General features: G+C 37.8%; 1 pseudogene; it reads right to left on the bottom strand.

The window, feature by feature from the left end:
* Positions 1 to 31,101: 31,101 nt before the first annotated feature.
* On the bottom strand, positions 31,102 to 33,041 carry LOC131904820 (Golgi apparatus membrane protein TVP23 homolog B-like; annotated as a pseudogene).
* Positions 33,042 to 72,089: the final 39,048 nt, after the last annotated feature.

The raw sequence follows: 72,089 nt of genomic DNA, 5'->3' as shown, positions 1-72,089 counted from the left end.
GAATCTGAAGAACACTGGACAAATGAGAAAACTGAAGAAAAGGGACAAATCATCTATCGCAGGAAACATAGTGAAACAGCGTATGGGTATATATTATCTAAAAAATTTTATGTCTTCCTAAATGTTTGTTTCTGCTTTTCTCTAAAGATTTAACACTATTGGTCTTCTAATAGTCCCAGTTCAATTAAAATTTAAAGCTGACTTTGGAGTTGGAGAATGGCTCTCTCCTTCTTTAAACTCAAGCATGTTGTTAAAAGGAAAATGCAAACTCCCTGTATCATGCCAGAATAAAAGAGCCATCTTCTGCTAAGTGAACAGGAAGGGAAGGGGAGAGACTGCCAGCCACCGCCATGACAAGCGGCATGTGAAGATGCCGGTAAGCCACAAGCCACATGGCAAGGTATAGATTTATAGAAATGGATTAATTTAAGATATAAGAACAGTTAGCAAGAAGCCTGCCACGGCCATACAGTTTGTAAGCAATATAAGTCTCTGTGTTTACTTAGTTGGGTCTGAGCAGCTGTGGGACTGGCGGGTGACAGAGATTTGTCCTGACTGTGGGCCAGGCAGGAAAACTCTACACTTCTTCCTCCAAGTTGTTTTTCTCAGATTTTGTCAATGGCAGAAAGTTAACACATATCTATCAACTTTTGATTTGATGGATTGTATAAGTTCCCCATATGGTACCTGAATACCTCAAAATATAACTTTTCTCAGGGTAGATTTTCTAGGCAAAGGGTTGTAGCAATATAAAGTTATAGGAAAGTCTGTTGGTAGAGGAGATAAACATTAGAGTATTAGAAAGGCCAACTGTACACTGTTACAATTGCTCCAGGACACCATGTAATAGGGAGGTCAGTATGGAGTCACAAATGTGCTCCATGAAGTGCTACTATTGACCAGACTAAGATATAAAGAGGGTAGACAACAACAGCCATTTTTTTTCTTGTCTGTATACTCATGCCTCTGTCTGATTACAAATACAATAGAGGATGAAGAAGATCAAATGTCCACAGAGAAGAAATGAAGGAGCAAAGGGAGGATAAAAATGAAATCAAGGCACAATAGAAACATGGATCACATATAGATTGACTTAGGGTGTCTTGTTGGGGTTTTCATTCCTGTGAGGAGACACCATAATCTTGGCAGCTCTTACAAAGAAAACATTTAATTGGAGTGGCTTGCTTACAGTTTCAGAGGTTCAGTCCATTACCTTCATAGTGGGGAGCAAGGCAGCATGTAGACAGACATGGTGCTAGAGTAGCTGAGAGTTCTACATCTTTCAGGCAAGGGAAGTTGACTGAGACACTTGATGGTATCCTGTGCATAGGAAACTTCAAAGCCTGGCCTGACAGTGATACACTTCCTCCAACAAGGCCATACCCACTCCAACAAAGCCACACCTCCTAATGTTGCCACTCAGTATAAGATAATGGGGGCAATTACATTCAAACTGCCACATGAGGGCAGAATGAAGAGTGCCAGAAATGACAGTTTTGCTCTAAATCAGGGCTGTTTAAACTTTCCACATATGACCCTTTCTTGTCAGTTAAATTTTTACATAGCCTTGTTCATGAATGCATACAAAAATATTTCCTGATAGTAACATTATTGTATTTTAAAATATAAATTTTAGAATATGTTAGGGAATTATGCTGGTCTAGCAAGGTGGCAGTAGTAGACTGTTTACTAAGAGCCGTGACCTCAGTAGCCCTAGGAAGCAGCTGGCTATGTTTACAGTACCAGGCCTGATTTTTCTCCTGTTGAGTAGTTCGTAAGTCAACTAGACAGATTTTGGATACAGCTGGTATGAGAGCATCATTTCTTGAACCTTTATGAATATCTTGCTATGCTGATAATTGTTTTCATACGTATTGCAGCTGGGTAGGACTATCAATGGCTTCCCTCCCTTGACAACTTGTGTAGTATTTTCTGGAAATATGGAAGCTAGACTGCAGGAGAGAGGCTTGTTAAATCATATGCAGCTCAAATTATCTAAGTGAGTGGTGTCTTTGGCAATAGGACTCAACCCCTGAGAGGCAACCAAGGATTATATCAATAGCTTATATGATTTGGGGAGTTGTTTGGTCTACTATAAATGACCATTTAAAAGGAGGTTTCTTTTGCCTAATACTGGTCTTTTATTTCAGTCTGTGGTTCTCATGATGTGTGGTGTGTGTGTGTGTGTGTGTGTGTGTGTGTGTGTGTGTATGTGTGTGTGTGTGTGTGTGTTTATGTGTATTACATTATAAAATTTATCCTTACACCCACTACCACTCCTTATCAAAGAAGTCTTTCCTTACATCATTTGGAGACCATCACAGGAAACCACAACTGGACACAATACAGAAAGGAACAGATCATGAGGCATTGTGGAATATTACTTTAATTGTGTACAGCTGTGTTACATTTGTTTATGCTGCATTTGTTTAATGATGTAAGGATGTGTTGCATTTGTTTTTTGTTGTTACACTTGTTTAACTATGAAGAGATGTGTTGCATTTGTTTCATCTTGCCTACCTAAGGCACCTGATTAGCCTAATAAAAAGCTGAATGGCCAATAGCTAGGCAGAAGAGGGCTAGGTGGGGCTGACAGGCAGAGAGAATGAGTTGGGGGAGAAATCTATGCTTGAGGAATGGGGTGGTTGAATGCAATTCCTGGTCAAATGCACCTCTGGACTGGGGGCCACAGGCATAGGCTTGGTTTTCATGGACCCCAAGAAGGGGGCAAGGCCAGCCACCAGACCCAACCAGCAATAGCTTAGCAGTTTAAGGTTTGGCTCATATGGTCAGAAAAAGATAGAGATACACAGTAAAGCAGGTTCAGAGGGGAAGAAAACCTCTAAATGTTACAGTATGTTTTGAAATATGCATAGGCTTAAGAAAGAAAAGAAAATGGGTATAGAAAAAGTAAATAGTTTATAAATAATAAAAAAGAATAAAACGCATAGAAATGGGAAATACACATAGAGAGTCGGGATCCTGTATGTTGTTGTATTGACTTTGAATTTTTTTGAATGCTATGAGTGAATGACAGCTGCTGAGAGACATGAGATTATAAGAGGGACTGCTAAATTAAACCAGCTTAGATACTTTAGGAATGCCTTAAATTTAAAATTGAAGTCAGAAAATGTATTGCTTTGGGGAAGAGGTTATGCTTGTTTCCATAGGAAAGAAAAGACTATGGATTCATTCAAGGTTAGAGATCAGGTTTGATTGGGAAAGACCCCCTGAATATCCTAGCTACAGACATAAAGAAAAACTACAAGACAGGTGATGTGTATTTTATCTGCCCAAACATAAAATATCTCTCTATCCCTCCTTGATTTTTCTTGCATCCATTTACTCCTTCTTTGTTCACTTATTAATTCCTTTATACTTACTTTTGAGTTCAATTATTAATTTCAATAAATTGCATTGAATTTGCTTAATGATCATGTTTCTATATCATGAGAGACTAAAATACATTAGGCTACATAATTTAATAAATAAAAATTGTTGCTAAGAACTGATACCTTATCATGTCAAAAGGTTGAAATTTCTAACTTTGTGACATGTAATTCCTTTTTGATTCTTTTAATTCCTAACTTCTGCTTTAGATAGAGATTGGATATCAACTTGATCTTTCCAAATCTGGCTGTGGTAGTTTGAAAGAAAATGGTCCCCAAAGGAAGTGGCACTACTGGGAGGTGCGGATTTGTTGGAGTAGGTATGGCCTTGTTGGAGGAAGTGTTTCACTGTAGAAGCAGGCTTTGAGGTTTCATATATGCTCAAGGCCCACCCCATATTTCAGACTACTTCCTGTTGCCTGCAAGTCAAGATGTAGGATGCTTGGCTACTTCTTCGGGACTATGTCTACCTGCACACTGCCATGTCACACCATGATGATAATGAACTAAATCTCTAAAACTGTAAGCTGCCACCACAATTAAATGTTTCTCCTTTATAAGAGTGGCCATGGTCATGGTGTCTCTTCACAGCAACAGAAACCCTAACTAAGATATTGGCCTATTATTATAGCCCTCTGAACATGCAAGCCAATGTTTTGAGAATCCACAGCCTTCTCTGTTACCTTCTTGCCACCACCTGACCACCAGCTTCTATATCCTAGGTTCTTGTAAGAGCTTCTTCATCACACAGCTTGACATCAGTGCTTTTGATTTTCACACGTTTTCCCAAAATGAACATGTAGAAAATAACTATTTTTTTTAGTGTCAATGTGTTCCAGAACCACTTCTTATGTCTGTTTATTGCCCTGATATGCACTCCTAAGTTCCTAGCAGATGTGTAAGTACCTTTATTACATGGTTCTACATTTCCAGGAAAACTCCACCATCACTCAGCACTCTCAACATTTTGTCCTCACAAGAAAAGAGAGTAGCTGTGGCGCACGCCTTTAATCCCAGCACTCCAGAGGCAGAGCCAGGCGGATATCTGTGAGTTCAAGGCCAGCCTGGGCTACCAAGTGAGTTCCAGGAAAGGCGCAAAGCTACACAGTGAAACCCTGTCTCGAAAAACCAAAAAAAAAAAAAAAAAAAAAAAGAAAAGAAAAGAGAGTAACTATCTCTTCACTCTGTCATTACGTCTGCCTTTGTAGCCCTTCTGTTTTCTTCCAGCACCTCTCCCTCCTTTCTGTCCTTGATTATATACTTTTCAATCATCCTTAGTTTGTGAGAAGACTTGACATCCCCTCTGGAGACTATGCTGTTTCATGGTTATGTGGATCAGCTAGCTCTAAATGTTCTCAGACATAACACTGATCACATACCCCACATTATGGACTCTCAGATACAGGAAACAGGAGACTATACTTAAAAACAAAACAAAACAAATACCACTGGCCAGGCAAGTTTCCAAAGGAGGGAGAGAGTCAATAGTCCCACTCAGATATGATGCCTATGAGCATATTAATGACCATCATGACACAATAACTCTATGGGTGCAGTAGTATCAGACATACCTTGTCAGTAACCAACAGCTCTCTAATTGGACTTAAGAACTATTCAACAAGAGGTACCATATCTGGTATTGGAAACCTAGCTAACTACTTGCTAGTGAAGCCATGGTTATTAGAGAAGAAATTACAACCACCAATTTATTAAACCAGCATAATCCCTAGGAACAATCTATAAACATTTCTCCTTATACTCACAAAGAAGTGTAGTCTTCACCTCTCATCAAGGAAACTTCACTTTGATGGAGACCTTAACAGAAAACCACAACCAATCAAAATGAAGAGTTGTGAAATCCAGTCACAATGGTTATGTCTACAAAACACTCTGAACCTAAGGCTCAGAGACCAATGTGGAAGAGGGGGCAGAAAGATTGTAAGAGTTGAATGCCAGGCTTTTGATGTGAGATTGTGTCTCCTAGTAATATCAGAACTACATCTGTAACGTCTCACCAACATGACTACCCATATGTGAGATGAACTGGAAGGACACCAACAAACATGCCAAGCTTCACAAGGAAAGGTCCAGGAGGCCTCAACCTTGCACAAAGAACTACAGGCAACTAAATAAAGCTAAGAGTGGAGAGGGAGCCCTCTCCAGGGAAGAGCACACCAACTAGTTGTACATTGCCAAGCTGTCAGCCTTGAGAACATCCACGTGAGTAATATTATATTTAGGAATATATATGTGTATGCACTACATATATGCATGTAGTAACACTGATGAAAAAAGAGGCCATAAATTTGAAGGAGAGATGGGGGAGTGGTATACAGGAAGATTTGGAGGGAAGATAGGGAAGGGAGAAATGTAATTAAAATAAAGCCTAAATACACACACACACACACACACACACACACACATCAAAATAAAACACTAGAATCTCAGTAGTTGACACACAGAAAAAGCTTAATAATACTTGCCAATTGGAAAGTTTTGGGCATTGCATTTTTGTGGATTTTAAGCCTCAATGACAGACTTCAGATATTGATGGATGAATATCACATGCACAGAAAAGCACAGACACAAATTTGGATTTTATATACCATGCTCAGGGAACTTGGGAAGAGTACTATGGAAGCCTAAGAACTGGGTTGGCGAATAATTCTTTACTTCATCAGTCTGTTAATCCTACATGCCTGTGGTGATAAACCCCAGAAAATCCGGATAATCCTATATAGTATTCAGAGAGAGTTGGAAATAGCTATAAATACGTATCAAACTGTCAAATACCATTATCATTTAGACAACCTCGCAGTCCCTCCCAAACCCTGCTTAACTCGGTCTTTCTGAGCCCCTTTTCGTTTTCCTGTTACTTTCTTCAGTTTCTCTGTTCCTGCTGCATCTACCTCACCTGGACCATTCTCCTGCTTCCTCCTGCTTCTTCTTCTCGCTTCATTTCTTCTTGGCAGCTTTCCCTCTTGCCTCAATCTTTTTGCCTCGAGGAGTCCCGCTATTCTCTGACATTGTTCTTCCTCCCTTTTCTCTCATCTCCTTCCCTTTCCATCACGTTTCCTTTTGCATAATGCTTTTGTCTTTCTTCTTCTTTCCTCTCTTCCCTTGTGTTTCCCTCCTTCTCTCTCTCCTTCCGTCTTCTACCTTTATTGGAGTACCATAAGCATGTCTGTCTGTGTGTGTGTGTGTGTGTGTGTGTGTGTGTGTGTGTGTGTGTGTGTGTGTGTGTATACATACTAGGGATTCATGCCATGGCTCCAGCAAGCCCCAAAGTTCTGGGCAGCCCCATTGATTCTAATTCAGCCCCCGTGTGACTCACAGGCAGGGAGAGTAGTGGAAATTCCGCAGATAAGCAAATAGTTCTTGGCAGTTTCAGACTAAAGCAACTGAGCTGCCAAAAGCCTTCTGTTTACCACACAAAACAAATGTTGTTACTATTTCAATTCAAAAAAGCATCTTAAAAGCATCCTTTCAAAGAACATTGTTCCAGCCTTTATGTCTAATTAGATGTAAAGAAAATCTTTTGTTATTCTGGTTACACAGTTTAGACTTGGCTAATAACCAGGGATAAATAATAGTTTACCCCTGCTGGGTTCTGCAGCAGCACGTTCAGCAAAATAATGCCCCTGTGTAGTAGTCCAAATCCTGTGAAAGGCTTTCTGTTCTGTTGCCCTTGTCTTGGCACCTTTCACCCCATCATAATCCCCTTTTCTTTTTCTTTGTTGTTCTCCAGGATCTCTGCAGCATAGTATGGTTACTATAAATATTTTTGAAAGAAAATCCTTGTTGTTGTTTTTTTTCCCCCCATCATTCCACATTTTGCATGTTTTCAATTAGACCCAGCCAGGAGTCTATTGGCTTCTCAGCTTTCATTACTGTTCTGTTAAGGCTGAAGGTGACAGTGCTGGGCAAATGGTGTCACCACGCTATAGTACTGACTACGTGGGTCACACAATGGAGTTTAGTTTTCCTCTCCAGTTACCACCCACCTAAAAATTATTCCTTTTATTTTTCTTTTCATAGTATGCTGTTAATATTTTTATATCAACACATTTTGTCTCCACAGTAATTACCTTTGGATTTCTAACTATCTGATGTTTAATGATGAAATGGATGACTAATATATGATCTGCCCTCATCCCAGACACTGGATCAGATGCCACCTGCTGCTGAAGCAATGGATACACATCATTTTTGCATATAGCTAAGGGTTAGGAGACCCAGGTTTTATTCTGATTAGATCGCAAACTTCCATTTGGCCTTGAGCAAATCAATTGATGACTCTGTGTCTTTTAGCTGTTACGTCCTTTATATAAATGGAAGTCTCTTTATCTAAAAAGAAAATAAGTAATTTTTTTTTCAACTCAGTTTTGATACTTCCATAGCAAAATGGTGCAGATCATCTGAGGCTTTGTCAGTTTGTACAGAGTATTGGTCTCTTTCCTTTTGAGAAAGAGATGCACTGTGAGTCCACTGTGGGATACTTTGAGCTACCACTCATCACTGTTTCTGTGTTGTCTTCACAGGCAGGAAACGGAAGCAAACTCTGTTGTGTCTGTTTTGTAAGTCTGGAAACTGAAGAGCACACATCCACAAGGGAAACGCAGTCTCTCAGAAGGCTCCAGTGTCAATAATGGCTGCTTCTACAGCAATACTTAGGGACTCAATTTTATTAGTCCATTTTATGCTGCTTCAATAAAATACTACAAATTGGCTAATTCATTAAAAAAAAAAAAAAGAAATATAGACCTCTGGAGACTGAAAAGTCCAAGATCAAAGCGGCTACAGTTTTGGTGTCTGCTTAGGTCCTGGTCTCTGCTTTTGAGATGGCACTGTGCATGCTCCATTCCAAAGAGAGGTAAACCTGAAAGAGTGAGCCCATGTTTGCAATCCAATTTTAGTGGCACAAACTCATTTATGAGGGCACCATTCATGTGCTCAGGTACAGTGTGCTTGGCTCTACTCCCAAGTTTATTGAATTAGAAATTAATTCTTGAAGACATGAATTTTAAGAGGGCAAAGCTTTCATACCAAATTATTCAAAATGTCCCATCCACCTGCAAAATTTTCCTCCCCTGTTTTCTGCTGCAGTGTTTAATAAATAAGGTCAAAGCATCAATATACATGTGCTCAGCCAGAGACCTCTTCTGATTTTTGCAATATCTTTTTAAATTTGGTTTCTTTTTCCTTAGTGCACCAGCAACAAGCTGCTTCTTAATTAGGTGAAATAGTGAAGATATTACTAGACCCTGCTTGTTAATTTCACATTGCCTAATTATACAGTATGTTGTTTACTTCTGAAAGCCTGGATATGGTTGGTAATATTTACCCAACAAAGTACAATAGCCATGGCAATTTACTTGTTGCAGTAATAATGATTTAAGTTAAAAAAAATCAGTCTGAATTGGATAATTTAAATCTATCTTAATTGAATCTTATTTCATAAACACGTATTTGCAAAACTGCCAAATAGAGGCAAAAATAATGTGTAAATTTAATGTTGCTCAGAGTGTCTAGGTTATGTAAGAAATAATGTGAAAATTAGCCCGCTTGACAAAGTCTCAAAGCTGTTCATCACTGTTGTAAACTCTTTCTTCAGACTTGCTGAGGGATTCTCATCCTCACTGGATGTCAGAGACTTGGCTATGTCTTATTTAAATTTTAATATCTTCTAATGTCATGCCTTCATTCCTTCCTGTGCTGGTTAGGTTTTTGTCAAACTGACAGAAGAGGGATCCTCATTTGAAGAATCATCTTCATCATGTAGACATATGGGCATATTTGTGTATTTTCTTAATGGCTAACTGCTGCAGAAAGAGCCAGCCCACTGTAGGTGCCACTTGTGGGTTGCTGGGTATGGACTATATAAGAACAGTAGCTGAGCTAGCCAGAAAACAAACCTGTAAGCACTGTTCCTTCAGAGTCTACACTTTAGCTCCTAGCTCCAAGTTCCTGCCTCGCACTACTGTGCTGGCTTCCTTGGCTGATGAACTCTAAGCTAAAGAAAACATTTCCTCCCCCAAGTTGTTTTTGTCTGTGTTTTTATCACAGCAACAGAGAAGTAGATGAGGACACCTTCACTGGTGGCACAAGGAGCAGGAGGGACTGCTTCCAACCTTGTGTGATTGTGAGTCATGAATGTGTTGTTTCTTACTGGTTCTATCTGCCGAGCTAGAATTAGTTGCTAACAATAATAAAAGGAGGGTGGAAGACAGTGGTGCTGAGTGTGATTTGAACTTTGGGGGCCTGGCTTAAGAAGTTTCAGAGAAGAATGAATATTAGTATGTGGCCTTGAGATTATTCTGGTGATATTTTGGTGAAGAATGTGGCTGCTTTTTGCCCTTGTCCAAAAATCTGCCTGAGGCAAAATTTAAGAGTTTTAGATTAGTTCCATTAGCAGAGGAAATCTCAAAACAGCTTAGTATAGACTCGGTTGTACGGTTACTAGTGTTCACTCTAATGAAGATTTATAATGAAAAAGAGTAAGCTGAGAAAATAAAAATACAAAATGTATAATTTGAGGAGAAAAAAGCACCAGAAAGTGGAATAGAGCTAAATCCTGTGTTCAAGGAAATGAATAAATTAAGAAATAGAATAAAGGGTGTGGCAATCTCAGGGCAAGATCCCACCCAGCTAAGTTTCAACTTGTGAAAAGGAATTAAAGTTTAGATCTGGGTATAGTGGTACACATCTTTAATCCCAGTACTCTGGAGACAGAGGCAAGAAGATCTCCAAGTTTGTAGCCAACCTGATCTACAGATCCAGTTTCAGGACAACCAAGCTTAGGCATTGAAGGATACCCTTGAAAACAGAAAGCTGGTAAAGACGTAATTGAACATGTAATGAACATGTTCTAGTTCCAGCAAGCAGCAGAACTTGGCAGCTTTGGCCATGTGGTTCTGGCTTTAAAGTCAAGGATAGAAAAAGGGCTTATGTAATTTCCCTCCACTATTAAGGAAAGCTGCTGAGGCCTGTGTCATGAGTGTGTCCCTGCATAGAGGCCTAGAGAGGCCATTGTGTGAAGCTGTAAAGGTAAAGTCTGGATTGCCTTGGAGACCCTCAAGATGTGGGAGATGCCAGAGTCATGGGATGCCTGCTGAGGAAAACTTCTAACAGGGAATATAACTAACCCAAGACAAAGAAGTATGTTTCAGTCAACAAAGGTGAAAGGAGTTGGAGATCTGAAGAGTACTTTGACATCAGACATAGAGATATTGAATTTGGAGGTTACCAAGCTGATTTTCAGTCTTGCTTTGGTGCAGTATTTCCTCACTCTGCTCCCTTCCTTACTTTTTGGATTGGTAATTTATATCCTGTGCCATTATATGTTGGAAGTATGTGACCTGCTTTTTGATTTTAATTTTGCAGGGGATTGTACTTCAGAAACTGCATTAGTCTCAGAAGAGACTTTGAACTTTAGATTTTTAAATAAGTTTGAGACTGTCACAGACTATGGAGACCTTTGAAGTTGTACTGAATGCATTTTTGCATTATGATATTGCTACAAGCCTATGAGGGCCAGGGAGTGGAATGTGGTGGTTTGAAAGAAAATGACCCCCATGAGTAGTGGCACTATTAGGAGGTACGGCTTTGTTGTAGTAGGTGTGGCCTTGTTGGAGGGAGTGTGTCACTGTGGGCTTTGTGGTCTCCTTTGCTCAAGCTACAGCCAGTGACACAGTTCATTTCCTGTTGCCTGTGGATTGAGATGTAGAACTCTCAGGTACCTCAGCACCATGTCTGCCTGCATGCTACCATATCCTGCCATGATGATAATGAACTAAATCTCTGAAACTGTAAGCTACCTATTTAAATGTTTTCCTTTGTAAGAGTTGCCATGGTTATGGTGTCTCTTGTGGTGATATTGTGTTCCCCCAAATTATTGTGCACCCTAATAAACTTACCTGGTGTCAGAGAACAGAACAGCCACTAGATATAGAGGCCAGAAAATGGTAGCACACATGCCTTTAATCCTAGCATTCCAGAGGCAGAGATCCATCTGGATCTCTGTGTGTTCAAAGCCACACTTGAAAACAGCCAGGCTTGGTGACTCATGCCTTTAATCCTAGGAAGTAATGACAGAATGCAGAAAGGTATATAAGGTATAAAAACCAGGAACTAGAGCTGGTTAAGCTTTTAGGCTTTTGAGCAACAGTTCAGCTGAGATTCATTCTGGATGAGGACTCAGAGGCTTCCAGTCTGAGGAAACAGGATCAGCTGAGGAATTTGCAAGGTAAGGTAGCTGTGGCTTTTCTGCTTGTCTGATCTTCCAGTATTCACCCCAATACCCAGCTCCAGGTTTGTTCTTATTAATAAGACCATTTAAGATTCATGCTACAGTCTCTTCACCTCAGTCTAATAAAGACAGCATGGTAGTACATATCTTTAATCCCAGCCCTTCAGGGGCTGAGATGGTTCTATCTTTAAGAGTCAGAGTCAAAGCTAAGCTGTCTACCTAAGGAGTTACAGGGCTCTGGGGTACTGAGGCCCAGGCTAAAAAAAAAATATTATTAAAGGTAGGGGATATAGCTCAGCTTATGAGACTGTTGTCTAACATGTACAAAGTCCTTGGTTTGATTCTCAGCATTAGCATTACATGAAATTGAGCAGAGTGCACAACTGTAATCCTAGTATTTGAGAGGCTGAGGTAGAAGGATAATTTCAGTCATACTTAGCTACATATGGAGTTTAAGGCCACATTAGACTATGCAGGATCCTCGATCAGTGAGAAAATAAACATCTTATTAAACTGACAGATAAGTTGTATGTATTTATTATATACAACATAATATTTTTAAATATATATGTCTGTGTAATATTTTAGTGACTAAGTCTAGCCAAGTGATATATATATATATATATATATATATTCATTTATTTGCAGACACTAACATCTTAATTGCTATAATAATGCCTGCAAAAACAATATTTATTGAGCTGTTAATATAGACAACCATTGGCTTATATTACATTTGATATCATATCACATATTACATTCCATATTACATTTGGTATCATATCACATATTACATTCCATATGATGTAATCTTATAGAGTAGACATTTTTATTGTTGCTCTCTGTCATGTTAGAATAAGTTAAGTAATTTAATTAAGATCCAACTTGCAATCAAGATTAAACCAAATCTGGTTTTCTTATACTAACACTGGTGACCCTAGCAAGTATGCTTTTGTCATTTGAGCCACTCCCACCATAGAATGTATGGAAAATATTGGCATTATAAATGACAAAAATATGAAGGTTTAGTGTTTTGTTAGAGAAGCTTGTGAGTGTGGAGCTGGTGGAGATGACACAGGTGCTTTTGAATGCTGGGAAATGCAAAATGCAAAATTACACCAGCTATTGGAAAGAAAATCTTGACCGTAAGGTTTGTAAGCCAGGGAATAAGTTACTGAAGGGATAGTAAAATTAAAAGCTCTAATAAAATATTAAGTAACTATTCATATAGAGCAGTTTATATAGACTTTAATGTGAAGGCAGGGAATTGGAATTGAATCCTGCCTTGAAAAATGTTGTGGACTCTTAGGGGTGTAAAAAATTTAGTAGTTAATAAAATGATTTTTTTTCTCCCCACAGGAGATACACAGCTAGTAAAATCACAAATATCATTTTTTTCTTACTCTAAGCATCAGTGATCAGAAGTAGCAGCTGATAATAAAGACTGGAGTAAAGAAAATTTAGAATTTCTTTGCAAAAACATGAATTGACATAGAATCATGCTGGTTATTATTTGATACATCATGGAAACATGGCTCCACACCGGAGATAAATTCTTTTTTTTTCAAACAATGTAATCTAATTAAACTCCAGACAAGTAATATTGATGTTGAATCAGTTCTCTTTTTGTTTCTATGCTGCTCAACAGCGGTCTAGAAAAGACCGTGTTATGGGTATTTTTGGGTAGAGAGTCAACAGTGTAATTCCTTCTGACCTTTTCAGACATCTTTACTGTTATTTTCCCTCTCCAGCTAAAGCCTCCCCAAGCCCCATTTTTCTCATTTTCCCTTCATATCACTTGTGTCCTGCTATTTCTTCCTCTATTGCAGCCCCTCTACCTGGCAATGGGTCTTTTTGCTTTTCTGGTTTCTGCAGTTACTCAAGTTTATGTATTTGCACTTGAAGATTTGGAGCTAAGAATTCAGCTAAGATAAGAGAGATGTAGTATGTGTCTGTACGAATCTGAGTCACTTTAATGATCTTTTCTATGTCCATGCATTTACCTGAAAATGTCATGAATTCACTTTTATTTACAGCTGAATAGCATTTCATCATGCACCACATTTTCATTATCCATTCATAAGTTGGAGGACATTTAGGTTGTTTTATTTCCTAGTTTTTAATTGTACATGGTGCCACAATGAACATGGCTGAGCAAGTATTTGTGGAGTAAGATATTGAGTCTTTGAATATATGTTGAGGGGTGATATAGCTGGGTCCATGGTAGATTTATTTTTATTGGCCAGTAGTTCTACTCGGCTACAATCCTATGAATCACAGCAAAGCACAACATGGCACAATATCCTTAAGGGTACAATAATAGTGTGCATACCTAGGTAGCAGCCAACAACTCTCTAATTGAACTTAATGCCCATTCAACAAGGGGAAACTATGCCTGATACTGGAAACTTAACTAAGTATCTAGAGCTAGTGAAGTCATGGATCTCGGACCAGAATTTATAACTGCTACTTTCTTAAACCACCACAATTCCTAACTACATTCTAAGTATTTATTCTTATACCCATAGATAAGTATACTCCTCATCCCTCATCAAGGAAACTTCTTTGGAACAGATGCAGACCATTACAGAAAACCACAACTGGTCAAAATTCAGAGTTGTAAAGCCCAATCCCAATTAATTGATGTATAAAACCACCCCTACACCCCAAGTTTGGGAATCATTGAGAAATGGGGGGAGGGTTCTATGAGCCAGAGGAATACGAAGTTTGCTATGAGATTGTGTACCCTAGAAATTTTAGAGAAGTTAAACTCATAAAGTTTCTACATCACAGCTGCATAAACACAATCTGACCAAGAATGACACCAATAAGACATGCTAACATGGAAGCCAAAAGCTCATGAGGCTTTTACTCAACCCCAGACTAAGAACTACAAACAACTAAGGAATGCTGAGTGTGAACTAGTCTTCCCTAGGAAAAGCACATAGATTGGTTATCCAATACCAAATAGTCAGCCTTGAGGACATATACATACAAGTAACATTACATTGACTGAGCAAGTTGTATTTATATAGTAAGAATACCTATGTATGTATGTATGTATGTATGTATGTATGTATGTATGTATCTATCTATCTATCTATCTATCTATCTATCTATCTATCTATCTATACACACACACACACACACACACACACACACACACACACACATATCAACAATTAAAGAGGCCATGAATTTGAGAAAGTACAATGGAGGATATATGGGAGGGTTTGGAAGGAGAAAAGGGAAGGGGGAAAATGATGTAATTATATTATAATATCAAAAGGTAATCTATATGCATGTGTGTGGTTGTGTGCATGTATGTATGTATGTATGTATGTGTGTGTGTGTGTGTGTGTGTATGTATGTGTAAAGAAAGACTGGTAATAACTAGGAACCAGCCCAAATTAACAAAGAAAACTAAGTAACTTATTTTCATTTCCTGTTTGAATCTTTGCTAAATTTGTAGCAGAAGGCCAGTAGTATTGAGATAGTGATAATGTAAATAAAAATAAAATGGGGAATTCAGTGCTGTCTCAGGCATTTAAAATGGAAATGGGAACATGAACATGCATGGGGATTGTGTTCCACTAATGCTAAGGCACAGAAACTCTGCAGCTAATAAATTGAATACTTGAATTATAAATTGTCCTTCAATTTCAAGGTAAGCCATTAATGAATTTCCACAGAGAGTTGCATTGTTGCTCACATCTACCCCAGGAATGTTATTAATAACTATCAGATGATTTCAAAGCCAGTTTCAACAAACATTAAATATGTATACATGCATAATTTTCTTTTGCATATTTTTTTAACCTAAACTTTATAAATGAAGTTGAATATACATTCAGACAAGTGCCCAAGCATGAATATATAATTCAGTAACTTTTATAGTGAACCCTCTGTGTAAACAGTATCCAGACAAAAAATGAAACCTTGCTTGACTCTTAAAAGTTTCTCATGCTTCACTTTTTTAATCACCACATGCTTCTAAAGCATCCTCTGACATCTAATTTCTTATATAAATTTTGCATGTTTCTTGGGGTTTTTCTTTTCTCTTTTCTTATTTTCAGTTTTTCTCATTTTTACATTTCTTATTTTACTTAGAATTGTGTTCCTGAGATTAATCTACATTGCTGCAAGTACAATGGTCTGATCATCCCACTTCATCGTGTGAATATTGCTGCAATAGTCTGATTCCATTCTGCTATTGATTAGCACTATTTCTAATTTGAGGATTTTATGGGTAATGCTGATATTAACATCCTGCATTATACAATATGAAAATTTACATATACGTATTTGTAGTTTATATACAAAGAAGAAAGTGCCATCATCGCCCTACCATATTTTGCAGGCAGCACAGTATTGTAGATCAAAGGTTTTGTGGGTTGATTAGTGTATTTCTCTCTTTTGGTAGCCTGCTGAGTATCTTCCCATACCAAAGTCACTAGAACATAGGGGTGAAGGTCTGTATAGCTGCCAACTCAACCTCTCCATGTTCATTAAGCTGTATGGGTGTTGTCTTTAGCAATGGGGCCTTGCTGTCAGTTTGTGGAGAGCAACCTATTGGCAATAGCCTGGATTGTTCAGGGATTTCTATTGGACCCCTTTGGTCAACAACTCAGTTAGTTTTAAGTCCCATTATGGATGCTTCATTTGGCGATGGCCATTTGGGATTCTATCTCCCCCATTATTTTGAGACTTCATTAGAATTGCCTTCATGTATTTTAGGAAGTTTCCTCTTCAGTAAGAGCCCTCAAATGCCCCTCAATTGTAGGTGCCCCTTCTCACATTCCCTCCCCATCCCAACCTAATTTTCTTGTTCCAGTTGCCCCCTGCCTCCAGTCCACTCATAAAACCTGTTCTATTTCCCTTTCCCAAGGAGATACCTGTGTCTCCCCCATCCCCAGTCCCTTCCTCTATGCCTAACCTCTCTAGGTCTATAGATTGTAGCTTGATTATCATTTATTTAATGTCTAATATCCAGATATAAACAAATACATACCATATTTATCTATCTGGGTCTGTGTTATGTCGCTCCGGATGATATTTTTTTTCTAGTTCCGTTCATTTGCCTGCAAATTTCATGATGTCATTTTTTTAAAGAGCTGAGTAATACTCCATTGGGTAAATGTACCACATTTTCTTTATCCATTTTTCTGTTGAGGGACATCTAGGTTGTTTACAAATTCTGGATATCATGAACAGAGCAGCAATTAGTATAACTGAGCAAGTGTCCTTGTGGTAAGGTGAAGCATGCGTTTGGTATATGTGGAAGAGTGGTATAGCTGGATCTTGAGGTAGATGGAGTCCCATCTTCCTGATGTTTTATACACAGATCTTAAGAATTGCAATGTCCTTTTGGTAGATTTTTCCTTTGATGAATATGCAGTGTCCTTCCCTATCTCTTCTGTTTATTTTTTATTTGAAGTCTATTTTGTCAGATATTAAAAGTGCCACACCAGCTTGCTTCTTCGGTCCATTTGCTTGGGACATCTTTTTCTATATTTTTACCCTGAATTGATATTTATCTTTGATATTAAGGTACATTTCTTGGATGCTGCAGAAGAATGGAACCTGTTTTCACATCCATTCTGTTAGTTTGTATCTATTTTTTAAATTTTTATTTATTTTTTATTTTATGAATTGGTGTTTTGCTTGCATGTATGTTTGTGTGAGGGTGTCAGATCTTGGAGTTACAGACAGTGGTGAGCTGCCATGTGGGTGCTGGGAACTGAACCTGGGTCTTCTGGAGCAACAGCATGTACTCTTAACCGCTGAGCCATCTCTCCAGCCCCTAGTTTGTATCTTTTCATTGGGGAATTGATACCACTGATACTGAGAGCTATTAAAGAAAAATGTTTGTTTTATTTTGTTGTTTTTGCTACCGCTGGTGGTGTGTGCATGTATGTGTTTCCCTTCTTTGGATTTTCTATTCTGTGATTATTTATTCCCTGTGTTTTCATGTGTGTAGATAACCTCCTTAGGTTGATGTTTTCCTTCTAGCACCTTCTGTGGGGCTGGATTTGTGCATAAATATTGCTTAATTTTTGTTTTATCATGGAATGTTTTGTTTTTCCATTATGGTTGAAATTTTTGCTGGGTGTAGTAGTCTGGTCGGACATCTGTAATCTCTTAGAGTCCATAGAACATCTGTCTAGACCCTTCTGGCTTTTAGAGTCTCCACTGAGAACTTAGATATTGTTCTAATAGGTCTGCTTTTCTATGCTACCTGGTCTTTTCCCCTTGCAGCTTTTAATATTCCTGTATTTTTAATATTTTGATTATTATTTGCTGGGGGGGATTTTCTTGTATGGTCTAATCTGTTCAGTGTACTATATGCTTCTTGTATCTTGATCGGCATCTCCTTCTTTAGGTTAGAGAATTTTCTTTTATTATTTTGTTTTAAATATTCTCTGTGCCTTTGACTTGGGTTTCTTATCATTCCTTTACATCTATTATTCTTAGATTTCATCTTTTCATAACGTTCCAGATTTCCTTGATGTTTTGTTCCAGGAAGGTTTTTTATTGTTGTTTTTTTGTTTTGTTTTTTTGTACACACACACACACACACACACACACACACACACACACACACTAGATTTAACATTTTCTCTGTATCCATTTCTTTTATTGTGTCTTCAACCCCTGGGATTCTCTTTTGCATCTCTTAAATTCTGTTGGTGAGGCTTGCCCCTGAAGTTCCTGTTTGAGTTCCTAAATCTTTCATTTCGCATTTCCTTCAGTTTGTAGTTTCTTTACTGATTCTATTTTTACTTTCAGGTCTTGAACTTTTTTGTCTTTCATTTCCTTCAACTGTGTGTGTTTTTCTAGATTTCTCTAAGGGGTTTATTCATGGTCTTGGGCTGGAGATGAAACTGAGGAATTGGATTTGGGGAGCAAAAGGAGAGCTGAAGATCTGCAGCTAGCCTACCTGCTTCCCTGGCACGAGTGCAGTGTCTGGATTCTTTAATATAGTGTAAAGTGTTCCAAGTTCATCCATGTAGCATCAAAAATCAATAATTCATTATGTTTCCAATATGCCTAATATTTCAAATGATTACAACATGTTATATTACCCATGCATCCAAGGATATACATCATGTCTCTGTTAAGTTGGTTATTTTGAATTAATAAAGCTTTAAACTAAAGTGTTTGTGTGAACATATGTTTTCAGTTATCTTAGGAAAATGCTAGCAGAATTTCATAGAATGACCTTAACATTTCTAGGAACTGCCAACCTGTTTTCTCTCCAATGCACAGGATTACAAATCCTCAACTCTTCACCAAAGTGCTTTAAGTTTTCATTTGATTGTAGCCATTCTAATGAATGAGAGCTGGTATTCATTGCAATGTTGATTTGCATCACTCTACTGGCTGAGAAGGTTGGACATCTTGTGCTTATTTTCCACTTACAAATCTTATTCAAAAAATGTCCACTAGAATCTTTTGTCAATCTCTTAATTGGTTTACTTGTATTATAGTTGTTGGGCTGTAATTGTTTTGCATATATTTTGGATTGTATATTTTATATATTAACCCTTTATCAGATATCTGATGTGTATTCTTTACATTTGTAAATCATAATTATATTTTGAAGTTTTATTTTATTTAAAAGAATTGAGTATGTATGTGTGTGTATCTAAGTGTGTGTGTGTGTGTGTGTGTGTGTGTGTGTGTGTGTGTGTGTGTGTATACACAAGTGCAGGTACCCAGAAGAGGTCAGAAACATGGCATCCCTGCTGTGGGATGTTCTGTATGGCAAATGTGTTGCTCTGATTGGTTAGTAAATAAAACACTGATTGGCCAGTAGTCAGGCAGGAGGAAGTATAGGCAGGACAAAGAGGAGAATAAAGCTGGGAAGTGGAAGGCTGAGTCAGAGACACTGCCAGCCGCCACGAGGACAAGCAGCATGTAAAGATGCCGGTAAGCCACGAGCCGCATGGCAGGGTACAGATTTGTAGAAATGGATTAATTTAAGCTATAAGAACAGTTAGCAAGAAGCCTGCCACGGCCATACAGTTTGTAACCAATATAAGTCTCTGTGTTTACTTGGTTGGGTCTGAGGCTGTGGGACTGGCAGGTGAGAGAGATTTGTCCTGACTGTGGGCCAGCCAGGAAAACTATAGCTACAGATCCCCCAGGAGCTGGAGTGACAGACGGTAATAAGCTGTTCAAGGTGAGTGCAGAGCAAGTTCATTTAATTGTGGATCCATATTTTCATAGTATTCTTTGTTGTACACTCTTTTTTAAATTTGAGGAGGTCTACTTTGCCACTTTTTAGTTTAGTTGGTTGAACTGCTAGTGTCATGCCTAATTCAGGGTTGCAAAGAATCAAACCCATGTTTTTATCTGAGGGATCTGCAGTAAATTTAGGCCTTTGATCCATTTTGATGTGATTGTTTTTGTATGTAGTGTGAGGTATGGAGGTGATAACTTTATTGTTTTGATATGCATATATAGTTGCTTTAGCACAGGTCATTGAAAAGTCTGTTTCTTCTTTCTGGTCTTCAATATTTGTTTTGTATGTTTTCTCTGGTTGGATACACATATACTTACATTATTTTGTGATACTTCTTATGAATTAAGACAGATTTATCACTAAGTAAGGACCTTATTCTTAACATAATTTAAAAAGACAACAAATTTCTTTGACAATTACATACATGTATATAGTACATTCTGTTAACACCATCCCCACCCTGTCTTATCTCCTTCTGACCCCATTACCCATACATCCTCCCAACAGGCCCCTTTCTTTAATGCATGCCATTTTCTTTTGTTTTGTTATTATTAGCAGGACAATTTGTGAGGCCACAGGCTTGGAACTTCCCATTAGAGTCTGATGAGATCACAATTTGATGAATATCGAAGACAATGACTGTCCTTCAAACCAGTAATTATCAATAATTCAGCATGGAGGATAGGACCCCAGGAGCTCCTCCATGAACCATTATTGGCTGTTGACAGGTCCAGGCTTGTGCATGCCCCGTATAGGTAATCATAGATATTTGGAAACTATGTTTGTAATGACTAAACCATGCATTTTTGGTGCTTCTGTCTGTCTTCTGGTGGTTACGTGCTTTCTGATGCCTCTTCCACAGTGTTTGCCAAGCCTTAGAAAGGATTGCCCACGTCTGTGCACAACTTAAGAGTAGCAAGTGAATGAAGAGATGACAGACATACATACACGCAGAGATAGGCTAGGATCAGATCAGATGGGCTGGGCTCTCTGATGGAGCAGCTGCAGTACCTCAGAAGCTCACTGTCTTTATTACATACAGTTGAACAGGGAGACAGTATTGTGGCACACAGGTGAATAAGCAGTAAGGTTAGCCAGTCTATATAGGAGCAGTCTCTATAGGGGAGCAGTCTTCAGGCCATAAATTTCTATGGGAGAGAAAGCTAGAGTGGATATTTTCTTCACATACTGTCAACATTCCCATTTGGACCCAAGGAAGGATTTGCCATTTCTCTGAGAATCACCAGGGGAAGGTTTTACCACTATCACTGGGCTGAGGCATTGGAGTCCTTGACATGTCACATGTCAACATGACAACAACACATTTATTCATTTACTACCTATAGAGGATGGTTTAAATTTCCGATTTAGGGCTGAGCACTCAACTGTAACTTGTTCTAATCACTTTGAACAGATACAGGTGTCTACATTCCTTGCCATTCACTGCCGTAAGAGGTTTCTTTGATTAAGGATGAGATGAGAATTTGTCTATAGATAGAAATAGAAATATTTAAGCTTCTGTTTAGTGACAATGACACAGTTTTCACTTGAAGCATTTTTTAGCTTATATAAATGTAGATGCCCTGATCTATTTTGGTTACTATTAGTGTAAAATATTTCTTCAATTATATGATTTTCAGTCTGTGCATGATCTTAAAGGTAGCTGTATCTCTGTAGATAGCATATAGTTGGATCTTGGTTTATATGCATCCAGCCAATGTAAGGATTTTGTTTGGAGTACTTGGTCCATTTATGTTGAAAGGTGTCCATCACAGATGAAGACCAGCTTGTGCCATTGTTTTTTTACTTATCTTCGACTTGTTTTGTAAATCCTTTTTGCATTCTATTCTTGTCTTCATTTGCATTTTGGTGATTCTGTGATCCTATGCTTTGAACTCATTTTGCTTCTTGATCATTTATCTACTCCTATTTTTGTTTTGTAACTATCATTATGTTTACTTACATCTTATAACTATTCAAGAATATTTTTGATGAGTCACTTGGACTATTCTGACCAACCATTTGAGAGATTATTTCTTGTTCCAGGTATTGGATACATTCTGTTAATCTATGGTTCTTGTGGGATGCATTGTCAGTCCAAATAGTATAACTTCCATATATATATTATATATAACTATAAACATATATATATAATATACATATACTTTATATGTGATAAACTATATGTAATATATGTATATACATTGATATGCATACTTTATATATATTATATTTATAATTTCAGGTAAATATAAAATAGGAAGGTCTCTTGAGCTTTATCAAACAATACTGGTGTTATTTGTCTCTTCTATCTCCTTTTCTTTTTGGGTGCAAAAATAAATACAAAATTTACTAAAACACTTGGACTATTTCAAGATGCCAGTAGTAACACAAGTCACAAACCCTGTTGGTTGTGTAATTTAGGGATGCTAAATTAAATTTATTGAAGCAATGTGGGAAAGGAAAGGAGGAGTAATTTAGGAAGAGAATCAATAAAGTAGAAGGAAAATATTAATAAAAGGTAGAAATTCTACAAAATGAAATCAATAGCATAAATTACTGTACTATGAATATCTACAGTATGGTAATATACACCCTATTGCCTAGAGATGTAACACCTACCATCCATTCATCAACCTAGAGAAGCTTCATTTAAAGTAGCCATAGCTTACAAAGCCAGGACCAACCAAGTATTCAAGAATGTTTGTTAAGTTTACCTCCACTGAAAGCCAGGTAAGCAAAATAGGAATTCAAGGAGAAACTGACACATTATTCTTGATCTAGAACCCTTGGGCCTTTCTGATATCTTTTATTTCTCATTTCTCCTTTATTTCCAAGGGACAACTTTTCTGGATAGAGTATTCTTGGCTAGAAGTTTAGTCTTCCAGCATTCTGGATATGTTGTTCCATTAACTACTGGCCTACAGACAACCTGTGAGAAACTCAGAGATTATCTCATGGATATTCATTTTCATGACACTTAATGCGTTGATATTGATGCTTTTGAAGTCTTCTGGTTTTGACTTTTGTTCTTATAGGAGTTATACTTGCTTGGGAATCTTCAAGATTCCTGGATCTGGATGTTTGTATCTCTTCTAGGACACATGATGTTTTTAGCAGATATTTTATCAAATAAGTTTTCAGTACCCTCCTATGTTTTGAACTTCCATAGTATGGCCACTTAAACACATGCTGTAAGTCCTAAGGTCTTATCCAATATTTTATTATGTTTTATTTTTTCCTGCTTGACTAGGTTAGTATAAAATATTTTATTAACGTTTAGGAATTCTTTCTTTATCTTGCAGTAGTCTTCTGTTGAAGCTATAAACTGTGTTTTCTGTTTTATTTACTGGATTATTCAACTCCAAGATTTCTTTTCAGTATTTAACATTAACATGATGCTAAGCTTAGTTTTGAGGGAGGCCTAATTTATATTATACATAATTTTCCCAATTTCACTCAATTTATTAATTTTTTTACCTTTGTGTATTTACTTAAAGTCACTATTTTGAATTCTCTTTCACACAGTTTATAAATTTATTTATTTCTGCATTAGGGAATTATTGCATATTCCTCATAGTGTATAGTTTTCTTGCTTTTTCCTATTTATTTTATATTTCTGTGTTCCAGTTTTGTACAATTTCTCTTGTGGGGAAGGATTTTGACCTGTGTGGATGTCCTAGAGCATCATTCGAGCAGAGCATTGTGCCTGTTTCTAGGTGAGTACTTGAGTATAGTCTCTATGTAGCTGCCTCAACTGTGGCTAGGATCAGTGGTAATTGAGCATGCCTCAATGGCCTGTGATACACTAATTTCTGAGAGAGATGGTAACTCTCAGAGAGTAAAGGGTGTTAGGATTCTCAGTGGTTGAAAGATTTAGTGGTCTCCATTTCTACATTTTTCTTCACTGTAGGATGATTAGCTGAGTGGATTGTTCTTTATGGTGTTAGGTTGATGTGGCCTTTGGACAGTCATAGTGGTGCTATGTCCTAGGAGAAAAGTTTCTATAATGTGTGTGGAATTAGTGCTTTGGTCTCACTATTTTGTTAAACTATTATGGCATCTGTGATAAGGTCACAGGTTCACTGCCTGAGGCATATATGGCATATATAGCTGTTTCACCAAGCTAGAGAATGTGTACAGCAATTCCCTGGGGTTTATGTCCATGAGACAGTGATTTAGTTTTGACTCTGATCCTGGAAAACAGAACAGACAAGTTCTGAAAAGGTTCCAAAGAAGAGAGAAGGCTCCAAGTGTGGCACGAATCTTAATATGTTTTGTTAATAAAATCAAACCTGAAGCCAGGTATTGGGGTGAATACTGGAAGATCAGAGAAGCAGAACAATCCACAGCCACCTCAGATTGCCAATTCCTCAGCTGATCCTGTTTCCTCGAACTGGAAGCCTCTGTTTCCTCATTCAGAATGGATCTCAGCTGAACTGCTGCTCAAAAGCCTAAAAGCTTAACCAGCCAAAAGCTTCTAGTTTCTGATCCTCACGCCTTATATACCTTTCTGCTTTCTGCCATCACCTGGGATTAAATGTGTGAGTCACCATGCCTGGTTGTTTTCAGTGTGGCTTTAAACTCACAGAGATCTGGATGGATCTCTGCCTTAGGAATGCTAGGATTAAAGGTGTATGTGCCACCATTTTCCGGCCTCTGTATCTAGTAGCTGTTCTGTTCTCTGACCCCAGATAAGTTTTTTAGGGTGCACAATATTTTGGGGAACACAATATCACCACATTTCCCCTTTTTTGTCTAAAATTTAAAAAAGCTTATAACTAATACAAGAAAAACTATATCCAATAAGTATATACAATATATACAGTCAAGAATTACATTAGCCGGGCGGTGGTGGCGCACGCCTTTAATCCCAGCACTCGGGAGGCAGAGCCAGGCGGATCTCTGTGAGTTCGAGGCCAGCCTGGGCTACCAATTGAGTTCCAGGAGAGGCACAAAGCTACACAGAGAAACCCTGTCTCAAAAAACCAAAAAAAAAAAAAAAAAAGAATTTTAAAAAGAATTACATTAACAATGTCTAGTCCATTAACATTTGACAGATTCAGAAAAAAACTCCATTATGTATATTAACAATGTTCAGTCTAGTAACATTTGATAAACTCTGACAAAAAATTTCATTATTTATCCTTTGTAAAACAAGTAGTTCCTATTTAAAAGTAGATGCAATAATTGACCTTCTTATATTATATTCTTCTTTTTCTTTTCATAATAGATTCAATAATCTACCTTTTGTCATTTTATACCTTCCCTTTTTTCTTTTTAGAGTAGATTCAATGATCTACCCATTTATCCTATTATTTCTTTATCTTTTTTCTCAATGATCTACCTCAAATATATATTCTCCTTTTTTCTTTTTTAAACAAAACTCTGAATCTAATCTCCTTGTTCAGCTTTTTTCCTGACCATTAACAATTAACAACTTGTAACCAACCATCATAAACAATGACAATATCCATAACTTATTAAACAACCCAAACCTCCCATTCCACATCTTGGGAATGTGGGCATCATTTTCTTAAAATTACTTCCTGCTTTCTGGGCGCAAAGACATCTTTAGGGAATTCTGAAAAGAAAATTTTTGGATTATTTGTCAAGAGTTAATTGTATCATTTGTTCAGTTTCTGCATAATGAGAAAGTGCAGGGCTGTCTCAAGTCCTTGCTCGAGTAGTCGTGAATCTGGATCTCAGCTAGCCATCTTGAAATTGTCCTGAGCAGTTTGTAGTCCAAAGTTGAACTTTCTGTGGTGTTAATTGGCTTAATGGTTTTACCATAGTCCATGTGGAATCATCATTGTGGAATCCTGTCATCCTTTTGAAGATTTCAAAGTTGCTATTAGGTGTGGTCATGGTTCCCTGCAGAATTTGTGTGTGTGTGTGTGTGTGTGTGTGTGTGTGTGTGTGTGTGTGTGTGTGTGTCTCCTCTGCGGTTTGGAGCAATCACAGTCTGATAAATGTCTGTCTCTTGGAACCATGAGTGTTCTTCCCTAGAAGTGAAAATCTTCACAGCAATTTCTCCCCACCATTTGTCTTGCCAAACTTTTCCAAACTGTCCTTTGCTGATGTTTTCTTGTAACACGATGGTCCTGGCAATTCTTCTCTGAACAAGTAGCAGTAAACCCTTTGTCCCAGGTAGCAGCATCACCAACAAGAAGAGAAGCAGCCAGCATCTTGGAGCAGCAGCCACTGCCTCCATGGTCCCACCGCCACCATTTATGGCTCAGCCCGGCCGAAGCTTTTCCTTAGCAAGCCTCCTAGGCCAGCCTCAAACTTGGATCCTCCTGCCTCTGCCTCCTTCAGCAAATCCTACGGGCACAACCGGCTGAGTGTAGTTCGGGTCTGAGCTGGGGCCCACAAGGCCACAGGCAAGTAGCTTTTTCTCGAAACTCGTACCAAGAACATTGGGCACCAGATGTTGCACGAATTGTTAGAAGGTCTTGTTAATAAAAACAAACCTGGAGCTGAGTATTGGGGTGAATGCTGGAAGATCAGACAAGCAGAACAAATCACAGCCACCTCACCTTGCCAATCCTCAGCTGATCCTATATCCTTGAACTGGAAGCCTCTGAGTCCTCATTCAGAATGGATCTCAGCTGAACTGCTGCTCAAAAGCCTAAAAGCTTAACCAGCCAAAAGCTTCTAGTTTCTGATCCTCATGCCTTATATACCTTTCTGCTTTCTGTCATCACCTGGGATTAAATGTGTGAGTCACCATGCATGGTTGTTTTCAGTGTGGCTTTAAATTCACAGAGATCTGGATGGATCTCTGCCTTAGGAATGCTAGGATTAAAGGTGTATGTGCCACCATTTTCTGGCTTCTGTATCTAGTAGCTGTTCTGTTCTCTGACCCCAGATAAGTTTATTAGGGTGCACAATATTTTGGGGAACACAATATCACCACACCAGAGGCTCAGACCTTATGAATCATAGAATGCTACAACTCAGATCCTGGATCAATGGAACAATGGAAACAGGTATTTGTGGAGGGGCTGCTACACAGTGATGAATCTGGATCTTGGAACAATGGATCACAACAGTGACCAGTTTACTGTGAGGCTGAGTGAGGTAGTATCAAAGACCCAGAGGTAGCAGGTTTCAGCTGTAACTTGAGATCCAGAGAATGTTAGTGCAAAAACTAGTTCACCTCCTCAAGAGATGATATGCCATAGAAACTCAGTCTAGAGGACTAGGATAGATCCAAGGAAATAGGTCATTTTAATTCTTCTCTGAAGACAAAGTATCATAATTTAGTAGTGGTTCTCTTTCCTTTGGAGGGCAAGATACAGCTAAGGTACAACTGTTAATTGGTCTGCGATCCATTTTCATTAGAGGGTCCCTACCTTATGGGCTTGGAACCAGGATCACAGCTGGTTTCCTCAGATGAATTTGAGGGATAAGGCACAAAATTATAGAACCATTTATTTGAAATACCATGTTTTTTCATATTACCTTAGCTGTAAGTGTATTGTGTGTGCACGGATCTGTTCCTTCAATGCCCATATCTTGTATCTCAGTTTGATACTCATTACTTTGTTTTATCTCATTGTATTTTGTCTTAGAAAAAACACATTGTCTAAATTGTTACTACTTTGAGTCTTGTTATTTGTATAATACCCATTTTTTTGTCGTCATTTTCAACACTTGTAGTACAATTGTATTAGATTCATTAGTGTAGTTATATTGTGTTGACAAGTTTGTCCAAACAAAAGAGAACCTTTCAGGATTTCTAATAGAGAGGCACTGAACCCATAAGTAAATCTGGAAATAATTGATAATATTGAACTTTCTAATGTATAGGCAGCATATATTCTCTATTTATGTATTCATGACTTTTATTAATAATAAGAGATATTTTAACTGGATTTTATGTTGGATCTATTCTATGTATTTGATTCATTTGCTACCATTCATATCTATGCTTTTAAGTTTTCAATTTTTACTGCTGCTATTATGTAGAAGTTATAGGTCCATCAGCCTTGCTAAAACTCAGTAATAAATTCTAGTCATTTGGAATTCTTTTTGTATTTTTCTGAGAATTTATGATATGTGAAGAATGGCAGTTTTACTTCTTTCTTCCTGGTCATCATATTCATTCATCATCCCTTTGTACTGGTAAGAATTCAAGATGAATGATGACTACAAATTAGTAGACATGCTTTTTTTTCATTGTGGAGAATATTTAATAACTTATCATTACATTTATATTGCTAGTTTGCTTTTGTCAGATTTAAGAAGTTCCTGATTTTCATCTGGTAGCAGGTTTTAGTCACAAATATGTATGAAGCTTTAGCTACACCTGTTGACATTGTTTCCTCTTTATTTTCTGTCATGTACTTAAGTATACTGATTTTTGAAGTATTAACACTTTTATATATTGAGATAAATAATAGTACTATTCGTAAAGTATTGTCTGTCCTCAGTGTTATTATATGCTAATATTAATATTTTAGTTTTTCATCAATAATTATGAAGGTTAATATATGCATCTATGTATACATATTTAATGTATATATGGACTGGAATTATCTTATGGAGATAATGTTTTTAATAACACATCCATCGTATTAATTACAGAATTTTCTCTTTTTTTAACCCGTTCATTAGTGGTTTTATTTTCTCTCTGTATCAAATTCATTTTTGTTGGTCCTCACTTAACACCTTGTTTGAGATAAGATCTCTTTTTCTTCTTTATGGTTTATGCCAGACAAGCTGGCCTACAAGCTGCTGAGGATTTCCCTTTATCCATCACTTATCTCCCTGTAGAACTGCTGGAATTGCAGATGTTCTACTACATCTGGATTTACATGGATTCTAAGGATTTGAGCTAGGTCAGCATGCTTGCAGGGCAACATCTTTACTTACAAAGTTATCTCTCCAGCTCTATGTTTTAAAAGGAGGGTTACTTTATTTTTCTTTTATAAGTGTTTTGTATTCATGTGTTTGTGTATCATTTGTGTGCCTGATCCCTGCGGAAACCAGAAAAAAAAGGCATCAAATCCTTAGGTACTGGAACTATCTATAGATAATTGTGAGTCTTTATATGGTTGCAGAGAAACAAGCATGGGTTCTCTGTAGAAGCAGTAGGCTCTTTTAACCATGGAGGCATGCTTGTTCCAACCCACAGCTCAATTGTTTGATGCATACAGACTTGAAATTATTTCATATCCCTGGTTGTATGGGTTTCTTTTCTGTTGCTGTGATAAAATACCACAACAAAGGCAACTTGTGGAAGAAAACATTTATTTTGTGTTGCAGTTACAGAGAGAGAAAGAGTCCATCATGACAGTCATGGCAGCAAATGGCAGTCTTAGAAACAGGAGCAGGAAGCTGGACGTTCACATCCTTACAGCAAGCACAAAGAAGAGAGGGGGTGAACTAACAGTAGGTAAGGCTATATACTCCCAAAGCCCATCCCCAAAGGTACTTCCTTCAGCAGGGCAGCTCCTCTTAATTCTTCCCAAACAGCCCCACCAGCTGGAAGCCAAGTGTTCAAATGCATAAGACCACAGGAAATATTTCTCATTTGAACCACAATACTGGTCTATAATGCCTTGTTAACCTTAAAAATCAAAGACAAAACACTTCCTGTATCTCATTTATTGTCACAAATGTATTTTATTTGATACTTCTACTAGTACAGAAACTATTTGGGGTCTAATATCACATATACTCTCCCATCCTTTTACTTCCAAATTTTTGACAACTGAACATTTAAGGAAACTTTCTGATAAGTGACACAGAGCAAAGTCTGCTCTTCCAGCCAGTTTACTAATAAATTTTTAGTTTTTGAAGGAGTAATGTCCTTTATGATATGGTTATTGTTTCTATCTTGTGTATACTTGGCCTCTGTTAAAATGTTCCCCTTTCCCCCCTCTTTACCTTTAATATTTTATTTAACTATTAAAAAATCAGTTAATTTGCCTCTGTAATATGCTAGAATATTTTTTGCTTCTTCCCCAAATACTTTATTAGTTAATCTGTCAAGTACAAACTGTATCTTGGTTGATTGACGCTAATGAACATGATTACTCTGACCAATTTATGATAAAGCAGGTCTTTGACACACTGTCAACTCCATTCATCACCTTGTGCTCAACACCTGTATTGTCATGTATTTTAATTACACATATTAAAGATGCTGTAATATTTTTAGATATAATTTATTTTGATTTATCTCATGTTTAACATTGTTCATCATTGTTCATTGCTTATGTCTTCCTGAATTTCTGTGAACTTCTTAAATTTCTTTAAAGCACTTTGTACAATTTTCTGTTTGTTAGTGTGTGTGTTCATATGTATACAAGTATATATATATATATATATATATATATTGCTTTATCTTAAGAAGTATCATTACTGTAAATGCATTATTTACAATATCCCAATTACTCAAAAATATATTTATAAAATGCTTTATAGGCATTTATTAAACCAAAATTTTAAATTATTGTCTTCATTATTATTTAAGAATAATATCCTTTTAATGATAAAAGTAACATCTTGTTAGCCCACAGACCACTGAAAAACTTTCAGACCATTCCAAAGTAAACTTTGGCTATCATTTCTACAAAAGAAATAACAGCAGCAGAGCCATGGGTATCCATTAAATATGAGTACGAAGATTCCATTTAAATTAGTTGAAACTTAAGGGCTTGTTACAAAGTAAAAACAAATTTCTAGAAACCAATTGACAGGATTGACACAAATTTGTCTTTTACTTGCTTGTATGCTTCTGTTATAGTGTTTTAGCATAAAGTACACATTAAATTTCAGAACTATTTTGAACTCACACATAAACCAAAGTGCTCATCCTACACTGAATCAAGACTTACTTCTGCAAATAATGTACTGAAATGCCATGTTAAAAACATAGAGCTTTGAGAAAGACTAAGAATTCCTCTTAAGTTCCAAGGAATGAAATGCAAAGATTATATATGTAAATGATGAACACACTAATTTGGGCTATGCTCATGTTACATAACTGTGCATACCTACATACACAAACTATAAAACAAATTCTGATGGTGTATTCAGTAATATCATATTTCCTAACCCTCAGGGTGGAAGAAAGAAAAGTTAAAATCAAAACTCTTTCTTTGTGCTAAATTAAATTAATCTTCTAGGAGGAAAAACAATTCAGCACTCCACTTTGCAACAGGACTGAGTTCTAAATAGTTAAGAATTGCTTCTGTTGATCCTTAGAGTCCTGAGCACATAGGCTTTGCCTTTATTGAGGAAACCTGGTCATCTCCAGTGCTGTGTCTTAAAAGCTGTTTTCCGAGATACGCTGTAGTCATGCTGGTCAAATCCATCCTGCTGCCCATATACGTTGGCACCTTAAGTGACCAGACTAATGATCACCACAATTGACCACATGACTCTGAAGAAGAGTGCACAGAAAGCCAATATTACCCCTTGAGCTGGGTAAGCTGTAAGTCCTGACAGATTCTTGAATTGGTCCCTGAAATAATTTTATTGTATTGAGGAGTTGACTTTATGGACTCACTCCCCCAACGCCCTGCCCAGTGACTCTTCATCCTCAAGAATATGATTGTACCTTTGCAAGTAATCCATGTGTCTATCTGTGACATTCTTTCCTGCCCAAAAGTCACATGATAACAATAAGCTAATTGTCACTATAGAGGCGATGAAGCTGGTGCTGAGAAACTCAAAGAAGATAGGCTACACCTGTAGAGAGTGGAAATAACAAATGCTAACTGATGGCACCAGTGTCTGATTTAGATTTTGTTAGTCTAGTCATAGCACCAGTGAAACATCTTCAGTGTTGTCATTACTGTCTCTTTGGAAATATGATAGCTCTACATCAATCCCCATTCTGGGAACATTAATGCAATAGTCAACTGGTGTGGTCTACAACTGATGAAGGCACCAAAAGTAAACCAGTTTAAGTCCTGTTTCTATGTGTAGGGTATCTCCCTTAATACTGACAATTCTTCTTTGTGGATCCTCCTCATATTTGTAGTTATTGATATACTATTGCTTCTAGACATCTCAACTGAGACACATAGATGATTTAAGCAGAAATCTTGTTAGCAAAACAAAACAATCCATAGAAAGATCAGAGTAAATTATTCCCAAAGTGGGAGTGCTCTGGGTTGTGCATGTGGATTTTTTTTTTTAAACATTTTTGATGCCCTGCCCCGTTGTGATGCTATTGTTGAGTTCCTCACTTAGAGTGTGACTTCCACTTTGTCCCACTCTCTGTGCAGATTCTAGGGTCAAGATGTCCCTGCAGGTTTCTTTTCCTGCTTACTAGAATGTTCACCAGTGATCACGTGTGGTCATTGGGAAAGTGCTCTGGTGCCTCAGTTTCTGATATGGCAGGAAGGACCCACCTATGGCTGCAAGAATGTCAAGCCACAGAGAAGCTTGTCTCTGTGTCATTATGGGGGCACAGATGCCAAGATATAGCTTCTGTTTCCTTGGTTATCCCCATCCATCTCCTTGTCTCCCTGGTCAGGGCATACCTAACCAAAAAAGGGGAGGTTACAGGCCCCAACCTTCAGGATGGTCCCACTACAATTCAATGTTCCCCCTCCCCGCATTCAGTTAATCCTTCCTAGAAACACCTCCACAGGTACACCCTGTGATCTCCTGAGCACTTGATGAAATCAAGCTTAGAGTTATGATTAAGTATCACAATGTCATTACACTTGGAGATGAAAACTCATTCCCTCTTAAATTGTCATTGTAAAAATCCCAAGCATGTGTCCATAGCCTGAATCAACAAGTTTTGTAATAAGGGTAAGGGGATAAAAATTTTACCAATGATTTAAGACAAATGACTCTGAGGTGTTCCAAATCTTAATATAAACTCATTCTTAGCATGAATAGAGAAATTGGGCCATAGATAGAAAGTTGCATGTTTAACTTCTCAGAAAATTCAGTTTTTCTTGAAATTATGCACTTAAAGACCAAAAGAAATTGAACTCTACATTTTACTCTTGGCAGCTTCTTATTCTGTTTTCTCTCGACAGGAGGCCTTTGGGGATATATACTTGCTGTTCATATCAGGCCTGGAGTTTGAAGCCAGAGCCTGTGATACATGGAGAACTCCACTGACCTTGCAGTTTATGCCTTCTTCTTTGTAAATCACATTCAGAACAAATAATGCCATAACATATGTTCTCTAATGCTTACAAAGCCTTTCTAGACAGACAAAACAAAACATTGAGATATTCCCTTTCTTGGTAATCATACCATTGCCTTAGCTGTGTGTGCTTATGTAAAACTTGTACCTAGATATTTCAAGGTCGTTTGCTTCAGACCACATACTAAACCTCAGCAACTTGAGTCTTCCAACCAACTCAGAACTTCAGTTTGCTAGTGCTGGAGAGAATTAGTTGCTGATTGTTTAACGATAATGTTCTATGGAATCTAAAGTATAAGGTTTTATGTGTTTTGTACGTACAGCACACCATCTTTTTTTTTTTTTTCTTTCATCCTTCAGTATCAAACTCAGGTTTCAGATATTGGACTTTAGGGAACATACGTTACACTCATTCTTCCTTCCCACCAACTAAGAAAGTGTTGAAAGTGTCAGTTAATTCAGCTAAACCTTTGCAGAACCTGAAAATATTGTTTCACATCCCTCTTCTCCATCCACTCTTTCCCCAGCGTTTGTTCCATTGCTGGTTTATTCTTAGGACAAGTTACACAGACAGACCCTGGATCTGTCCAATCATTGTCATTTCTTGTTATTGGGCAGAGTGATTTAATCCCAGTCATTATGATCTGCTAATAGATGATCATTACAAAAGCTGAAGCAGTAGCTGTAACTCATGAGCTTGGCAACTGACATCCTCTGAGGATGCCTAATTGAGAGATGGGCAAGAGTCCAGAGCATTGTTATAGGAAGTACCTCCATATAGAAACGCAAGAACAATCACAATTACAGCTCTCGGACTGAATTAAATAGCTGTCTTTTAAATACAAAAATTAACCACTTTACAAAATGTTTGTATTTGGTAGGCATATCAATATCTTATTAAATGTTCACTGCAATTCATAGTTGCAGAAAAAGTGTTGTCTCCACTTATTGGGAGGATTCAGAACGTTCCTAAACATGTGGACGATTAGTCTAGGTGGAGAGAAGAAGCAATCAGAAGCAAAAGAAACCTGAGGTGTTTGGAAAGGAGAAGAGAAGCTGAGAAGACATAGATGCAATAAATAAAGAGTTTTTCCTTGAGAGCCTTGGGAGCTATCTGTGATAGTATTATGTTCCCCAAAATATTGTGCACTCTAATAAACTTATCTGGGCTCAGAGACAGAACAGCCACAATATTAAACAGAGGTTAGGCAGTGGTAGCACACGCCTTTAATCCTAGCATTCCAGAGGCAGAAATCCCTTCTGGATCTCTGTGAGTTCAAGGCCACATTGGAAACAGCCAGGCATGGTGACACACACCTTTAATCCCAAGAAGTGAGCCTTTAATCCCAGGGAGTGATGGCAGAAGGTAGAAAGATATATAAGGCATGAAGACCAGAAACTAGCAGCTTTTGGCCTGGTTAAGCTTTTAGGCTCTGAGCAATAGTTCAGCTGAGACCCATTCTGGATGAGGACTGAGAGGCTTCCAGTCTGAGGAAACAGGATCAGCTGAGGAACTGGCTAGGTGAGGTAGTTGTTCTGTCTCTCTGATCTTCCAGCATTCACCCCAATACCTGGCTCAGGTTTGATTTTATTAATAAGAACTTTTAAGACTCATGTTACATCATGAAAGAGGCCCTTAATTTGTCCCATATAATCAGAAAAGCCAGAATTAAGGCAATGTTTGAAAGTTCATGGAGGCATATTAAAATTGGCCTAGAGATTTTTAGCTTTTAAAATTAGATAAAAATTGGGAAGGTACATTCATAAAATTTCTATCTTGAGCTATTTCATGCACAGGGGAAAAGCTAAGGAAATCTGTGGACTTAGTCAAGAAGACATGGAGAGAAATAAGCCACCAGCCAGATCATGCCAGAGTCTTAAGACCTGACCAGGACAGGAAAGAGTTGGAGTAGCCTCGATGTTGCCTGTTGTGGTGGTTTGAAAGAAAATGGCCTCCAAAGGAAGTGGCACTATTAGGAGGTGTAGCCTTGTTGGAGAAAGTGTGTCACTGTGAGAGTGAGCTTTGAGGTCTCTTTTGCTCAAGCTTCCCTCAGTGTGACTATCAGTTGACTTCTTATTGCCTGCAAGATGTAGCATGCTCAGCTCCAGCACCACATCTGCCTTCATGCCACAATGCTTCTTACCACAATGATAATGGACTGAACTTCTGAAACTGTAAGCAAGTCACTTCAATTAAATATTTTGTTTTGTTTTGTTTTTTTATGAGGTGCTGTGGTCATGGTGTTTCTTCACAGCAATAAAACACAAACTAAGACACATGGGTATTAGCAAAGGGTATCACCATGACGTAATGTATTTGGTCTTCTGTAGTCTACATATATCTACTTACTGGAAATATTTTTTTGCTTTGGTGTGTGTGTGTGTGTGTGTGTGTGTGTGTGTGTGTGTGTGTGTGTGTGTAACTGAAGGAAAACATGGACAGAGAGCCCTAGTCACAATCTCTTCTTTCCTGTTATGATGTGAACTAAATGTGGCATAAAGTCAAGACACTAGATTGTTTTCCCTTCTAGTTTGAATCTCTTTCAAATAGGAAACTTGTACAGGGGAAAAGTTTACTTTCAGGGAACTTTGGATCTTTCCTCATCTTATCCATCAAGCCTTCTGACTTCTTTGGGATGAAGCTGAGAAGCTGATGATCTAATGAGAGGTTCAATGCTATTAGCCTGGCAGTGCAGCGAACACCTTCCCTCGACTAGGCAGATGCCACAGGTGCATTCTTTCTCTTGTGTGAATTCTCATTTGCAGGACTCTTTTAACGATGAAAAAATCATGTTCAACCTCTTGGTTATATCTTCCCCAGCCCCTGGGAGTTCGAAGTAGACCTTGACATACTGCTTTTTTAAAACATATTTTTTTGAGATTATTGTATAAATACAGCATTTACCCATTCCTTTTTCTCCCCATCAAAACACTCTCCATATACTTCTGTTTGCTCTTTTTCAAATTCATCCTTTTTTTAGTTTTTGTTCTCTCTCTCTCTCTCTCTCTCTCTCTCTCTCTCTCTCTCTCTCTCTCTCGGAAATATTGTAAGAGACAGTGAGATTGTGTCCCCTAGGAATGGTATCATGCTTTTGACTTTTAGTGCCCAGTGAGTAGTCGATGATAGACTTATTACTATCACTCTACCTGCTGGGTGTACAGGCGAACCTTACCTGCGGAAATTATTCATGGGTTCTGAGTTTTAGTAGCTTCTGAAGGTACAGCTACTTACACCATAACACTTTACTTTGCTAGCACAGGTTCACTAGTTCAGACCTCACTGAATAGCACAGAGGAATACCAAAATGTCAGAAGATTTATACTCAAATTGTACACAATACCCCCGACCCACTCTGAGTTGGGAATAACCATAATTCTATCACTTCTAACAGAAGCATCATGCGTTAGTGTATTGAAATTCTATTTTATACCAATAGTGTAATAAGAGATCTCTCATATCAATAGTCTCACATAAAAATTTCACATATTCCCTTTTACATATTCTGTGAGAATTTCATTCTTACATAAAATGAAGTGTGATCATATCCATCCTCGATCTCAATCTGCTTTCCCAGATTTCCCCAACGTGTCTCCTTCCCAGCTTCATGAACTGTTATCAGTTTATTAACATACTAAGGCTGTTTAGGGACATCCACTGGAGATTGGCCACATCCCCAAAGAATGATTTCCCATCCCCCAACAGCTATCAACTGCCAGCAGCTCCTCATAGATTCCTTTGGTGGGAGACAGAGTCTCATTGTGGCCTCACGCAATTTTCATGCCTAACCCATAACACACTTATTCATAACACACTTATTCTGAAAGTTCTACAGAGCAAGACTGTACAACAAATATTTTCAATAATGTAGTATTGATTGAAATAGCCAAGATTATAATGTTCTATAATTGACTGGAAACATTAATTTAACATTGCTTAACTGAGCTAATCCTCCACCCACCCCCATGCACTCACAGTGTATTGGGTCGAGGAAATAACTATAAATAAAAGAAATAGCAGATCATTTGTTGTTATTGGAGATGGATGACTTTCAAATGAGCAACACTGATAATTCTTAATACTCTACCACAGCAAAGATTTCCAGTTTCTAATAGACTAATCTACCCTCTGGTAACCCCAACATGCCTCAAGCCTGTTCAATGAGTGATGCAATTCAATGTCTTCCCTCAAGGAACACATTTCTTTCTCTGAAATCTTTGTTTTATATAAAGCACTGCCACTTTTCCAGTTCCTAAGCTGGGCAATTTCATGTGACAGATTTATATCCTTAGAACAGAGAGGGAAAGCCACAGGAGAAAGCTGTCTTCTAGGACAGAATCTTGTGATGCACTGTCAGTCTCAGGCTGAGATCACAGAACAGCGTCTTATATTGTGGAGTTCCAGTTGCCAAGAAACCAGTTGTTACAGAATAATCAGCATTTTTTTTTCTCAGACCAAGTCAGTAGCCAGTAGGGGGCAAAATGGTCTTCTTTATGCATTATTGACATTTTTATCTGAACATTTCTTCTAAATGTATGACATGCAAATATATGTGTATACCCTACACTAGAGCAAAGTGCATCACACAGCTCTGCTCAGCCACATAGACATTTTCCATTCTGTGGAGAATGAAGTAGGAGAATGACATTATTTTCATTTTTATGAAGCCATGCATAGGGTCAGTGGACTAATAAATGAAATCTGAATTATTCATCATTCTGTGTCATTCAGATCTTTAAAATCAATGCTAAGGGAGTAGTAGAACTGTTTCAACTCGAACCAAACCAATAGAATTGTCTCCTTTGTCTCTTTCACTTTTAACCATTTACTTTTATTTGGTATTTTGGATTCTGGGTGAATTTCTATACATTGCTCTAAGAGTAATAACACACATTAATAATTTATGGGCTTGAAGTATAGAGTGTGCATGAGAAAATACATTTTACACAGAGCCTAACCACACAGAAACCTCTTCAAGTTTCCCAATCACTCCAGCTGAGTTAGGTAGAAGAGAACTCAGGACTCTGTTGCATTTCTAAGGGTACCAGGGTATTGGTGGGATTTGTTAGGTGGGGAAAGAACCTTGTTACATTTTCAACATGCAAGCACACATTTATTCACTAGCCATTCACTAAAGAAGCATACATTTATTCCCTAGCTATTTCTTGTTCTCAGCACAAGTAGACATGGAGAAAATGAAATTCACTCTGAAGGGTAAGTTATTCATTAATTTCTCCATTTCCTCCAGTTTTTGCTTCTGCCTTCACCTCTGTAGAGAACATTTCCTGTTTTTCCCCTTGAACTTTTTGAAATATACATAAAAATATTCATATCTGTGGAGAGCTCTATTCCTGGGGAACAAAAAGTGTTATTTTCCTTGTTAGCCCTTTATAAAAGCTTTCTTCCAAAGACAACTACAGAGGGAAAGCTTTGAATTTGATGCATCTTCCAGCATGTCAGCAGAATAGAGAATACCCTTACATTCAAACAGGCCCTGCATGTTGTAGATTTATATTGACTTAACAATGCCACACTTTAACAACAGTCACTAGCATTTTATTGGTTTCTATAGTGTGTGCCAGATAGTGTTTTAAGTATTTTATACTTGATGTGCTTATTTTTTTTTCAATAACCAACATGGTAGAAACAGTGAATATATTCTGTAACGTATGAGGAGCTGGGGGCCCAGGGAAGGTAAATAACCAGCCAAATAACCAGCAGTCACTACAGGAGGAGCCAGACTTCAGTTAAGTCTGGCTTTGGAGCTCCCACTAAATGCCCACTCCTCTTCAGGCCTGGGCATGGTAGTGCCATGGACCTTTTTTTTTTTAACTAATTAAATAAAACAAATATGCATTTTGGGTATTCCTCAGTATGTAAAGTGAAATGGTTTGGAATTTGGCTGCATATTTTTGCATCCGAGAATGAGTAGTAAGCACACAAACGGTACTTCTGTGCAATCTTGAAAGACCCCAAATCTATATTCACTGGGGAAGAGACCTAGGAGTTTATATTATTCTAAAGGTCCCCAGGAGATCCGGATTCAGCAGCTTTTCAGATGAGCCTCTGGGAATAATGAGTTTGGAGCAAATCTCTGGAAGAATATGCCCATAACCACACAATAATCTAAGAGTCTGGCAGGGAGCCACATGGCCCAGATGGATGTGGGCGGTAATTAGTTCGACTGGAGCCCCTCCGAAACGTTCATCACACTGTTGGTTCCAAAGCAGCGTGCCTTGTCCCTGGGGAGTAGCAGCCTTGACTGCCAATTTTCTAGTATCTGCTCCTGCTTGGTCACGAGGGCAGTCTGCTGCTCACAATCCGCGCTCGGCAAATGCGGGGACACGGCAGGCAGGCAAATAAACAGGAAGTCAGTGCTGTCAAGTGTGCAGGTGCTTCTAACGCACTGGCTCTGGGAGTCCTCGCATCCTGCTCTGAGCTACCTCACTGCCTGCCTCTAGTTTTTCATTGAGAAACTTAAATTCAGTTGTGAGGAGCAAGAACTAATTGGAATGCATATAAGAAAGGCAGGGAACACGAAGTCCTGCCCTGAGCTTATTATTTCATAGGTCCTTTAAGGATAGGCCATTGGTTTGTGACCTCATCATCAACACTGGAAAAAGTTCTCTTCCTAAGAGGTCATTTCTCTCCTCCCTCTCCCCTGCTTCCTCCTGTCCCTTCCCATTTCCTTTGTTCTTTCTTTCCTTCTTTTTCTCCCTGTCCCACCGTTCTTTTTCCTTCTTTCTTTCCTCTTTTTCTTCCTTTCTTACAATGATATCGAAGCACACATTATTTTACAAACAGGCAAATGATTCTTACCTAAATAATATATTTAGGAATATTTTTTTAATTATAGACATGATTTTAAGTCATGGAGAGACTAGGGATACAAAGGGTATACCTCAATATAGTATAATAATCCTGATGGAGAGACACTCAAACCATTTTCAACAAATTCAGGAACCAGAAAAGATATCCACTTTCTCCATACCTATTCAATATAGCACTTGAAGTCTTTGATAAAACAATAAGACAACTGAAGGAGATCAAAGGGAAACAAATGGGAAAGGAAGAAGTCAAAATATCCTTATTTGCAGGTGACATGATTTTATATATAAAAGGCCCTTAAAATGCTACCATAAAACTTCTAAAAATGATAAACACTTTTAATATAGTAAAAGGATAAAATACTAACAGATAAAAATTAGTATCCCTTCTACATACAAATGATAAATATATTAAGAACAAAATCAGAGGAATATCATCATTGACAGCAGCAACAAAAATGATCTTGGGATAACTCTAACCAAGCAAGTGAAAGACTCTGAAGAAAGAAATTGAAGACACCAGCACATGGAAAGATTTTCCCATGCTCATGGTTCAGTAGAATTAATATGGTCATAATGGCCGTCCTACCAGAAGAAATCCATAGATTCAATGCAATTCCCATAAAAATTCCAACACCAATTATTCACAGAAATTGAAAAATAAATCATCAGTTTTCTATGGAAACACACATACACAACCCAAGATGGCTAAACCAGTCCTGACTAATAAAAGAACTGCTGTAAAACAATCCTAAGAAATAAAAGAATTACTGAAGGCATCAACCATTCCAGATTTCAAATTTGCACTGCATAGCTAGAGCAATAAAAACAACATGGCATTTGCATTAAAACAGATATGTTCATCATTGGAATAGAATTAAAGATTCAGACATAATTCCACATACTTACAGACGTCTGAGTTTTGTCAAAGAAGCCCAAAATTGGTACAAGAGCAAACAAAACATCATCAATAAATGGTACTGGTCAAACTGGTTAGCTACATGTATAAGAATGTAAATATGTCAATATCTATAACCCTGTGCAATGGATCAAGGACCTTAACATAATACTAGATACCCTGAATTGGGTAGAAGAAAACATAGTGAAGAGTTGAATTCATTGGCACAGGAAGGGAATTTCTGAATAGGACACCAATAGCACAGCATTAATAAATAGGACCCCATGAAGCTAAAAAAGCTTCTGTATGGCAAAGGACATCATCATTCGAAAAAAGTGGCAGCCTACAGAATGGGAAAACATTACCATCTATACATCTGATAAAGGGTTAGTTAGAATATACAAAGAACTAAAAAACTGATCAAGAAAACAAAAAACTAAATTAAAAATAGAAAGAGAAGATCAATAAAACAAATGACAGCACATACAGTTGAGAATGCAAGGAAAGTGGGACACTTATTGCTGATGGGAATACAATTGGTACAGTCATTAAGGAAATCAGTGTGACAATTCCTCAGTAAGTTGGGAACAGGTCTACCTTCAGATTCAGTTATTCAACTCTTGGGCATATACCCAAATGATTCTACATACAAAAAATTGTTGCTCACTTATGTTCATTGTTGCTCTCTATTCATGGGAGCCAAGAATAGGAAACAGGCTAGATATCCATCAACTGATGATTGGAAAAGGAAATGTGGTACATTTTCACAATGGAATTTAATTAAGTTGTTAACAAAAACAAAATTATGAAATTTTTTATTATTTTTATTTTTATTTTTTTTTAGTTTTTTGAGACAGGGTTTCTCTGTGTAGTTTTGCGCTTTTCCTAGAACTCACTTGGTAGCTCAGGCGGGCCTCAAACTCACAGAGATCCGCCTGGCTCTGCCTCTGGAGTGCTAGGATTAAAGGCGTGCGCCACCACCGCCTGGCTAAAATTATGAAATTTGTAGGTAAATGGATCAAGCCAGAAATAATCATGAGTGAGATAACCCAGACCAGAGAAGACAGGTATTACAGGCTTTCTCTTACATGTGGATGTTAGCTTTTATACTTTAGATACGTGTGTTCTCATCCTAATAACCCCAGAAGTTAGGTTACTAATTAAATACTAGTCAGTGGGGAGGGTATCATCCAAGAGAAAGGGAATAGAGCAGTGTTACAAAGAGATAAATGGTAAACTAGAACAGGAGGATTAATTGGAAGGGAATAGGAGGGAAAGGTAAAGGAAGAATCTGAGAAGAAAAACTAACACCAAAGGCCTTTTGAAAAGGGATATGGCCCTTCACTACCCCCACTCATGTCCAGGCTGTTCATGTAGATCTCATTCCATTTCTCTGTCATTGGGCGATCCCTGTGTCTTTCTTGGGGTCCTGTTTTCCAGGTAGCCTGCCTGGTGATGTGAGTAGCAGTCCAGTCATCCTTGTTCCACATCTAGTATCCTGTTATGAGTGAGTACATACCATATTTGTCTTTCTGAGTCTGGGATACCTCACTCAGGATGATTTTTTCTAGATCCATCCATTTGTCTGCAAACCTCATGATGTCATTGTTTTTTCTCTGCTGAGTAGTATTCCATTGTGTATATGTACCACAAGAGAGCTTGGGTGAGTGGGAGATCCCAGCTGGATCAAGAACAGAGAGGGAGAACAAGGAATAGGAGACCATGGTAAATGAAGAACACATGAGAATAGGAAGAAACAAAGTGCTAGAGAGGCCCACAGAAATCCACAAAGATACCCCCACAACAGACTGCTGGCAATGGTCGAGAGACAGCCCGAAATGACCTACTCTGGTGATGGGATGGCCAAACACCCTAATTGTCGTGCTAGAAACCTCATCCAACTACTGAGGGATCTGGATGCAGAGATCCATGACTAGGCCCCAGGTGGATCTCTGGGAGTCCAATTAGCAAGAATGAGGAGGGTTTATATGAGCGAGAATTGTTGAGACCAAGGTCGGATAAAGCACAGAGACAAATAGCCAAACAAACGGAAACACATGAAATATGAACCAATGGCTGAGGGGTCACCAAATGGATCAGGCCCTCTGAGTGGGTGAGACAGTTGATTGGCCTGATCTGTTTGGGAGGCATCCAGGCAGTGGCACCGGGTGCTGTGCTCATTGCATGAGTCGGCTGTTTGAAACCTGGGGCCTATGCAGGGTCCCTTGGCTCGGCCTGGGAGGAGGGGACTGGACCTACCTGGACTGAGTCCACCAGGTTGATCTCAGTCTGTGGGGAAGGCTTTGCCCTGGAGGAGATGGGAATGGGGGGCGGGCTGGGGGGAAGGTGAGGGGGCGGGAGGGGGGAGAACAAGGGAATCTGTGGCTGATATGTAGAACTGAATTGTATTGCAAAATAAAAATTTAAAAAAAAAAAGAAAAGGGATATGGCAACCTAATACTATAGCAGCTTCCTAGAATATATACACATATGAAAGGAATTTAAATGGAGTCACCATACAATGGGAAAGACAATGCCTCTACTAGACATCTTATACTACCAGCTGAAACCTCCAGTGCCAGGAAATAGGCTACATTTTATATATCACATATATCACCGGCTGTTTCCAAGACTATTGGTTACTATGACTTGATGCTAAGGCCCTAATACTCAAGACACAACTTTATTATGTCTCCAAACATGGAGAAGTTGAGATGATGCCTAACTAGAAACTAGCATTCATGGTTCTGGAAGGTACTCTGCACACCACTGGAGGAAAAATGAAATCATCGATTGTGCCCACCTACAAACACTGACCTACAACAGAGACCTACCTGCATGGTATACTGGTACAATAGTGGCAAAAATGATATGGGAATAATCAACCACTTTTTGATTGGATTTAAGGCCCAATCTGTGAGGTGGAATCTATATATAATACTGGTAAAGTGGCCAAGAAGCTGTGACTAAATAAATCATAGGCCTAGGGGAAAACATACTATTACTATTCTGCTAAAGAAACAGCAATAAAATGACTCCTAATCACATACTGCTATACCCATAAAGTAGGGCATTGTTCAACTATCATTAGAAAATCTTCTTCTTGCAGCAGACGATGATTAAAAAAAAAAAAAAACAAAAAAAAAAAACCACAACTGGAAAATATGTGGAAAGTGAGGAACTTTGAAGCACTAAGCCCTAAATGATATGTCTTTTTCAAAACCCTCCCTTCAAGGCTCAGGATCTAAAGAGGAGATGGAAAGATTGTTAAGAGCTATGGGTAGTTGGTGACTGCAAGGAAACAGTGACTTTCAGACAACAGGCATCAGCATGATAGGCAGCAGACATATGTACTCACAGAGACTCCGTTGGCATGCACAATACCAGCACAGGTTCAAACCAGAAAAAATATCAGCATGGAGGAAGGGAAGTGGACACAAAGTCCAACCCATAATCAAGGAGCTATTTGCTGAATCAGTTTTCTCTAATGTAGTGTCACTAAGTGTATTTATCCCAGTACAGGGCAGGGAGCATGCCCAGGAATAGTTGGCCAACAAAAGACTGACTCTATGTGAATTTTGTGTGCTTTTTGTTTTGTGGTTTTTGTCTTACTGATTTTCTGTTCTTTTTTTTTTATTTTCTTCCCTCCCTCCCTCCCTCCTACCCTCTTACTGTGTCTTTCTGTGTCTTCCTCCCTCCCTCCCTCCCTCCCTCCTTCCCTCTGTCTCTCTCTGTCTCTCTCTGTCTCTCTGTCTCTCTGTCTCTCTCTCTGTCTCTCTCTCTGTCTCTGTCTCTCTCTCTCTCTCTCTGTTTGTCTGTTTTGAATTTCACTGCTGTTTTTTCCTGTTTTGGAGGGGTTGAGAGAGAATGAGAGTAATAACATGAAGTTGAGTGTGTAGGGAGATGAGGAGGAGCTGGTATAGTTGGGGGAGGGGAAGTATGATCAACATACACATGTGAAAATTTTTTAAATAAAACAAAATAAGTTAAATATTATCACAAGCCTTTAAATTAGATTTTGAGATACGTTTCCATTTCCACATGAAGTATCCTCCTTTGGGCCAGGCAACAGGAGAGAAGCCTTATGCTCTGTATTTGGCTGTGTGTCTCCTCTCTGACTAAAGGTTGAAGTAAGTGTTAGGTTTAGTGAATATTACAACTTGTCTGAAGGGTGTTAGAGTTTACTCATCTCCTCTATTTTTAATATTGTTAAGAAAATAGTGATTAGAATTTATTTTTTCCCACTGTTTTATAGAGAAATAGAAGTATTCTTGGGAGCTTCAGCAACTAGGGGTTTCCTAAACAGCCCACAAGTAAACCCTGGAAAAGGGTTCCCTGATCTCTGTGTGGTAATTTGTCTGTGGAATTATAATGACACTCCTTCCTATTAAAAGCTGTGGCTGTCTAGCTTCTTGAGTTATTTATATATTCTGGAGATCAGCCCTCTGTCAGATGTGGGGTTGGTGAAGATATTTTCCCATTCTGTAGGCTGTCGTTTTGTCTTATTGACCATGTCCTTTACCCTACAAAAGTGTCTCAGTTTCAAGAGTTCTGAAGAGTTTCAATAATCTATTAATTGTTTCTCTCAGTGTCTGTGCTACTGGTGTTACATTTAGGAATTGATCTCTGGTGCCAATGCATTCAAGATTACTTCCTACTTTCTCTTCTATCAGGTTAAGAGTAACTGGATTTATGTTGAGGTCTTTGATCCACTTGGACTTAAGTTTTATGCACAGTGACAGATATGGATCTATTTGCAATCTTCTACATGTTGACATCCAGTTATGCCAGCACCATTTGTTAAAGATGCTTTCTTTTTTCCATTGTACAGTTTTCGCTTCTTTGTCAAAAATTAGGTGTTCATACATGTGCGGATTAATGTCAGGGTCTTCAATTCGATTCCATTGAACCACATGTTGGTTTTTTATGCCAGTACCAAGCTTTTTTTTTTTTATTACTTTAGCTCTATAGTAGAGCTTGAAGTCAGGGATTGTGATGCCTCCAGAGGCTGCTTTATTGCACAGGATTGTTTTGCCTATTCTGTTTTTTTTTGTTGTTGTTTTGTAACAGTCCAATTTAAAAAATGGGTTATAGAGCTAAACAAAGAATTCTCAACAGAAGAATCTCAAATGGCTGAAAGACATTTAAGGAATTGCTTAGTATCCTTAGTCATCAGGGAAATGCAAATCAAAATGACTCTGAGATACCATCTTAAACCTGTCAGAATGGCTAAGATCAAAAGCACTGCAGACAGCTTATGTTGGAGAGGATGTGGAGCAAGGGGAACACTCCTACACTGTTGGTGGGAATGCAAACTTGTACAGCCACTTTGGAAATCAGTACGGTGATTATTCAGAAAATTGGGAATCAATCTTCCTCAAGACCCCGCTATACCACTCTTGGGCATATACTCAAGGAATGCTCAATCATACCACAAGGACACATGCTCAACTATGTTCATAACAGCATTGTTTGTAATAGCCAGAACCTGGAAACAACCTAGATGCCCCTCAACTGAAGAATGGATAAAGAAAATGTGGTACATATACATAATGGAGTACTACTCAGAAGAGAAAAACAATGACATCATGAGGTTTGTAGATAGAAAATATCATTCTGAGTGAGGTAACACAGACTCAGAAAGACAAACGTGGTATGTATTCACTCATAAGTGGATACTAGATGTAAAGCAAAGGATAACCAGACTGCAACTCACAGCTCCAGGGAGGCTAGTTAGTAAAGAGGACCCTAGGAAAGACACAGGGATCACCCACTGATGGAGAAATGGATGAGATCTACATGAGCAAACTGGGGATGAGTGGGGTAATGGAGGGCAAGGGATGGAGGAATGAGAGCTTAGGGGAGCAGAAGGTTCAAGCTGGATCAGGAACAGAGTGGGAGAACAAGGAAAGAGATACCATGATAAATGAAGGCACCATGGGAATAGGGAGAAGCAGAGTGCTAGGGAGGTCCCTAGAAATCCACAAAGATGACTCCACCATAGACTATTGGCAATGGTTGAGAGGGTGCCTGAGCTGACCTACTCTGGTGATCGGATGGCTGAATACCCTAACTGTTATCATGGAACCCTCATCCAGTGACAAATGGAAGCAGATGCAGAGATCCATGGCCAGGTCCTAGGTGGAGCTCCAGGAGTCCAATTGATGAGAGAGAGGAGGGATTCTATGAGCAAGAGATATCGAGACCATGACTGGAAAAAGTACAGAGAAAACTAGCCAAACTAGTGGAAACACATGAACTGTGGACCAATAGCTGAGGAGCCCCCATGGTATTGGACTAGGCCCTCTGGATAAGTGAGACAGTTGTTTAGCTTGAACTGTTTAGGGAGCCCCCAGGCAGTGGGACTGGGACCTGCCCCTAGTGCATGAGCTGGCTTTTTGGAGCCTAGTGCCTATGGTGAGACACTTTGCACAGCCTTGGTGCAGGGAGGAGGGGCTTGGACCTTCCTCAGCTGTCCAGCCTCTGCTGACTCCCTTGCTTAGAGGAGGTGGGAATGGGGAGTAGGTTAGGGGAGAAGCCAGGGGGTGGGGATGGGGGTGGTGTGGCATGGGAGGAGTGAGGACAGGGGAATGTGTGGTTGATATGTAAAATGAATAACAAATCTCTTAATAAATAAAAAAAGAAGGAAAAAAAAGCTGTGGCTGATCTACTGAGGGTGACCTTTAGGGGATCTGCTGGAGTGGATGAATAAATTTGTCTACTATTTTAGATATTAAATTCTTCATTTCTTACTCTGGCTATTATACCTTAATGTTTATATTTACATATATATGTATATCCTCTTTACAGGAGAAAAATCCAAATTAAATTTCATTTTAATATTTTATTTTTATTATATTACATAATTCTAGGAATTTTTGTGTTTATTCTTCATGATTAAACTTCAAATCAAAACATATTTAGGAAAAAAATATGAACAAAAGCAAAGTTCTAACATTGAAGACAAAACTATTAAGTGCCACAGATTTTTATGATATAAAAAAATCCATTTTCCAAAAGTTGAATTTGTTATTTAAGAGGTATTACTGCATTCTATGATTTATAGTTCACTTAACTTTTGACTCAAATGGAATAAGTGATTATTTTTAGTGTTATAATTTTGTGTACTTTTCAATTATGGTACTTAGCCAGTCAATAACATTTTTTTGCATTTTATTTATTTATTTATTTATTTATTTATTTATTTATTTATTTATTTATTTTGCAATACAGTTAAGTTCTACATATCAGCCACGGATTCCCTTGTTCTTCCCCCTCTGCCCCCCTCACCTTCCCCCCAGCGCACCCCCTATTCCCACCTCCTCCAGGGCAAAGCCTCCGCCGTGGACTGACATTTACCTGGTAGACTCAGTCCAGGCAGGTCCAGTCCCCTCCTACCAGGCCGAGCCAAGTGACTCTGCATAGGCTCCAGGTTTCAAACAGCCAACTCATGCAATGAGCACAGGACCAGGTCCCACTGCCTGGATGCCTCCCAAACAGATCAAGCCAATCAGCTGTCTCACCCATTCAGAAGGCCTGATCCAGTTGGTGACCCCTCAGCCACTGGTTCATAGTTCATGTGTTTCCATTCGTTTGGCTATTTGTCCCTGTGCTTTATCCAACCTTGGTCTCAACAATTCTCACTCATATAAACCCTCCTCTTTCTCGCTAATTGGACTCCCAGAGCTCCACCTGGGGCCTAGCCATGGATCTCTGCATCCACATCCCTCAGTCGTTGGATGGGGTTTCTAGCACAACAATTAAGGTGTTTGGCCATCCCATCACCAGAGTAGGTCAGTTTGGGCTGTCTCTCGACCATTGCCAGCAGTCTGTTGTGGGGGTATCTTTGTGGATTTCTGTGGGCCTCTCTAGAACTTTGCTTCTTCCTATTCTCATGTGGTCTTCATTTACCATGGTCTCCTATTCCTTGTTCTCCCTCTCTGTTGTTGATCCAGCTGGGATCTCCCGCTCCCCCAAGCTCTCTTTCCCTCGACCCTCGCCCTTCATTACTCCCACTCATGTCCAGGCTGTTCATGTAGATCTCTTCCATTTCTCCGTCATTGGGCAATCCCCGTGTCTTTCTTGGGGTCCTGTTTTCCAGGTAGCCTCCCTGGTGATGTGAGTAGCAGTCCAGTCATCCTTGTTCCACATCTAGTATCCTGCTATGAGTGAGTACATACCATGTTTGTCTTTCTGAGTCTGGGATACCTCACTCAGGATGATTTTTTCTAGATCCACCCATTTGCCTGCAAACCTCATGATGTCATTGTTTTTCTCTGCTGAGTAGTATTCCATTGTGTATATGTATCACGTTTTGTTTATCCATTCTTCAGTTGAAGGGCATCTAGGTTGTTTCCATGTTCTGGCTATTACAAACAATGCTGATATGAACATAGCTGAACAAGTGCTCTTGTGGTATGATTGAGCATTCCTTGGGTATATGCCCAAGAGTGGTATAGCTGGATCTTGGGGGAGATTGATTCCCAATTTTCTAAGAAAGCACCATATTGATTTCCAAAGTGGTTGTACAAGCTTGCATTCCCACCAGCAGTGGAGGAGAGTTCCCCTAGCTCCACATCCTCTCCAACATAAGGTGTCTTCAGTGTTTTTGATCTTAGCCATTCTGACAGGCATAAGGTGGCATCTCAGAGTTGTTTTGATTTGCATTTTCCTGATGATTAGGGATGTTGAGCAACTCCTTAAATGTCTTTCAGCCATTTGAGTTTCTTCTGTTGAGAATTCTTTGTTTAGTTCTATAGCCCATTTCTTAATTGGACTTTTAACGGACCTACGAATTTAGTACAATATCACAGAATTCACTACTATCAGGATATGGTAAAATCTTCTTTCATTGTATATTAATAATTCTTTAATTGATACATAATGTGTATTTGTACTTATTCTATGATTTGTGAAATTGTATTTTTCAGCATTTTCCTCATCTGAATAACTGCAAAATCTTTTTAAAATATTTATTCTCTTTCAATGAGTTTTCCCTTGGTAAAATTCATAATTTAAAACAACACTTTGGATCTGAGAGATAACTTGGTGGGTAGTGGCACTTGGAATTAAGTCTGAGGACCTGGGTTTGAGCCACAAACCCACATGGTAGAGAAAATGACTTCCACAAGTTGTATTCTGACCTCCACATGTGCACCACATTTTCTCTTTCTTGTTTTCCTTCTCTTTCTTTTTCTTTCTCTTTACCTCCCTCCCTACCTAACACCCTCCCTCCCTGCCTCCCTCTATTGCTTTCTTTCTCCCCTTCTCTCTCTTGCTCTCTCTGTCTCTCACATTCATACACACACACACACACACACACACACACACACACACACACACACACACTCAGACACATCCACAAAATGCAAAAGTCCATTTCTATTCTTCTATCTAAATTCTAAAACACATCTTCTTTTGTCTACTGTTGAACATTTTCAAGATCATCTATCTGAATCTTAATTCTTTGCCAACACCCCCAGAAACTAAAGACTTATTCTGAGAAAAATTGTCCTTCAATTGCAATTTATCACTTAAATTAATTATAACCCAAATGGAATTACATCACTTTCCATCTCCATTTTCTCCCTCCAGTCCTTCGCAGATAGACTCCCTCAAACCTGCCCCATGTACCCCCTCATTCTCAGCTGACAGCCTTTTTTATTGATTATTATTGTTACACATGCACATATATGTCTGTTTATGTGTATGTGCAAATAAATAAAACTTGAGTTCATTTTTACTGTTTGTACATATATAGTTTAAAGGCTGACCACTCCACATTTGACAACCAATAATGAGACTTATCCCAGAGAGAGGTTAATTGTCCTTCACCAAGCATTGATTAGTTGTTCGTAGTTCTTTGTCTAGAGGAAGGAATCTGTGAAATTTCCCCTTAACACATCCAGTCTTGTTTATGCAGCCACTTCTAGGAGACACTGTCACAGCAGACATCTTGGTATTCTGTCTATAAGAATCATTTCTTCCCTTCTTCCATGATCTTCTCCATGCCATGGATGCAGGAACTGCAGTATGGATATTTCTGTTGGGGCTTGGCTCCCCATAATCTGTTTATCTCTTCATTCTGTCCAAATGTAGTCTTCTATGATGTTCTCCAGTTGCTGTAAAGAGAGGCTTCTTTGATGGAAGATAGTAGCTATACTTACCTGTAAGTGTAAGGATAAGTTTTAGAAGGTAGTAAGGATGCACACACACACACACACACACACACACACACACACACACACACAGCCATTTGGGTTGACAATACTCTCCACAAGAATCATAGACTAACAAAAACACTAGTACTAGGCATGAGAAACTACATTTCAAATGTTTTACGGTAGTCCAAGTTACTCCCAAAACAACATAGATTATCAACATAGGCCTTACTTGACTCTCAAAAGTTGAATGTGGACCTTTATTGCTGAAAATACTATAGCACACCACCATCAATTGCAGTTTATCATAGTGAAATGGGTAGTTATTTTTGTCAAACTAACACAATATAGAGTCGTCTAGGAAGGTTCAGTCTCAATTAAAAGTTCTCTCCAATAGATTGTTCTGTACTCTAATCTGTGGGATTAATTAATTAATGATTGATGAGGAAGGGCCCAGGGCCACTGGGGGTAATACCACCCCTGAGCAGGTCAGCCTGGGTTGTATAAAAAACAAACTTAAGCAATTCAGCAAGCAGCGTTCATCCATGGTCTCTTTTTCAGTTCCTGATTCCAGATTCCTGCCTTGAGTTCCAGCCCTGCCTTGCCTTAGTGATGGATTGTGATCCAGAAGTTATAAGATGAAATAAACCATTTTCTTGAGTTTTTTGTTAGTTGTGTTTATCATGCCAGTACAAAGCAAACTGAGGTAGATACTGGTACCATGCTGCAGGGTACTTCCGTAAAAGAAACAACCATGTTGTTTTGGTGACGACTGTGGGAGTCTTTGTGAATTCGGGTTGAAAAAGGCACTGACTGTTCAAAGCTTAATGAGTTTTCCTGGACAGCTTGGAAGATAAGGGAATTAAAAGAAATGTAGAGAGACGAGGGATTCTGCAGGTGGGGACATAGAGACCATGATGGGGGGATGCGCAGAGATGACCGGCCACACTAGTGGAAGCTCATGAACTGTGGACTAGTGGCTGTGGAGCCCCCATGGAACTGGACTAGGCCCTCTGGATACGGAAGTCTCGAACCCAGGCAGGGGGATCGGGATCTGTCCCTGGTGCGTGGGCAGGCTTCCACAAATCTGGTGCCTATGGTGTGATGCCTTGCACAGCCTTGGTGCAGCAGGGAGGGGCTTGGACCTGCCTAGGCTCAGTGTGCTGGGCTCTGCTGACTCCCCATGGGTGACCTTGGTTTGGGGGATGTGGTGATGTGGGGTGGCTTGGAAGAGAGGACTGGGGGTGGGAGGAGGGAGGAGGGGGAATCTGTGGGTGGTATGTGGAGTGAGTAGAAAATTTCTTAATAAAGAAAAATGAAAAAAAAAAAGAAATGTAGATGATGGAAGACTGGATTCTGAAGTGTCAGAGGGAAGCAAAGACTCTATTGGGGCTGAACATCTGATATTTTGACTTAAGAATATGAGGGTTTTTTTTGTTTGTTTGTTTGTTTGTTTGTCAGGTAAGGCTGAAGAATCATCTGTGGTCAAGAAGAGACTAACACCACTAATGTGTAAGCTTTGCTTTGCTGGAACAATTGATACCGATGAGCTGAGCCTGAAAACACAGTGCAATTAAGAAGATACCTGCATCACTGAGGTGAAACCTTCTGGAAGTATTTCTTCAGAATTAGTACACAGAAGCTGTGGTCCAAAGCGGGCCCAAACTGTATCTTCTGTTGGCAGCTGAACTTGGCAATGTGCAAGAGTCTTCCAGCAGGCATTGGCTTTGGCAACAGGATTTAAGAGGTCATGGAGAGAAGATAAACCTTGGAACCATGTGACAGGATTAGGATCCCTTCAAGAGAGGCAAGCAGAGCCCATTGGTGAAGGTACAGCCTTAGTTGCAATGGAGACTCTAAAATATTGTAGCTACCAAGACCATGGGACACCAAGGACAGCAGCATATGTGTAGTGGGGCCTGGTTGAGTCTGAGATGAGCTGGTCCCCTTTTCTTGTTGTTTATAGCTTTATTACCTTTCAGTCTGCTTTTCAACGAAGACCTAAAAAGCTAGAATATAATTTTGTTCATTTCATTGCCCACTAAAAATCCTTCAATAGCTCAATTTTCTCTAAAACACAAACTTCATGTTCTTTGAGTGACACAAAGAGCATGATTTGGCTCCTGTCCCATGTCCAAATACTCTAAGGATCTTCATGTCCTGTGCTTTCAAAGCATGTATTTACCTAATTCTGTTCCTCTGAATGCACGATTACACCTTCCTTCTACACAGTTTTTCAAAATTCAACATCCAATTCTGTACTTTAGAAAAAAAAATCCCTTTGAAATTGTTTTACATACTTTTTCCCATTTAATCTGGGTTATGGGAGACTTTCCTGACCTTCCCCACATCTTCAGAGCCAGGCAGTAGGGCTGTCTTTAGGTTCTTAAAGGAACACGAATATGTGATCGTTGCTATGTGTCTCAGACTGTACTGTGCTTACTGTTCTATTGTTCTACACAGACAGATGTACTTACAGGAAGTGACTTAAAAGCTTCAGGGCTTAAGTATGTTTATTAGGTCAGTGTTCCTTACTTTCTCCCAGAACCCTTAAAAAAAACCTGTTGAATAAGGGGAATTTAAGAATTATATGCTTTTGTACTAGTATTTCATACTTACTGTTTAAACTTATTCTTCCTGTTTTGCCTTGGCAGATCAGAGTAAATGTCTATTTAAAAAAAAGGTTTGGGATGCACATCTACTTAGGCTCAAGTCTATGATCTTTTGTAACTCTTTATGTGACCTAAGATTATTTACTTGTACGACTTGTTATAAAGGCCTATTTTAATGATAAAATGAGATGATGTAACTGAGGACATAGATTTAAGTATCCAATTCAGTTTGCTGTAATCAATAGTAAAGTATTCATTTAGAAATCAAAGAATAACATACACAGGAAATTCTGTCTTAAGACAGAAAGTAAGCTCATCATATGAAGTGTTGCAGAAGACTTTGCAGAAGCCCACATTGCAATCTTGGCCTCATGCTAACAGGAAAAACTTTCTAAGTGTATCAAGTTTATCTTTTTGTTTCTCTTCCTCATATTCAAACTCTCAGTAGTTTGAATTCTTCATGTAGAATAGATTCTTGCATATATACAAGTAATTGTTGACAAAGTGTCTTTTGTCTTCTACCTTTGCAAGAATTTCATGAGTCCCCGCTGGTTTGCACATGGCTTGCACACTGTTTTGTGCCTTTTATGCACCTAAGGCACATGTAGAATATAGCCTGTAAAAAAAAAGTAAGTTCTCCATGTATTACAAAGGTGTCATTTGGAATCTTGGATGAATCATCTGTCATTGCTGAATGGCAAGATAATGGTCTTATGTTAGTAAAGAGAGAGACATAAATGATGTGTTGCAAAGTAATAACAGAAGATTGCTTAACAGGTATGTGAAAATGGCACTGATGCTTACAGATGAAAATGCAATGTGACAGCAATTTGCTGGGACAGGGTGCCATGTGTGAAATGTGCGTGTGCTCCTTGCTGTGTGTTTCTAATTCTCAATAAATACTGGATGTTGGTGAGTTTGTGTAGGAGTAATAAGATAAAACAATAGATTTTGCACAATGTACTGTGGTATTCATATGAGTTTAACAAGCATTATTTCAATTATCCAGCTTTCTTTCTTGTCTACTATGTAACAAGCTATTTCAATTCTGTAGCAACCTGTTCTTCATGTAAACACATTTGAAAGACATAAAGTGAACATTGGGCAGAGTAATATTTTTCAAGTGGTAATAGAAAGCATTTCTCTTCTTTTTACTCCCAGAAATATTTGCAGTTTGATTTGATTTTTACTGATGACCAGCTTTCTTTGTTCTTGTGCAAGGATATTACTGGAATGCAGGACACAGCGATTTTCTATACAACATCTTTGGATTTATAACATTACACTCAGACAAGCTTAATGCTCCATAAATGAATGCTTTTTTGGTGATGGGCAAAAATGATGAAACCACTATACCACTGTGTAAAGACATCATATTAACCTTGTATTTGTCCAAAGGAAACTACACATAGATTTTTCTTATCCATCTATTTTAAGGTATTTATTTTCTGCTTCATTTTTACTTTATACTATAATGGAATTGGATAAATATTAATATACATTATTATATTCAACATATTTCCGTCTTTGATGTCTGTATAAGAAGTCCTAGAATCAAGAACTCTTTTAATCTCCTAATATGTGCTTGTACATTAACCATACAACACTAAACCAGATAAATAGCCTTTCTGACATTATTCTATTGTAACTCACAAAATTAAAAATCATCATGATATAATTCACAGAAGAATTATGATGTGTTTTGGATAATTTTATTCTATAGATGAAAATTTACTGATGTATTTGGACACATTAAGATGATACAAATTGAAAGTTAATGCATAAAAGAAGTTTACTTAATATAAAGCCACATTGTTTATAATTTCTGTTGTGTTACTATTCATATGAAATATGCCATTTTTTTAATTCTACAATTTCTTGAAATGTTGTAAACAAAAATACAGTTTTTAACTTTTCTTTATATAGCTATTTATCATTATACCATCTATATATTATTTTGAATGTTATATTGAGAGTGCAAGATAGACATAATATTATGCTATATGGCTTGGCTGTGACTGCAATGATTACAGAAAGAAAAAAAAGATGAACAACCTCATTTTCATTACAAAATTTTATGATTACACTTATAAAGGGAAATTCAAGTATTAGATATAAATTGATATATTTAATTTAATATATTAGTTATACAAATGGGATTCAGTTTATCAATAGTCTTAAAAGTGATGGTTAATTTTTGTGCTTTTTGTTTCTTAACATATACTCTTGACTTTGTCCAACAAACATTACTTAAGTGTCAGTAACTGAATATACACAAGGCAAGAAAATTATATTGTGTCTCTAGGGAATTATCTGGCTATCACAGAAGACAAACAAATATTTTGTGTACAGTGTTATTATAGCTGCAGTAGAGGTACTGTGCAAAACAGTTGAGGGAAATGCAAATAATCAACCAATTGGCACATGCAGGAAAGAAAGGTAGACCCACTAATGATGTTGTGTGTTGATTGTTTAAGGATATCTTTCTATGAGAGAAAAGGAAAGGGGTGTTTTAGGTGTAGAAAATATTGTATTATTGGAGAAAGCTGAACAGTTACATACTAATCTGTATTTTTATTTCATATACTTCACCATTTTTTGATAAGCAGTGGAGCCAAATTCAAATCTGGATTTTTCCATATTCTGTCCAATCTTAACTTGCTAATGACTCTGAGCTTTGGCTTTTTCACTGGCCTTTAATGGATAAAAATGTTTCTACCAATTGTTCTTAGAATTAGGGTTTTCTTGTAATATGTTAGCTAAGAGATCCTTGACAAATATACTTGCCATATCTTTTGATAAATGAATATTTTATTTTAAATAACTAATTTATATTTATTCACCTAAGTATGTAATATATAATTAATTATATGCAAATATATAATTAGAGTATAGAATGTCAAATATCCATCAAAATTTTATATAGATGCCCCTAATTAAACTCTGTGTAACACCAAGCAAAACCAATACAGGTAAATTGGGGAAAGAGTACTGTAGGGGTGGGTTAGTAGCAGTGAAAGAGTATTAGGAGAGGATGGCAGGCTAGGGATCAAAATACATAGTATATATGCATGGAATTGCGAAAACACTCAAAGTTTTCTAATAAAAACCATTTAGCCTATTGGACTGTATAAAGATTTATATCATAACATTTGCTAGGAAGTGACTAGTGGCAAAACCAATCTATGAGGTGGTACCTTTTATCAAAAGTTACATGGGTAGATTTTATCTTTCCTATTACTACTCAGGGCAGTATTAATGCATCTGAAATCTTTCAGGCTGTTCACTGTATAACTTTGTGTTTGAATACATGACTTCAGATTTTGATTTCTAAAAAGAACAGAACTTGACAACTAATTGGGTATAATAGTAATCAATGACCATGCCACTTTAGTTTCAATAATCCTTCATAAGCATTGTGTTTATTACTAAGTATTTTATGAAATAATAAGAACCAGTAGACATGTGAGCCCATCTTTCTACTTAGTATTTGAATGATCTTTGGAATCTGTAGCAGTTATGAAAATATGATTTGCAGATCTCCTGTTGGAGGATAACTCGCTGATATTCCTAGTTGCTACTTCTCTGGATCTAAGACTGTGCCATTTTGAGACCATGATTCCTGAAGGCTGCCTTTAGCCAAAGACTGTGCATGGTAAAAAAGGGTCTCTTCCAACAAGACAATGGACTTGCTCTGCTGATGAGGATCTTTAACTTGTGTATTTCACAACTTCTGGCTGAACTTTTCTTGCAGAAGTGCTGTATACTCAATTCCCTCTCTTTCATTCTCCTCTATAAATATCAGGGCAGCATTGTGGTTTGAAGAAACTCCCTTCTTCTCTTGCTCCTTCTTCAAGCAAATCCCTACTTCTAGCCTTGCTTTGCATCTGCTTCTGAGTGGCCCACCTAATGTCCTTTCATATCCCTCATCGGGTTGTTATCAGAACCAAGTATTAAAACATGTAACAAAACACTGGTAATTATAAATCACTTCCTGTTATCATAAGGGGCTTTTATGACTTCCTAAGTCTAGGAGAAACTTTAATTTTTTTGTGTGATTAATTCCCTTTCTGCTTTCTCACAGTAAGAATATTTTTGGTCCTAGTGATCATATGAGAGTTCAGTCTCAATTCACCTACTTCTAGATCTTAAACTAAGGATATATTAGAACCAAGCTTACTATATACTGTGATCCTATTCATGACAGAAGAAAACTCATCAGAAGGTAGGTGTATCTTGGAAACTATCCAAGAGGATTAGCTACTGAAATTTCAAAATGACCTTAAAAACAAGCCTTCCTGGAAGTTGTCCTTACAGTATGAAGTGCAGCAATAGAGCAATTTTAAACTTTGCAGAATTTTTGGGAAATTACATTAACATGTGTAATTGTTTTAGGTAAAAATATGTGAGAGTCAGAGGAAGAAGAAAATGACTTCTTTACATTTCTGATAACTTTGTTATGTGATCTAAATTTCATGAGTTATTCCAGTTTAGTCTCTTTTCCAGGCTTCATTCAAACATGAGGCAAGGAACAGAAAGACTAATGTTGACCTCTGAGGATAAGGTTAATTCAATTCTGTCAGTGTTCTGTTCACTCCATAACCTGCATCAAAGAACCCTACTATATATATATATATATATATATATATATATATATATATATATATATATATATATATATATAAACATAGAAAACAAGGCATGAGTCAAAACACCTGGGTTTGTTCTGTGCCTTGCCCTTAATATTTGCAGCCTTGGGTGAATCACTTGACTGCACTTCATTGTACATTTTTCTTTAGTTCACCGTGCGTCTTCCTTAATGATTGAAGATTTTTATCTTTCATATATAGCCAGAAGTTTTCTCCGGTCATGCATAATCTCTCCCACCTGCATCCCACAGCCGCTTGGTCCTAAATAAACACACACAGGCTTATATTATTTTTAAACTATGGCCATGTTAGCCAGCTCTTATATCTTAAATTAACCCATTTCTATAAATCTATACTTTGCCGTGTAACTTGTGGCTTACCAATACCTTTACATCTTGCTTCTCCTGGTGGCTAGCAGCATCTCCCTGCTCTATCTTTCTCCTTTCCCTCTCTCTAGTTAGAATGTGCTGCCTAACCTTATTCTGCCTCACCATTGGCCAAACAGCTTTATTTATCAACCAATCAGAGCAACACATTTTCACAGCATACAGAACGATATCACCCATCATTCATAGGCATAAAGTGTTTATCTAATTGCAAATTTGTGACAGAACAGACAAGAATATTTTAGTCTTCATACTCAACTGTCCTTAATTTATTCAATACTTCCTATAAATACAAACTGGGAAAGATCCACCATTTCATTGGTATTGCAATGGAGAGAATATTGTTCTGGAGTCAAACATGCTCTAAGTCAAATATAGGCTTTTCGTATTTTCTAATAAATGCACTTAATTGCTCGATTTAACTGAAGCTTTATATATGAATGTTGCCTCTCTTTTTAGGTTTTATGTGAAAAATAAATACAAAATAAGTGCGGAAACTGCACAAACTCTTAGTAATGCAAACTAATATTTGTTCCTTATTTCACTGAACAGCAATGAAGGCATTTCTGGATATTTGCTCCTCATGAGTCCAGTTTGATAAATATTTGTATCACATGCAGAGGACCCTCATAGATATTTGCAGACTTCAAATGTTTGTCTACAGACCTGGTGTCAAGGAACAGTTCACTTTTGGGGAGGTTACATATTTGGTATGACATTATGTTTAGGACACTGGCTATTCTATGTGAATCTCCTTTGTAATGTTACATTATCAAAATATAGGTCATAATAACCATTTTGCCATGGTTTTAGAGGATAATGTGATACATAAAGACATGCTTAACATAATACAAGATAAAAATACTTAATAAATTTTGGTAAAAATATAATATGGGTAAAGAAAATGAGATTTATAAATTTACATTAGTGATTAAATATAATCAGGCAGATAAAGTTAAATTATGATAGAAAATTAGAACAAAACCAATATCATGAAGCACCTTCTCCAACTGGAAGATAAAGAAGTATAGTGTAAGGAGATTGACTTAAATGAGAATAGTTGAAACCTCATTTCAAACTATATGCTATTGGCAAACTAAGCCTTATTGCAATTGAGTCAAGTGACACTAAAGGTTTGTGATTTTTTTTTTTGGACAGTTTCATTCATGCATATAACAAATTGTGGTTACTCTTTCCTCCTACCCTTCCTTATCTCCCTTCCATACTTATCAGCTCTCTTTCTTCCCTACCATTCCTTCCCTGGTTATGATTTTGGTTTTGTTTTATGGTCCATTTAGTTTAAATGAGGGCATCTTTGTGAACATTGGATTAGATTTACCTATTGGTATCTGATGGAGTCACCAGTGGATACACAACTAAAGGAAGCACTGTTCTCTTCCTGAATTATCAGTAGCAAATAATTAATTGTTGAGCAGTGAAGGTATGACGCTCTTAGCCCCTCCTCACCCCATGCTTGTCTAATGATGGGGTCTTCCTTGTGCAGATCCAATGCAGGCTGCTGTGAATTGGTGATTCAAAGAGCACGTCTTGACAAGAAGAAACATTTCACAGCCCTCTCTCTATCCATCAGGTATTATGTTCTTTCCAGTTTCTGCTCCACAATGTTCTCTGAGCTTTAGAGTGCAGAGGGTATAATATAAATGCTTGGTTTAGGGTCGAGCAGTTATCTATAATTACTTTTCAGAACCTTGTACAACCATTCATCTTTAAAATTCTCCACTGGTCAGTACAAAAATTGGCTTCTCTGATTAAGGCTAAAAGTAGTCTTTGTCTGTGAGTATAAGTAAAAGTATTTAGTAGGCAGTTTGATGAAACAGAATGCCATGGTTTGATGACTCCAAATTTTTTTGTAGTCTAGATAGACATCCTCTCTTAACTCTGGAAAGCAATATCTGGCTACTTGCCGGACAAAGGAATGGAAAATTACAGGCTTTCCAAGCAATTAGTCTTAATTCCTAATCTGTGTTTGAAATCTATATTTGCTATGACTTTCTAATTTCAGTTAAAAAAAAGCAAAACAAGAAGAGTAGGAGGAGAAAGAAGAATATTCAATTAGTTATCCTGTGTTTTGTTTCTTGTATGTATATACTTGACTGATGGCTGATTATCCTCATTGGATTGGCTCTGCATTTCAAATAGGCAGAATGTTTGTTTATCTTTTAGTGCTACTTTAATATCAATGCCCCAAAATTGCCCAACTCATAAAAGTTCTTAGTGAATAACTGAGTGAATGGATGGACCTGGAAAGTAGTTTATTTGCTTAGAAAAAAGTAAATTTATATATGTATAAAATACCTTTTATAGCCCTCCAAGGCCCTAGAGCTGTAAGGTTCATTGAAATAATGAGTGGGACTATGATGAAAAGGAGAAAGGAATGGGGTCATTTAGCCTAGTGTCTGTGAAATAGCATGATTATCAGATTTATTAAAAATGCATTTCAAATCTGTGGTGAACAAAATGTGAAGAGATAGGTCTGTTTACTGGAGGCATCCCTTTTGGGCATGTAGATAGGTAGTGCCAGTTGTCTGAACATTGGAATCACTGAAAATGTCTTTCTTCCAGCCCTAGAAGACAAGTTACACTTTATAAGTGTCTGATGGATTTTTGGCAGGGTCCTGCCTGAAGGCAGGGTTATGGAGTTGAATGGCATATGAGCTTTCCAGCCTAAGGATCCTTGCCCTATAAGCCTGTGAATTAACACATTTCTTTGAACAAACTTGTTTGATAGTTTGTGAAAGAAAACAGACCCATACACAGCTTGGTAGAATGAGAAGGCATGAGAAAGATTTGTTTTTAATAGATAATGCAGGAAAATCTCCAGAGTAGAACAACTGTATCCACAGACAAATTGTTTCTTAAACATGATCTAAAGAGTGGCCTGTTATCTCCTCACCTACCACCTTAATGAACCAGGCACTCAGTCTAAATATTTGCAACTAACTTAAAGGAGCAATGAGTTAAAATGACACAAGGCTTCCACATAAAATAGACGTTTTCCCCTATACTTATGACATTTATGGGGACAAAGATTTAGACATATAGTCAACTTCAGCTCTATATTAGATGTTGCAAAGATTTGAATCAGCTAAACTTTCAGAGACAAACTGCAATCTGGAAACCTTAAAAAACGGAATTGCTCCCTAACCTTAGAAAGCATAGTCCTTTCTACATTGGGTTTACTGTTTAACCTGCTTGGGTTATGTAGCTTCTGGTGCTCTATTCAGAGAAAATTCCTCTCTTGGACTATTGTGATAGCTTTCTCTCCTGTGTTCTGGTTTGAAAACAGCTTCTAAGGACACCTGAATCAACCTGGCACAAGGGTCACACTACATCTATAAACTGAAATGTCCTTGAGTGATCAAGCCCAGGAAGATTCTAAAAGTGGTCTCCCCTTGGAATTCTAATTTAGTGTGCTGCTGTAGACACCAGCTTTGGCTGAGCCAACTCAGCATGTGTCCCTACTATTTAATGTCAGCCTATGACTATTCTTAGCCCTGACACCTCCAAACAGTTTTACCAGAATGAACAGATTTCTCCAACCCATCATATTTTCTATCCATTGAGTTGCAGATGGAAGTGGATAAAAAGGATACATATATGAGAAGGAGCGAGTCCACGCTTCCTCCACCCTCAGGAGCTAATCTCAGTAACTGAGCTAGTGTTGGTTGCATGTGAAAATAGGCCTTTATTTTTTATGTTTCCCCTATGCTGGGCTTGGAGAAAATGAAACATGAGGACGACAATGCTATAGCTCTGCCAGCTCTGGATCTTCAGCTCTCCAAGTTGGCAGATATTTAACATCAAGGAAAGGCTTTATAGCTAAGGAACACAGCTATAAAGAGAGCAAAGCAAATAGGTAATGGCAATTTCAGAGTCTAGGAAAATACATTTTGAAATAGAGGCTAATTGGTAGTATGGAAAATGAGGAGATTCTCTGCATATTTTCTGAAATACATTCTGAGAAACACTACAGTCTACATAATCTCAGTGAATGAAGAACAGAAAGTTAAACTATTGAATTTCACATTTCTGTCATGAATAATTATACAAGCCAAAAAACTGAAGATGGCATCTTTTATCCCCTTTCTTTTCTTTGCCTTTTCTATTCTTTTTCTTTGTGGCAGAGGTAGCTTATCAAGGAGACTAAGTGTCTGAAATGTCAGAAAAATACCCACACAGTGTTTGACCAAAGGAACATTGTAGAATGATGCCCTCTCTCAATCTCCTTTGGTTCCTACACTCTCTTTCTTATTTCTTAGGGATTAGGATTTGGATTTCAACCCAGCATCCCACAATTGCAGGGGTTTAGGAGATTCTGTATTACTTTCTAAGAAAGGCTATATAAAAGCAAGAAGGAAGTACAAACATTTTTTTTTCAAAAATAGAGAAGGAATGGATATGTATTTCTGGAAATATTTTTACCTATTTGAAATCAGAAGCTAATTAACCTCCCCACTCACCACTCAAAAAAATATTGGCATGCTATTTTAAGCACAAACAAAGAGAAAATAACCAGGTCCATCAGTACTTTGAGAAAGCACAGTCTCAAAGCATTTGAAGACATAAATTTCATTTTTCAGTATTCTTTTTTTTTTTTTTTTTTTGGTTTTTCGAGACAGGGTTTCTCTGTGTAGCTTTGCACCTTTCCTGAACTCACTTGGTAGCCCAGGCCGGCCTCGAACTCACAGAGATCCAGCTCTGCCTCCCAAGTGCTGGGATTAAAGGCGTGTGCCACCACCGCCCGGCCACTTTTCAGTATTCTTAATGCACTTGATGTTTGTTGACTTTTTCTATTTTTGAATGGTTCTTAAATCTGTGCAGCATTAGTACTTTTGTGGACTCACAACTCAGAGGATGAAAAAACAGATTCAAGGTTATTGGTACAGATGGTCTCTGGTAGAACCCAGGGCTATTAACTGGTGTGAAGTCGTTGAGTTATCTTTTTCCAGCACCTCCTTTTGTCACAGCTTCTTCTAGGACTTCTCTCTACTCTTTGATGCCAGGTTTCTGACAACTACGAATGAAGAATTATAGGAAAATGCCAATGAGCACAATTTATTTGATCTTAAACCTGGCTTGTTGCTCTGACTATGGGTGTTTTGTTGCTTGAGATTTCAAATCAGCCAGAACTGATAATTCTCAGCTATGACAACAAATTGTGGAATGTGTTGTTTTAAATCTTAATAAGAAAGAAAGTCACCAAATTTGTTTCTAACAGTGGGAAATTCATGTTGTAAAACTGGGGGGATTCAAATACAGATACAGATCAATTCAGTATACAAAACTCCCAGCTTTGTGTGCACAGAAGATCATAATAGATGGACAGTATTAGTATTATAAGAAACAGGTATTTTCCTAACCAACATCATATATTTCATATAGTTCCTTATTATTGGAGAAGTATAACTATCATTTTAGGTAGAAAAAAGTGTTATTTTGCTCACACCAAGTTGAGTATTTTGTTAGCATTGCCTCAGAAAGGCTTTTATAACATTTGGACTGTGTTGCGTTTGTAAAATGTCACTACTGGTTATATGCAGATTTCACACACAGATGACTTGACTGAATTCTGTGTAAGTGCTCAAACCTCTCAGATCCTTGTAGACAGAAGTACCTTTGGTTTTCCAGCCTAAACTGGTTTTCAAATGGTTTACATTTTTCCACACAGCATATCACCTAAAAACTAGGATATGAAGAAAGAAACTGAATTTAAAGCATAAGAATTATGTGTGTGTGTGGGGGGGGGGGGTTTGGAGGGATTGGCCCTGCATAAATTGGTAATCTGTGGAATTGCCTGGTAAGAAATAAGTTTTCTTTAAAAATAGCACAGACAGTACTAAATGATGAAGAAAGAAATGGAGCTGTGTAGGAAGAGAGCATGCTTCCATTTCTTGTTAGCTGTTTTAGCCCTCAAGTCATGGGTCGAGCATATCCTATGAGGCATTTTCTATACAAAGGTTGGGGTGGGAGATTTTCTGTATGATAGAGTAAAACCTCATTACCTTGAACTTTTCATGATTGAGAATTGGTGATCACTCTGATAAGGCTCGTGTTAGCTAAGAAAATCCTTTTTCTCTCAGGGAAATTATAAACAAGATTGTAGAATGGATGTTAAAATTTTTAAATCCAAGCAAAGACAAAGGAAGAAAAGGCTAGAAGAGAACATGCAGTGTTGGTGTTACTTTGTTTATCTGGTAGAAGTACATGCAATTTTTTTTTTCAATTTTCTCTAGTTTCACATAAAGTGTTTACATTATTTCAGAAGTAAATATGCATTCAGAGTGTTATAATACCCACAAGAGACTTTGTTAAAACTCTCCAGTAACATGCAAATAACTTAGATACTAATGAAAATTATTTTGAACTAGCATAACTATTTTTTCTTAATTAATGTCAATGAGAACATTTAATATTTTCTCTTTCTCTTAGTGGGTATTAGTTTACAAAGAATCCAAATACTTTTGAAAAGTTACCTAGAGGATGGTGAGATGCTTCAGTAGTTAAGAGGACTGGATGCTCTTTGCAGAGGTTCCAGGGTTCAATACCCAGGACCCACAACCATCTGTAACTTCAGTTCCAGGTCATCCAATAACTTCTTCTGCCCTCTGCAGAATCCTGCATCCATATGATGCACATACATGCATGAAAGAAAACATTCATACACATGAAATAAATAAACAGAATAGTTTGCAAAAGAATTTTGTTATCTTAACACAAAATTGAATTCATAATAAAATTTGTACCATCCTGTAACCCTTATAAGTGGTAGTTTTATTAAAAGATGATCTATATTTGAGAATCATTTATCTTTGAGATCCAATACGATATGTTCAAGAGGAGGAAAGCTAAGGCCAGGGTCATGAATGTATTTCATCTTGACTTCCTAAATGATCTGGTGGCTTTGTAACATTAAATCATCACATTCTCAAATGTTCACCTTCTTTCTTTTATAATTTTCTTTTGTGTTTGTATATTAAAAGGTGATGTACTAATAAACATTCTTTTGAGTCACCTCAGGTATTATTTGGTACAAAGATATTTCCAGAACATTTAATTTGGCAATTTACTAACTACATTTTTTTTTTGTTAAGGGCGGAAATTTTGTTCCAGAGAGTATTTTATATTTTTGTTTGTAATAGAACCGTTCTTTTAAGTACTAAATATCTGGAATCTTGAGTGGATGTCTTCTTTCTTCATTTTAGATCTATAAAGTCAATGTTCTCATTTTTCTTTAACGCTTCATGTGTATTCTTCCTAAGTCAGCACTTCCTTTTGTTTCAGGTATTTCCGTACTTTCTCTGCTCTGCTAATGTCTGTTTGTGTTATGTTGGTGGTCTCTCTGCTGGAAAGGTTAATTTTCATCATCAATCTTATTTATTTTTATTATATTTTATTTTTCATGCTCTAATGCTAAAATTTTATTTAAAACAAATCTTCCATTGTATGTTAATGTACTAAAATATTGACAATAAAATTATAGTTTTCATAGTCCTTATGGATTTTCAAATTTTTGTGTTTTTAAATGATATTATGTTAATCATTCAGTGATAATATATGTTTTATCAAAACTAAACATACCAAATTTATAAATCTAAAGCAAAAATACTTTAAAATTTCTATCTCTTTAAAACATCCACAGTCTCTGTCAAAGATCAAAGCCTCTCCAAAATATCTGAGGCCTCTCTAAAATTCTGAAGGCTCTTTAAATGTTTAAGCTTTTTCAATTATGGGCTCCTGTAAAATCAAAAATAAGTTACATAACTTCTTATTTCAAGTGGGAAGAACCAGGGTACAGCCACAATTGAATCAAAGAAAAACCAAAATTTAGCAGTGTAAAATTTTTGCTGCTTAACATCTAGGTCAAATTAATCATCCTTTGTGATCCAAAGGACCTGGACAGTGACACTTCTCCAGCTCTGTCATTCCCAATATTCACAGTTTTTCTCTTCTGCTCAGACCAGCTTCATTCTACACCTGCTGCTGTTGGTGGTAGTCATTCCATGCTACTGGCATCTCCAAAATTCTGGTTTCTTCACTTCAACTGAGTTGTACCTTTACCAGTAGCATCTCCTGGGCTCTCTTCAGGGACTCTGACTTAACCACCTAGTACCAAGCCTCAACTTCTCTCCATGACCTCTTCCATCCTGAGGCTTCTACTTCAACTGAAACTGTGAATTCACCAAGGCATCTCCTGGCTTTTCATGGTGCTAAGCATAGCTTTTTTCCACAACATTTTCATGCTTTCAAAACCAGTACTACCTGGGAGATACTTACACATCACCAAGTTCAGCTGTGAGCACCAGGTATAGCCTTGATCTCCTTTAGACCCAGTGATTTTGTGTGCTGACCTTGAGAAACACTTCTCACAGTATCAAGCTCGTCTCTTCAGAATCGCCACTAAGTTTTCAACTCCAGCTCACCAGCATTAATTGTCCCAGTAAAGCAAAGGTTTTACTTCATTGGTGCCAATTTAATGTTTTTCATGGCCATTTCTTCATCCCCGTCTGACAACAGAACACAGATTATTAACACAAAATATTCACACCAATGGACCTGGTAGTTTTTGCTTTTCTCTAAAACTCCATAAGCCAGTGTTCCGTCATCTGAACTGCTCTCAGTAGTCTTATCTTCCAAGCTTCCAGATAAACAAACAAACAAAGAAACAAAACAAAACAAAATAACCATCAAGCTCCAAGGACTCCATAGCTTTTCCAGCCCCAAATCCAAATGCAACCACATCCTCCCAAAAACATATGGACAGGTCTGTCACATCAATATCCACAAACCTGGTACCAAATTCTGTCTTAGTTATGGTTTCTATTGCTGTGATAAAATACCATGGCCGAAAGAATCTTGAGTATGGCAAAGAGTTTATTTCACTTCACCTCTACCTTATAAGTCCATCACTGAAGGAAGCCTGGGCAGAAACCCAGGATAGGAACCTGGAGGTAGAAACTGGAGCAGAAGCCATGGAGAAGGGCTGCTGACTGACATGTTCCTTATGGTTTGCTCAGCTTTCTTTCTTATACAACTCAGGGCCACCAGCCCAGGGGTGACATTACCCACAATGAGTTGAGCCTTTCATCAAAAAAATCAATGGAAACAATACCCCTACAGGCCAATCTTGTGAGGACATTGTCTCAATTGTGGTTCCTTTTTCTCAAATACATGACTTTACCTTGTGTCATGTTGACATAAAACTAGCCAGCACATCAGCAATTTCTGTTTTTGTTTGTGTGTTTGTTTGTTTTTTTTTACTTTTTCCTTCCTAGAAATTTACATTATTTTTTAATATTATAATTGCTAAGTCCTTTCTCCTTTGTAGCATTTGGCTTTTCCTTCTATCTAGTGCAATGGTAGTGTGAGCATTTTCCCCATACCAAGTACTTCTCCAATCTGGCTCTTTCAAAATATGTTGTTTGTTCTTCAATTTTTTTAAATATAATTTTTATGCTCATTTTTAATTATATAATTAATTTATATAATTTTAAAGCTCCCTATCATTTTTATTTACTCAGAAAAATACAGCAAATTCTAATGGTCTTGTTCTAACTTTATTTAGCCTTTAGATGGATAAATAGAGCTTGCTATGTTTTTTCCTTCAAAATAGCTGATTCTTCCACTTCCTTTAATTTGCTTTTATGATCCAGAATTTTTCTGGTTGATTTTCCACAGTAGTGAGCCATGTTGGGACCATTTCTCAGCCAGATATACCTGGAAGCTAGTCAGTGGATCCTGTGAGAGAACTTGGCCTTGGAAATGACCTTTATCTTACTTCACTCTACAGAACTTGTACTCAGGGAAAAGCATCAGCTTTGACCCATGGAGCAGCAGCAGAATGAGAAGGAAGAATTCCACATATGGAAATTCTCAGCCTAGACATTTGAAGAAAGCATACAGGGAAGTAAGTTGCCCTATGCCAATCTGTGGCTGTCTTCTATATCTCAATAATATTTGGCTTCTACTCTCTTTGGTTTTTCTCTGGCTGATACTTGTACAACCTAAATAGCTATACCAGAACAAACACTACATATTCTAAGAGGTTAGTTAAAGGGAACCAAGAATGAATGCACAACCTTTCTTTAATTCTCTGATTACACCCATGATGAGCTGCCTTTGAACAGCTCCATATCATGACTTCAGAAAACTCAGTTAAAGTAACTACCTAAGCCAGGCCTGGTAAGGCCTGTAATTCCATTACCACAAGATCTGAGACAAGAGGACTGAGGACAGCCCAGGCTGCAAAGTGAGACATTGTCTCAAAAACAAATAAAAGTAAGTAAATAAATAAGCAAACAACTCCCACATCCTCCTAATTCTCCTTAGTCATGCAAATCTCTATTATTATTCCTGTATTGGATTTGTTATCTCTTTCCCCATAGTTTACGGATTAGAGTCAGTAATCTTTCAAGTCTAAAATCTTGGTAGATCATTGCTTTTATTTTGCTTGTTATATAAATTTGTTTTTGTTTTTAATTTTAAAAGTCTCATGCCAAACCAGCATTCTTTTTTTCCCCAAATACTTCTGTTTTGTTCCAGTCATGAATGTATTACTTTTTATTTTATTTTTTTATTATTAAGAAATTTTCTTTTCATTTTACATACCAGTGTTCTTTTTTTTCCCCTGATTTCCTTGAGTTCAGTCTTCATCTCATTACTTCCTCTGTTGTAGCTGGAGGCTTTTCTCTGTTCCACCCAGTCCCATGGCTGCTTGTAAATAACCATTCAGAGTCATAATATTAATTATAATTGTTTGGCTGATGGCTCAGGCTTATTACTAACTAGCTCCTACAACATCAATTAACACATTTCTATTAATCTAGGTATTGCCATGTGGCTGTGGAGTTACCTGTCTGCTGGAATCTTGCTCCTTGAATGGCTGGATGACATCTCCTCTGACTCTACCATTCTTCTCCCTGTATCTCTGCTTGGAATTCCTGCCTGGCTCCATCCTACTTTGCCGTAGGCCAAATCAGCTTTATTTATTAACCAATGGGAGCAACACATATTCACAGCATATAGAAAGACATCTCACATCACTCTGTTGTATCTATTCTGCTATTTTCATTTCCTCATTAACTACTAGATTCCATAGAACTAGAGTTACAGATGGTCGTGAACCATGATGTGGGTCATGGGAACTGAACCCAGATCCTCTGCAAGAGCAACAAGTGCTTCCACTGCTGAACCATCTTTCCAGCCTTAACTTCATTTCTTATCCTCCTTCAGCATCCAATTTTACTCTTTTCTTTATCTTGTAATGCACTATTCTTCTGTCCAGACTTTTTTTCTAGCTTATTCCTCCCTTGTTTCCATCTTTCTGAAGCACTTTTCTTTTCTTCTACATGTCCTACTTCTCATTTCTTCACGTTCTTTTCCTGTCCACGTGTGTCAGAGTTCTCCACTTCCCATTTCATACACAGCTATTTCTTCTCAAATTGCATTCAGTCACTGCTGATCCTAAAATTCTGGGATATCACAGACTTACAAAATTCACCACTATTTTTCATCAAAATTTTATTTGGCTAAGTTACTTAGATGTAATACTGTGTTTACCACTTCACCTTTTGTGCTTTCATGCCCATGAATGTATTTAACACGCAGTGGATAATAATTTCAGATTATTGGCTAACAGCAAAATAAATAAGTACAAAGAACACACACATGTGAGAAGAAATAAATGATGGTTTTTGAATAAATATTGTATTATTGCCCATTTTCCTCAAATTTTGCTGGCTTTAAAATCATTCATTTTAACTTATTCGCACTGTCCACTGCTGAATTATTTTGCAAACTATGCATAGATTCACAAAAATGAGTCATGTTTTCAAGGTATCTCAAATTCTTATTCATATTCCATGATATGGCTTATTATTCTGAAATGTATATTAAGGTAGACTGGAGAAAAAAAAAAGGAGCCTTGACTGTGGTTAAAAAAAATCACTGCCTATAGAGATATCACAACACCTCAGTCCCCAGGAAGAACTGGTTATTTTCTACTAACTCTGACATCTACTGACAGTCAGGGATTTTCCCCCACCCCCTTTAGTGCTTAAGCTAGTTAATATATGATCTTCTGCAGGCTGCCAGCTTGTTCTGTACTCTGTGGAACAGTTGATCTTGAAAGATGTCATTTTTCCTCATTTTCTGACTTGTTTTGTTACATCAACGTTGATTTATTTTGCAGTCTGACAATCTGGATTTTTTTTAAAAAATGCAAAAACAAATTACATCTCAGAAACTTTAAATTAACGAATTGGATGTTGTAAGCAGAGGGAAACAATAATATATGGAGCTGCTTATTTTATTTCCTTCTCCCATCTCATCTTCTTTCTCTTTTCCCTCTGTTTTTCTCTTGTCCAAAAGACAGACAGGTACAGACACTGTTCATGGGTCTTGAGAACAGATGTTCATAGAAACATACTGCAATGCAAAGTACAGTGCCTTCATTCAGTACATTCTTATGGCAAGAATTCAACTTCCCAGACCGAATTCAGTGTTTAAGACCCAGCTCACAAAATTTGTAGGCTATCACTATGGCATTCTCAACTTTATCTGTAGTTCTAGGCCAGTTTATTGTAATCTGAATCTACATCCAATAACATTTTGCATGTTACATTTTTCATGGTAAAGGAGAAGCATTACTTAAAATACACTTTGGAGAAACTGCTTGGCTAAATTTCTGCTTCCAAAAACCACATCACAAATGACATAAAGTTCACATTCAGTGTTCAGAGTTTCAGCCAAACTTACTAACCCTTTCTGGATAGACTGCCAGTTGATTTTGGATAAATTGGAATAAGTCTTATCTTATGTCTTTTTTTAAAAAAAAAATCTTTAAATCTTTAGTATAGGGCAAAAATGCCTAAGGAATAACATAATATATGCATACATACATATGTCTACTCGCATAGAAGCATAATAAAAAGCCCAGAGCAAAGGCTCCGTGTTTGGCAACTTTGATTACTCTTGCTGTTTGGTACTTTGTCTGTATTAAATAATTATCTTTCCATGTCTACGAATGCCAAGTTAGTACTACCAGTGTCTTAGTCAGGGTTACTATTGCTGCAATGGAAACCATGACCAAGGAAACTTGGGAAGGAAAGGGGTTATTTGGCTTACACTTCCACATCATGGTTCATCACCAAAGGAAGTTAGGACAGGAACTCAAGCAGGGCAGGAACCTGGATTTAGGAGCTGGTGCAGAGGCCATGGAGGAGTGTTGCTTACTGCCTTGATCCACATGGCTTGCTTACCCTGCCCCAGGACCACCAGCCCAGGGATGGGTCCACCCACAATAGGCTGGACCCTCCAACATCAATCATTAATTTAAAAAGTCACCTACGGGCTTGCCTACAGCCTGATCTTAGGAGCCATTTTCTCAATTGAGGCTCCCTCCTCTCTGGAAACTATAACTTGTGTCAAGTTGACATAAAATTAGCCAACACAATCACCAACTTGAGTCCAGGAAAATGCTTATTGAAGAGAAATTAGAGAACTCAGTGTCAGATATGTTATTCTCTG

Source organism: Peromyscus eremicus, chromosome 2, assembly GCF_949786415.1.
Source record: "Peromyscus eremicus chromosome 2, PerEre_H2_v1, whole genome shotgun sequence".
NCBI classification, from domain to species: domain Eukaryota; kingdom Metazoa; phylum Chordata; class Mammalia; order Rodentia; family Cricetidae; genus Peromyscus; species Peromyscus eremicus.
The sequence above is the reverse complement of the archived record's forward strand: the minus strand, read 5'-3'. Positions and strand labels throughout refer to the sequence as shown.